Below are 60,948 nucleotides of genomic sequence, written 5' to 3'. Positions count from 1 at the left end.
TTGTGGTTAGGCAAACCACAATTGTTTAATTAACAGTCTATTAAGACCTACTGTACCACACAGATCTAATGTAATGTCACACATCAGATGTTTTTGACCAAATGTTCATTTAAGACATAATAGATAATGTTTGCGTTAGTCACATAAAATTTGAAAAACTTTAATTCTGTGTATATTAGGATCGCACGCTGTCTGTGAGGCATCTTTGTGCGCACACTTCTGAGTAAGATCGTTTTTTCATGGAAAAAGGAAAGGTACTCACATCAGAAAACTCACAAATAAAGATACTTTTAGATGTTTAATTGCTGTTTGCTAGACAAGGGCGTAATTAACTCATTTTTGTGAATACCTCGATATCGACCAACATTTTGTCACTTGTTTTGCCTGTAGCTCGAAATTATTCTGTGCGCATTCCGACTCCTTTTGCCAGCACGGGTCACATATTATGAATAATGCAATGAAATTTCAATCACCAGTGAACAGGCCAGAGAAAGGGAACACACAGGGAAGTTTTTTTTCTCTATACTGTAGGCTATATATTATTTTCCCCTAACCCTGAGCCCATCACAGAAGCCTTTCTGCATTTTCAAAAAATATCACTTATGATTTGTAAGCTGTTTTCCTCATGGGGACCAAAAATATCATCACAAGGACAAGTATATTTCCATCTTTGTGGAGACATTTTGTGGACACACACACACACACACACACACACACACACACACACACACACACACACACACACACACACACACACACACACACACACACACACACACACACACACACACACACACACACACACACACACACACACACACACACACACACACACACACACACACACACACACACACACACACACACACACAACAACAACTTATATTTACTATAGCCCTGTCTTCACAATATGTAAACTGTTATTTTGTTTGTTTTTTGCTCTTTTATTGAAAGGCGTTTAAAGTCCTTGACAGTATGTTTGCTGGTCTGCAGATATGGATTACCCTGTCTTGCTAGAGGGATTTCATTGACCTATCTCTCGTCATGCATCTGTGGAGAAGAGTCTATAGCCTATTCTTTTTCTTATTTGTTTATTTATTGCTTAAACAACAGTTACAGAACAGGAACAAATAAAACAAAACAAACAAGAAAAAAATGCCAGGTTTTTAGGATACAAAAATATAAAATACAAGAAAGTTAATAAACCAAAAAAAAAACTATAAAAGGCTTTGATATTTCACAAAATCTTAAAGGGGTCATAGAATGACAATTTTGTACAAGTTAATATGATTCTTTAGTGTCTAAATGAAAAGTTTGTAATATACTTTAATTAAAAATTCTCATTAGTATTGTAAGAAAACACTCATTTTACCTGGTCAAAACCAGCTCAGTTTTCAGCAAGTCATTTCAGTGTATGTGACTTTAAATGATAATGAGCTTTGCTCACCCCGCCCCCTCTGCTCTGTGGGGCGTTCGATTCGACCCGACACAACACCACAACACACGTGGAGTGTTGCCTTGACAACATTTGAGGGTATATTTTCGAGAAATAATGGCAACGGGAGTCTCTGAGGAAACATCTGAGCAACCTTATCATTTTGAACCGGAGTCGGACCAGGAACAGATGACGAACGTTTCTGAATGGTTGGTTAACGTCATGTCACTTTGATCTATCTTTGTACTGGCAGAGTTGTGTAGTTGCTATGTGTTTACTGATGTGTTAGTTCATTGACAGATTGACGTTATGTTATAAGATTTTTTTTTTTTACATTACTTCTTAATCAGTAACAGACACCGTTATAAACCATGTACAAAAGTAAGCTTAGTGTAGTGTTACCACGTTAACTTTATCACCCGAGTACACAGTTTGTAATAACAAACATAACGCGTTGTTCATTATAAACGTGGGATTATGAATTATATTGAGAACGTCATACACAGAAAGCATGCTGTAATGTAACTTACCCTGTAAACTTTAGCCTCATTCATCGTGAAGCGTGCAAGCGATTTGCAAAGATTAATATAAAGGTTAATAAAACGTTACACTCACATCTTCCTGAGGTGCAGCAGGAACACGATCCTTTTTTCAAGAGCAGCTTATTAGCAAAACCTGCTTTATACTGACGCTCGTTTATAAAGCAGTCTGCTGAGAAATGATTCGCGCAAACATTGACGTTGATCGGGGGGAATATTCCCTTCTAAAACAAAACTCAGCAGCCACTGGGTCTTCAGCGGTTCGGATTTAGGAACATCAAAATGACTGCTGTGTTCGTTATTACACCCAACAACACAACACCACAATCGCTTAGACGCCATTCTGCTCCAGAGTATCAACAATGGCGGACTGATGACAGCTCGCTCAGGGCGGGTCTGTGTTGAAGCGCTGCTGTCAATCAACAATCTTAGGAGGGGCGTACACCGTGTAACGTCACACGATCAGACAGCTCGATTTGAGACAGGGGAAAATATATAAGGAGATTAAAAAAAAACACTGGATGTATTTTTATCATTATAGGATGGTTGTGTACAGGCACTGCCAACACATATTTCCGTATAATCAACTTGTAAAAGTGCATGTACCATTCTATGACCCCTTTAAATGAATTCAATAAATGAATGGTCAATAAAAGAGGTTTCTGATCACTAAATTTACACAGATGAATGTGAAACTTAACACATATAATCACAAGATTAATAATATAAGGATAATTTTTCAGACTCTTTTCATATTTGAAAAAAACAAATAATACATATAACAAGAGAAAATTGCATTCCAATTTATCATTAATAAATTTAGAAACTTCCCACCCTAACCTCTTTGTTTAAAACACAGTTTCTGGTTGCAAAGAACAAAATTAACAATTTACATCTATGTCTTTGTTAAACTTGGATATAAAATGTTTAAATTTTCTGCAATATCTTAAATTAAATTTCCTTGACCTTATTTTGTATTGGGTATAACAGCCAGACTTACTCCAGTTAATAGTTCCAATAAACCTTGACCAATAGGAAATTATGTGGTCACTACTTCTTTTTGAAAAAGGGAACGTATAGCCTTATTAATATTTTTGCTACCAAAAAACAAACATTACCACAAATCAGCTAGATGCACGTTTAGAGTAGCCTATGTAATAACTCTACATAAAGAAACAACACTCGAAGAAATAGCACCACCCACATGAAAAAATACTATAGTATATTATAGTAAAATTCCTAAATACTATAGTGTTTTTGAACCGTATAATATACTAGGCTACAGTAAATTAACAAAGTGTAGTAAATACTATAATATACTACAATATCCTACAATTTACTGTAGTATATTTACTATAGTATATGGTTCAAAAACACTATAGTAATTTTACTGTAATTTTACTATAATATAGGCTACTATAGTGTTTTTTCATGTGGGCAATTACAGAGGCAAATGTCTATAGCCTATTCAAGTCAATGGACCCTGCACAACATTACGAGGGTGTTAGTTATGGAATTAATTCTGTGCCAATAATAATGAAAGTAAATTTTCAAGAAACTGAAGCGTAAACGAAAACTCTGGAAGCGCATTTGTAAGTTCAGATCAGCGAAAGAAATATGAGAAATAGTTAGCAAACAGTGCTAAAAACGAAGTCAAAAAATGTGCCCGCGATTTATTCTTTTTCATTTTCAAATATATTTTTTTCAGTTTCAATTTATATTTTCATCAGTTTCTTGAAAATGTACTTTCATTATTATTGGCACAGAAGTAATTCCATAGTTAGTGAGAGGAAAGTGGGAGAAAGTGTGACAGCATAAAATATTGACACAAGCGCTCCCTCTGCTGCATCACAGAGGCATAGGCTAATGTGACCACTATGAGAAGACTAGTAGCCTACAGACATCTAGGGTTTCTCATAAAATATATTTTTCAGTCCTCCAATGGTCACAAAATATGAAATACTGAGATTTTGTATGACACGTTTTTTCTATGTTTCCCATTCATTGCAACACATAGGCCTACATGATTGATAATCATGTAGATGAAAAATACATTTTACAGCTCACACACATTATAACAAGGGGATATAAACACTAAGAAATTCTGGAAATAATTAAATTTTCATTTTCATTGTTTGGCTGTGGCTAGAATGATCACTGATTTTTCGTTTCGCGAATAGCGCGAGTCCATCGCAATATGTTGCTGCCATGTGCCTCGACGGCTTCCGTCAGTTGAGTTCCGTTGTCAACAGGACCAAAACACCAGCAGCGACAGCACACGGGAGCTTTACTTCTGGTCAGTCCATTGGCCATCAGCTGACACCTAAACCTGTCCGGCTGCATTAACTTAACCACGTCTTTGCAAACAGCAGGTAAACGGAATGCACGCGATGTTTTTATTTGGAGATACGGCGTCTGTTTAAACGCGCGAGAGCAGTCGGTGCCCCACACCGGCACTTTAAAACTGAACGAAACTGACAGGGGGAATGCGGTGATGCGCCCAGCCATGCCCTGCGCTCGTCTTTCCCATGTATATCCCCCGATATGTGCAGTTAGTTGAGTGTTTCATATAGAATGGGATGAAGCACAATTCCGTATATATGCAGCTTTTAGTGTTGTTACAGGCGGTCAAGAGCCTATTTTTCTCAGCAAAAGGAAACTGGACAGCCCTTGTGCCTGGAGCCACTCCTGTCCCGTTAGATCACCATCATAAACATTCAGCACACTGTAGTGATGTGCTATCTGTCAGTGCTAATAAGGTCTTTATAATGTTCAGACTGGAATAATGGAGTCCGTGTGTATTTACGCTAGTTTATCGGGCTCCATAGTTGGCTGTTTTATAGACTGGTTTTCTGTTTTTATGCTTTAGTTTGGTCCATGTTAGCAGCTTATGCTAGTAGATAATCCTGACATATTCATCTAAATGAGATAACAAACCGTCCGACCATTAATTAACTATGAGCGATCACTATGAAAGAGTGAAGATTGAGCTTCAGCAGATGAAGGCAGTGGAGAGCGAGGCCGCGGCCGACGAGCAGCAGCAGCTGTCCCCGGCCTCGGTGTCTTCAGTCCCCGCTGACGTCTCCTTCGCGGCTCGGAGAGACCTCACCAGAAGTAGCATCAACGGGAGAAGTAGGAGTAAAAGTAGGAGCAAAGCTGACGGCCACGAGAGACAGGTGAACGGCAAACAATTGTCAGATCTGACGCCGCAGAAGTTAACGTTAGACTATTCACAGGAGAAAGGACAGAGTCGCGTGAGCAACGAGCAAAACATTAAAGGTACTTTAAGGCTTTTAAAGGGTAAAACGGCGGCAAACGGTCACGTTGAGTCATGCCACAGACAGACGGATGGGAAATGTGAGCACCATGGCAAAGAGGACGGGAGCAAAGTGGCCAAAAAGAAGAGAGCTGTGACAGTGGACACCTCCAAAGCGAAGACGTCGCTCGAAGCGCTGAAAACGAGCATCAGACAGCTAAAATGGAAAGAGGTGAGTGTAGGCTACCCCTATGTTTTGGCACCTGACACCTCTGCCTTTATTTACTTTTCATTCTGATTTGATAGGATTGTATAGCATTCCATCCGTTGTTAGGGAATTCTTGGATTTGGGCTTTTTTTTAAAAGTCATTATTTATTCCATTAATTTTAAAGTAGCTAGCCTGGCTTGACTTAGAGAATTTTGAACTATCAATCGATATAAAGCTGTTCACTTTGTAGTCCTAAAACCCAGAAACAATTTATTGGCTCCTTTGAAACAGTGGTTGGTTCGTTCAGGAATTTCCTTTCTATGGTTTTAATGCTATCTAATGCTATTTCAGGCATTCTGATTAATTTACACTGTCAAAGAGTTGGATTCTCATGCTAAACATGGCCAAAATAAAAAAAAACGAGTTGGACATATGGCAGAGTATTTCTGTGCCAAATACACTCCTTCAGGATTCGAACAAGTTTCAGAAAGTTGTTTGAGTACGGCCCTGTATGACGTCATAAAGTGTATGGGCACTTCTCCTGGATGAGTGCGTGCGCACGTCAGCCAGAGCGAGATGAAGAACGCGCCCATCAACTAGGGTTGGGTACTAGTTTGTTACCGGACCAAATCAGAACACAGATTTCGGTGCCTCATTTTGGTGCCACTTAAATTCAAACATGCATTCGTTCTTTGACTGGCGCCAAGCCAGAGACATGGTGGCGGCGCCCATCGTGCATTATAGATCAACTAACATGATTATTATAAAAAAATTTAAATGACAAAGCACATTCACTTACACATATTTGAAAATCAGAATATCAGATAGTTCATGACATAGTTAACAAGTTTGTGAATATTTTGTATAAAAAAGAAAAAAAAGAAATAAAACCGATACATCTGTCATACAGCACTATTGTGGCTGCTGTGTGTCACGTCACGTGAGAAGCATGTCGCGTCGCCATGGAAATAATAAGGCGATGCTAAAATATTTAGCCAGAGAATATGGTCATATTTCTACAAAAGTATTGCTGAAACTTGAAGCTGGTTTGTAGCACACCAAGAATACAGACTACTTTGCTGTTATTAGTACTGTAACCGTTATTTAGTGTTAAATTAGGCCTATTGTAGTTGGCTTGGGTGGCTTAGGTTTTATTGTGAATTTGTTATGTAAATTTGTTGTGTTTTGTATTTAGCCTATTTATATTTATATATTAAAGTATACTTTGAATAAATTGTTCAATTTAAACTTTTTTTTCCCATAAAAACCCATTCTTTAATGTCATTCACCATTGTTTTGTGGCTCTTTAAAAAAAAAAAAAAAAGTAAACTGCATCAAATGTAGGGTTGGGCATCGAGAACCGGTTCCAACTTGGAACCGTTTAAAAAATAACGATGCCATTGGAATCGTTTAGAAATTTTGTTTTCGATTCCGATCATCGGTTCCAAACGCGCAAGTTTTCGGAAGTGCTTGCCGCGCCCGTTTGTTCTGTTGCAGCCATGGAGCACGGTAAGTGGCGCTCAATTTTATTTCACTAAAAAAAAAAAAACCTGGGTCGGCACAGTGCAACACATGACAAACTTATTTCTTGCACGGGAGGATGCACTACAAATATGTGGTGTAGCTATAAATTAACGAGTGTAGCGTGTTTGAAATGCTGCGCAGGTCTGTCCCTCGGGCAACCCTGCGCTAACCAACGTTATTAACGGGATAGTTCACCCTGAAATGAAAATAAAGCCTTCTTTTACTTACCCTGATGTTGTCCCAGTGCCCTATGTCCTATGACATTTAAAATACTGTTCCTGCACGCGCTCCTTCCTATTATGGCAGTGAATGGCGATCAGCTAAAACATTACAAAAAGTAAACAAATGTATCACGCAACGATACAGGGAGACGCGCGCCATATGGAAAGTGTTCAGTGGGCACATTATAGGTTTTGCGAGAAAGAAACCGTATTATTCAGTCAAAACACTGAGCTCGGCCGTTATTCTGAGCGCGCTCCTCTGTGTAAGTTACACTATGAGCTGTCAGCAGCCGCCGGCGCTCATGCCTACTATAATAACTCGCACTGTTGTCATTGCACCCACGATAAGCACACACACACACACACACACACACACACGCGCGCGCACCATTTTGAGAAATCAAGCTCAATAGAAAAAAACGCGATTCTCGTCTTTTCTATAACGTATATGATAAGAAATAATACTAATAATATAACCTCCTTAAGTGAATATTGTGTACCGGTTGTCATGACAATATTGCACGAGGCTACTGCGGCTTGGAGTGCGCACACACTGGAACACGCGCATTTGAACAACAGCTGGGTGAGTAAAAGATGGCTTTATTTTCATTTCAGGGTGAACTAACATTATCCCACCTCATCATAATCAGGTAAGTGATTGTAGTGTAAACCCCTTGACCAAATTGCGAATTGTGGTGAACAACAACGTTACTGAAATTATTTTTCCCCCTCGTAGATAAATGTAGCTATACGCAAATTGCCCACGCTAGTAGCAGTCCTAATGACTGCTGTTAATGCTATTGTTAAACCGAGACTCGGTGTGGAACTCCATTCACCTTTGCAGCAAAGCAAGTGAAAAATGCCAGCGGAGAAAGTCCCAAAACTAAAACTCATTATTGAATCAAAATACAATTTTCCTCTGTGAAATGAGCCTGTGACATGTTGTGACTCCACCCCTCAAAGAATCGGAATCGAGAATCGAAAAGAACCGTAATCGAAACTAAGAATCGGAATCGGAATCAGAATCGTTCAAATCAAAACGATGCCCAACCCTAATCAAATGTCTGTTTTGTTGGCAATCGGAGCGTAAGTGCATATAATGTAACCAACTCGAATTTATAGTGAATCGAAAGTTATCCAGGGATAATGCCATGATTAATTTTCTCTGTGTGTGTGTGGCATAGGTGTGTGTTAGGGATGAAACGGTATGGAAATTTAACATCACGATTATAGTGACCCAAATTATCACGGTTATCAATATTATCACGGTTTAGTTCAAACGAGATGAAAGTGTTCAAAAAGAACTGATGCACACACTTAAAACATTTCAACAAGTTTTATATTTGAAAATCAACAAACAACAAATAAATCAAGCAGCTCTATGCACTTTTTTAAGCTAGATTCTGTGGGATTTCCTTCCTTAATGGCCGTCGTCAATAGCAACGCATAACGCATAAATAATAATAATTTGTCGTAAATATAATCTCTAATATTATCTCTGATGAGAATATTGCTTGAGAATATATTTACAGTGTTCAGCAATGATGCATTTAAATCTAGCATATTTTGTGTTAGAGCCCAAACAGTATCCAAGTGAAATAATGCATATCCATATTTCCATATGATTTGACAGTTTATTTTATTAAATATCAAAATGTGTGCATCATACCTGACACCTAGATGAACACTTTACAGTCAGTTTTATGACTGTCATTCTCTTCAAATGCTGAAGTTTGAAACGTGTAACGTTACCAATGTTGTATGTAACTTTAGAGACGGTCCCTAAATTCACCAGCGTTATGCCAGTCATATCAGACGCGCTGTGCTTCTGCTGTGTTTTTAAAACCATTTTCGCCGCTGAAATAGAACAAAAACAGTTCAACCACCATATGATGAATGAATCTCCTGCATACATCGCACGTTTATCTCTGCTTTTAGTGTAGATTTCAGCGAGTGAGAGCGGCGCGCGCTCTGAATGAAACTCCGGCTAATCTGAACGCCTCTGATTATGAGATATTGCATTCATAAACTCAATAGAAACACGTGTGAGTGGTTATAATGCGCAACGCGATTATAACAGATGGCTTTTGAGAAGACTATTATAAGTTCAACAGCCAGAGTGGCTAGTGTGCAGCCGAAATAACGTTACACCCGCAAATGGCGGTTGTTAATGTCAAGCCCTGATTATTATCCCTTAAATGTTAGTCTTGACTAAATTTGTTCGTTCGCTTCACGTTATTATTTCCCAGATGTAGTTTTGGTATTGAGGTCAAAGTCCACTTGCCGTTCGTAGTTTTGAAGTGTTTCCCCTATAGGGCTCGGGCGTATGACGTCATTACTTTGCGTGGCGGCCATGTTGATGGCCTCATTTGCTGCTACTCGGACTACTGCGCACTGTTTATAGACGTGCTCCCTCTCAGTCGTGTGTCTTAATTTGGCGTTATTATTGGAAACCATGGTAAACCGTTGCTGCATTGTGGGGTGTAACACTAGATCACATAATCGCCATGGGAAAAAGTTCGAAAATGGATTAACTTTCCACCGCTTTCCTGCTTGGAGACACAACCACGGAGACCAAGTATCCGAGGTAACAAAGAGTCGTCGGCTCGCTTGGATCGCGCTTGTAAGACAAACTGTTACCTGGGGATATGGTGTTGGCTGATCGCGGCTTTGACATAAAGGACAGTGTGTGGGACTTATGTGTGCCGAGGTAAAGATCCCTGCTTTCACAAAAGAACGCTGTCAGCTGGATGCAAGAGATGTGGGGAGCACAAGAAAAAATGCCCACCTCCGAATTCACGTGGAAAGGGTGATTGTAACCGTCCGCAAGAAGTACACTATTTTGTCAGATAAAGTAACGATTCACATGGTGTTGCCAAGCAAGGACGAAGACATGACATTCCTCTATAAGATTGTGTATGTATGTTGTGCTCTGACAAACATGAGCCCTAGCGTTGAAATAAAATAAATGTGCATTAAATACAGCCATAAGTGTCTGTTGCATCCATACCCACAATCTTCAAAATAAATATACTTAAATCAATATAATGTGCAAAAGCAAGAAGTGTCACACAATCGCAATAACCGTATAATGTGCAAAAGCAAGAAGTGTCACACAATCAGATATTTTTCAGTGTTTATTTGCAAGTAGTGCAACCCGAGAACACAGAACGGTGCAGAATGCTTCAAGGTCAAAGGTTAACGTTACATAGGCTTCATGGTCTGCAGCTCCTGAACCCATCCATTTGTGAACTGCAAATTTCATATAAATCCAAACCGTTAATAGTTCCAATTTTGTCCATATACCGGTCCCTGGCTTCCCTATTTAACGTATCCCGGTAAATTCCACATCCTTTTCGGGATTTTAACATAGTTTTTCTTTCTCCCAACTCTGCTTCTCCTCGTTCGATTTGCTGTATGTTTACATTCGCGAGGCCATCAACATGGCCGCCACGTCCCAGAATGCAACGCAGCGCCCGAGCCCTATTACAGTGACTTTCTTCTGGCATGTTCTGCAGACAGGGTGACCATCTTAGATTAAGTTTCCCTCAGGACTTTTGTAAAAGCCAAAATATGACCACACCTCAGATTTGGTCCTTTTAGAGGCTGAACAATCCCCAGAAGTGCTGTCACTGCCTTCTGCCATTTCTTATCATTCAAAAAACAGCGGTGCTGCGCCTGACTGACGCTGACTACACAGGATTTACCGCGAGTTTTCACAACCGTGATAATCACACGCGGTTTTAATGATAATAAAATTTTATACGATATTACTAACCGTCACTAAATTTTATCGTGGTTTATCGTGAAACCGGTAATCGTTTCATCCCTAGTGTGTGTGTGTGCTTGTGACACTTCAGCTCTGCCCACTGTATGAGTTCGGCTGTTTTCGGAAAGAATTGGTACAGCGTAAATGTCTTTTTATAAATATGATAAAAGTAAAGACTCTTCTGAGATATGAAGGATGCAATACTACCAGTGTTGGGTAAGTTACTCTAAAAAAGTAATCAATTACTATTTACTAATTTTATACATCTTTAATGGTGTAATTAGATTACTGTACAAATTACTCTCTCCAAAAAGTATTTAATTACTTATTACTAATTACTTTCTAAATCCTATATCAACCTCGACTAGTTAAGTGATTCAAGGATAGACATGAAACGGCTCTTTTTATTCATTAAAGTAAATAATATAAAACTACGTAAATTATTCTTATTAACTGACCAAAGTATTACAAATGCTACAGGATGCAAAGGATACATGAAAACATGCATTTTAAAGTTAAGGCCTGTTAACACCGGGACGATTTTTGCGTGCGTTTATCGTCGACGTTTAACGCCTCGTGACTAAACAAAGGGCGCCGATGTGAGTGTGCACACCGACGCGCAAAATGCCAGGCGTAAAAGCGTCATTTTAAAAAAAACGCCTCGGGTTCGTTTTTTTATTTTGACACAGCGCGTTAAAAACTGGCCGACCAATTAGATCGGCGCTTTTGTTCACGTGCCTGGAGCTGCTGAAGTGACAGTAAAACACGACTTGGTGGCGCTCAAGCACAAAACGGTCTTCCCGCGCACACATTGATACGACGAAGAAGTAGTAAGTAGACAAAGAAGAAGATGAGCTGCTAATGCTGCCTGCCAGTTAGCAAAAAGTGTGTGAATGGTTTTGGCCATAGACATAATATATCTGTGGTTTTGGCAAGCACGTAAATACTGTCTCTCCTCTTCTTCTGTGTGACAAGCGAGTGTCAGAGGCGTAAAGTGCCGCAGCACTACCTTGTGTACCGGGAGCGCATCTACTGAATGTGCACGTTCACTCGGTGTACAGGCCTTAAAGGGTTAGTTCACCCAAAAATGAAAATTCTGTCATTAATTACTTACCCTCATGTCGTTCGACACCCGTAAGACCTCCGTTCATCTTCGGAACAGAAATGAAGATATGTTAGTTGAAATCTGATGGCTCTGAAAGGCCTCCATTGGCACAATGGCACTTTACACTCTCAAGACCCTTAAAAGGTACTAAAGACGTCATTACAAAGTCCATCTCACTACAGTGGTTCTAAAATAACTTTATGAATCGGTGAGAATAGTTTTTGTGCGCAAAAAAAACCCTAAATAACGACTTGCATAGTGATGACGATTTCAAAACAAGGCATCATGAAGCTTTGAAGCGTTATGAATCAGCGAGTCGAATCAGCGGTTTGAATCGCCAAATTTCAGCAGTTTGGCGGTTTGACACGCGATCCGAATCATGAATCGACTCACTGATTCATAACGCTTCGAAGCTTCATGATGCCTTGTTTTGAAATCGTCATCACTATGTAAGTCGTTATTTAGGGTTTTTTTGCGCACAAAAACTATTCTCGCGGATTCATAAAGTTATTTTAGAACCACTGTAGTGAGATGGACTTTGTAACGACGTCTTTAGTACCTTTTAAGGGTCTTGAGAGTGTAAAGTGCCATTGTGTCAATGGAGGCCTTTCAGAGCCATCACATTTCAACTAAAATATCTTCATTTCTGTTCCGAAGATGAACGGAGGTCTTACGGGTGTCGAACGACATGAGGGTAAGTAATTAATGACAGAATTTTCATTTTTGGGTGAACTAACCCTTTAAAGGTCCCATGGCATGGCATTTTTCTATTATTTTATAATGTTTCCTGAGGTGTACTTATATTGTTAGTATGATTTTTACATCCAAAAATTTCATAATTTAGAAATAAAAGGCATTTTTTCTATACTGATGTTTGCCCTGTGGCTGAATGCCCTGTTTCAAGGGGCGTGTCTGCTGTCAGACTTCAGTGAAAACGCCCACTGTTGTGATTGGCTGACATCTTTGCATTTGAAATGTTGCGGAGGGGGCGTGGTTTAGCGAGGCACTGCACACACTGCAAGCATGAGAGAGAGAGACTGACTGACAGGGCACTCCTGAACCATGGAGAGCTGGAGGAAGTTTTATTGTAACATACTTCATTGTAATCAGGGCTTAAAAACTGAAAAAAATATCAATCGGTTCACTCCGAGCAGAATCGATATTATAGCGTTTCCGTTTTTGCGTTCCTCAATAAACCTTACTGTTCCGAGAACGGTTTGATTTGAAAAAATACCGGTTAATAACGTTATTTTAATTTAGCCTATACAAATATGTATAAATAGACTTATTTTTCGCTCAATAATAATAATACGCATGGTAATTAAACTTGAATATTTATTTCATAACATTTTTAAAACCACAACAGAAATACCTGCATTAATTACAAAGCATAAACAGCGGACCTGTTTTAATGGAGCGTTAGACAATCGAAAGTGGCCCTCTTATGCCTAATTCTTTTCAGAAGAGTGATAACATTCTTTGTACATAACTTTTTTTCAACACGACTTGTTTAAAAATCGCATGAATAAAGAATAAATAAACTGGATAACCATTGCTCTTTTAATGCACCGTCAACTGGTAATTTCAAAGCAAACACTGCGCAACACGTCCTTGCATCACATAATCAAATTCAGTCAGCTAATAAAGCTTGATCATTTAATGCAATATAACATACCATTTAATACGAAGCATCAACCGTCTAAATAGAAAACATTGACCTGTCCTCTATTGGCAATCTGAAAGACTATAGGAAAAATGTTTGATAGATGCTAGTAACCTACTTGGATAGGCTTAAACGGAATCCATAAACTAGCCTAAATCAGTCTATTTGAGCTTAAAGTCCGTACTGCTTATTTAAACATACGAAAAGAATGTCCTCCAATACCTGCGCTTTCATTGTAGACCTCAGCGGGGAAAGAAATGTACTTGAGGCATGAAAATGCGCGCTCTACACTGACTTGCGTACCGGTAGATTCATAGATGATGGTGCGCGGGCATTTCACTCACGCTTGGTCACTGCCCAATTAAAATATTAAAAGAACGATAAAATAACGTTATTAACCGGTTAATGGCCATTTCAAATTAACGTTTCTGTTCAGAACGATTCAAATTGATTTTGATTTCGTTGTTGTTCCTCTCAAAATGTCGTTCGTTTCCGGTTTTCGTTCCTTGAACCGGTTCAGAGCCTTGATTGTAATGTATCTTATAATTCGTTTTTGTGTATATTTTTGACATTTATGTGCATTTAAATAGGTTTTAGGTCTGTATTATCTGTGCAAATAAGTAGGGACTTTTATTTTGACGGGTGTTGCAGTCTACGGAGCGATAGGCAAAAGAGGGAGCGCTCGTGAGAGCTTGCGGTTCATCATTCAGTGGGTTTAAGCAGATTTAAAGTTTACAGTTTGTTTAGCACCCCCCGAAAAGACAATAGGTGTGTATGTGCTTGTTTACTGTCATTTGTAATTAGTATGTTTGTGTATTTCGCTGTATTGTTATTGATAATGCTATGGAGAGAGAGTTTGTGTAAGAGGTGTTTATGGGCACTTTGTTTTTTTATTCAGCTCTTACAGTGATTTTTGGAGATAAACGGTTTCAATAAACTCCTGAAACATCAGTAAAGTCTAGCCATCATTCGGACGGGGTCCGCTACATTTATTGTACCAAGTTGTTGCTGTTGTTAGCGCGAGCTTATTTGTATCTGAGAGTTCTGAATAAACAGTCCCAGTCACGTCGACTCTGTCATTGCAGCGCGTTTTCTCTCACAAAATGCTTTCACCACAACTAACAGCAAACACAACGTCGACATAAATACAGTAAGAGCTTCACTGTGCTGCATAACAGCGTCATTCATTATAACGGCAGTTTGGGCAAGTGTGCAGATACACTCGCGATATGTGATTGACAGCTCCGGACATTATAAAGAGTGTTATTTGATCGCTCTCTGTAGTTTAATCACTTAAGAAACGGATATGTTTCATGCTACTAACAGAAACGATCGTTTTAGTCACTGGCTTGATTCACTGATGCATTACGCTTAGGGCATCAAGACGGCGATCATTAAACGATCTAGAAAGAAAGTCTGAGTGAACTTGAATGATTAGCTACACATCAGAAATCACTGATCACAGATCAGGCATTAATGAACACTGTTACTCACTGTTTGTCGCGGTGCTGTCGAATCCATTTCGTGAAGTCTGTTTGTAATGCCTGTGCTGACATAAACTGAATCCATTTTCTCTGAGTGCTCTGGGCGGGCAAAGCAGAGGAAGGGGGAGGTAACCTTTCCTGTTATGACTTCATAACAGGAAAATTCCAGATCAGCTCGTCTGAGCTCTCATTTTCTCAAAGGCAGAGAAAGACAGCCAGAACTCGGTTTACACCTATCAAAATTTCTAGCTACTTGGGGACCATATACAGGCTAGGGGAACTCATATTAATGTTAAAAAAACCTCATAAAATGAAATTTTCATGCCATGGGACCTTTAAGACTTAAAATGTTGTTGTTGTTGATTCCACTATTGCATTATATGTAATAGTTCTACAGTCTAAAGTATTTAGTTCAGTTACATCAGAAGTAAGTGTAATTAAATTACAGAAAAAATAGGAGTAATCCCATACTTTACTTTTTCAAGGGAAAAGTAATTAAATTACAGTAACTAATTACTTAGTAACTAGTTACACCCAACACTGAATACTACTCTATAGGTACTCAAGATTAACTTGAGATTGGCATAAATGATGTGTGTTATGAACCCTTTAAGAAATGTGGGTCTTAAAATTGTATTTTGCAGGCTTGGTTAAAAGTTATGGAAATTCATTCATTCTTAAGTCCATTACTACCAAACTCAAAAAAACATACATGGATTATAAGTAATGTTTCTGAGTCTAAAATATTGAATTTGGTTAAAAATTCTAAGAACCAGTCGATGCAACACTACCTGTACAGAAGCTTAACTGCTGTAATATAAAACTAGTATCAGTTTTAATCCTACAGTTCCCTGATGTCACCCTTAACCGTAACCTCACCTCTCAAGACCATTAATAGACCTGCTGCAGGAAGTATAGTAGATCTTTCATTTGCCCTTATTTTATTCATGACCTATAATCCTGGAATACACTACACAACTTTTGCATACGTTGCGTAGTGTATGATAGGGGAGGAAAAAAAAAAACGATACAGCATAGTATCGTGATATTTTGTGTGGGGATATTGTATCGATACAAGGACGGCAAGTATCGATATTTTCAGGAACTGAATTTCAGCTCATATTGTGCAAAATAAGCTCTGTGCTTATAATAATAATACAATTATACATAGTTTTCAGACTAATATCACAAACAGCACATAACTCTCGCTCACACAAATGTGCGCAGTGAGCTGTGTGTAGGAAGCGCATTATCGCATATTTCTGTACGTGAACTTGTCCATGTTTATGTGTTAGTTACGCGTTGATTTGACATGCGTGCAAGCCAGCTGCGCACTGCAATGCAACAGTACTTTCGCTCGCAATTACAATCAAAGAAGCTGTGTATATTATTCCAATTCTAGGAATGTCAGCGCTCTCGTTCATTAGACAACACAATAGGCTTGCTGCGATAGTCCTCACTTGCCTACCGCGGCACCGCCCCACCGTCGTTTAGATTTTTGTTATAGTAGTAAAAATAATTTAGTTCAGTTAGAGAATAGACTACAATTAAAAACTGAACATGCAGCCTGATCCGAGCGAGAGTCGCAGCACAGACCATCGATTGATAGCAGATTTCATTCATCACAAGAGTGAGGAGCTAAATGACAAGACGACGGTGGAAGATTTGGTTTCAAAGCTAAAAGTGCCTATTTAAGTGAGTTTGTCATTGTACTGTTTTGCCTTTACATTGCATTGTACTTTATATTCGCCCCCGAATTGGCGCTAATTTTAGCGAAAGTAAAACGTGCATGGCCGTATTAATTTTGCAAGACTCAGCACATCGCAATAAAAAAAAAAAATCGCAATAATATCGTATCGTGGCTTAAGTATTGTGATACACCCCTTGTGTATGAGGGGCACAGGCTCTTTTTTAGGCTCATACTATATGATTCTATCTGGTTGGGGAAAAAAATCAAAACATTTAATATTTTGAGCCAATTTTAAAACACATATTGCTTAATTTGCTGTGTGTCTTCTAGCAACAAGGCACATGTTTCTGTGTGATTTTGATGTGTTTGAAACAACTTATAAGTCTGGTGTGTGATCTTTAGTCTTTTAGTGTATGATGTAGTTTTTTTCCCCTCTGTAACCGTTTTCAGTCTGCAATTGTATAATGCCTAGTGTTCTGAGCCTGTTTAGTCGTGTAGTGTTTTCCCGTCTTTATTTGTCACTGAAAGATCTCACTGTTCCAAATTGTAAAGGGAAACAATTCTGCTATATTGTTACATCTATTCTAGATGAATCCATTGGACTTGTCTACACTTTCTTTAGGCTTCCACTTACTGTACACATGGCCTGTAGGCTTAATATTTCAACAGACATTGAAAGGTCTTTAACCTTGTCCTTCCACACCATTTGACGAACACACGCATATGGTTACACTTGACAGTTTGTGTAAAGTCACTCTGCATTAAAAAAAGAAACGCTCATAAATACATTGATAAGCTGTCAATCTATACCATGTATGAAGTTCTGTGTGGTGCACAACACCTGGCAGGCTGGAGGTAGTGAACGGTCCCGCTGAATGAATGTCTACACCCCTGTCTACTCATCTCCAGTGAAATATTATGAGCCTTTGTAATTCAAAACTGCCTTGTTAAAGGTCGGTTTCAAGTTTAAGCGTATCCATTATACCTTTTATCCTGTCTGCTACACCAAAGGCTGATTGAAGGGCAGGAGGAGTTCCCACCTGCAGTTTTGAAGACTGTTATTTCTTGAAGTTATTTAGAAACGTAAAGATGCAAAGATCAATTTTGATAGTGAGAGACAAACTATAATATATTATCTGTAAGCAGTTGATAAGGATAAGGTTGATTGAATTTTAATGATACAGAGAAGCTTATTCATGTTTTTAATTTCTACTTTTTTATTATTATCGTAATGCTTTGTTTTTGTCTTTGAACAATCACACTTAACCGCGTTTACAATTAGTGCAAAATGCTGCAGCCAGATTACTGACACGAGCAAAGTTATTTAATCATATTACATTTAATCATATTACACACATTATTGTTGACATATAAAGTTTTAAATGGTTTGGCACCTGTATTTAACTGAGCTTCTGAGACCTTATGAAGAAGGGAGATGTCTGAGATCCTCTTTTAACAAGCTACTGGATGTTCCAAGAACTAGATATAAAACCAAAGGAGATTGAGCATTTGCAGTGAGGGCTCCGAAATTATGGAACAGTTTGCCAATTGATATTAGAACATCTGAATGTGTGTCTGTTTTTAAATGTCGTCTGAAAACGTACTTGTATAGACGTAATTTATAAAGGTTTTGATACTTTATATTATATTTTGTTTCTTCATGATTTATTGTATATAGCTCTTCATTATGTATTTCAATGATTGTGTTTTTATTGTGTTAAGCACTTTGTGCATTGTAGCGTTAAAAGTGCTTTAAAAATAAAATTTTACTTACTTACGATAGGTTTAAGACCTGCCACATGAGCTTAAGAGCCAGAATTTGCTGCCAACAAGCTGGCAAACTGATGGCAGTGGTTGTCATGACCCATTCAATGTTTTTACTGGGTTCAGCTCAAGTTTTCTACTAGGTGCTGTGATTGGTAAGGCACACTCTCAGAAATAAAGGTACAAAAGCTGTCACTGGGGCTGTACCTTTTCAAAAGTTACACTTTTGTTCCTTTTAGGTACTAATATGTACACTTTAGGTACCAATATGTACATTTATGGTACCAATATGCACCATTTAGGTACAAAAGTGTACCTTTGACAGTCCAGTGACAGTAGATCATCTGTGATCTGAGGTTGTTAAAATCTGAAGGGGTAATTAAATGTAACAAATCATGTATAATCTTTTATTGTGAAATTAAAAATTTGATCAAATGTTGATAATTGCCTAAATCTTTTAAACAACTGAAAGGATCAAAATACATTTTATAAAAACTACATGTCTAATTTATAATATACAGGGATATTACATCAGCACATGAGAGTCAAAAAAGACTAATTTGGAGCAGACGTCACAGTTACGTCACTTGCAGGCGCGCGCATAGTGGTGGCAGAAAAATAGCGATAACAAGTGGAAAATTGACAAAATCCACAGAATAAGAGAAAAATGTTTTTTTTGTGCCTTTGTATGTCAGAATCAGAATGCAAAAATTAGGGTCTTTGTTTTTATAGAATTCCGTCGTTCAAGACTCCCTTTGTTAAACGCAGATGTTTATGTTGCAAGTCACAGATTGGACTGATCAAACCTGCAATGATTAGTCTACTATTAAAGCATGAATTTGATTTAAACAGTAAGTCTACATAATATTCACATATGCAGTTCATAGGGGACATACATGTATAGCAGTTGCAGCATGAAACGTATAACATTTTTATCTCACAATTCTTGACTCTTTTTCTTGCATTTGTGTGTTTATATCTCCCAGTTCGGACTTTATAACTCACAGTTGTGAGTTTATATCACAATTCTGCGGGGAAAAAAGAGTATATCTCACAATTCTGTTTATCCTTCTAAGAATTGTGAGATATAAACTCGGATTTGCAAGAAAAAGTCAGAATTGTGAGATATAAACTCGAAATTAACTTTTTTAAATTCTTTTATTCCGTGGCTTCCACAGATTGCTACTGCAGAACTGTCATTTTCTGCCACCAGGTAGGCTCCGCCCACCAAAAAACGTCAACGCTGTTTGCAAACACAAAATAGGTCTATTGGATGACTTCAGGGAATATTCTCGAGATCACTCATTAAAAGTGATCGCAAATTGCCAAAATTATGAAAAAAGATCAGTCAAGAATTGAACATTATTGAAAATATTAAAACCAGGAATGTTCAAACCAGAATCAGAATGCGTCGTTCGTGCATTAAAATGACAGTTAAAACCAACATGTTGAATGATGCTCACACTTTGGTTGCATCTGTGCATGAAGAAAATTGGCCATTTACATATTTGGATCTGTTGGGATCTAATCGTTTTTTACAGCATTATCCAATGTGCCATCATCTAAAGTTCAATGCATTTACATTTTTAAAGGGGTGGTAAACAACGATTTCACTATTCTAACTTTAGCTAGCGTGTAATGTTGCTGCTTGAGCATAAACAACATCTGCAAAGTTACAACGTTCAAAGTTTAAAGCAAAGGGAGATATTTGCTTTTAAAGAAATCAGTTTCTAAGAACTACAGCAAACGGCCAGTAGGCGACTACACACATTCCTCCAGGGTTGGTGACATCAACAGGCTCAATATTTACATAAACCCCTCCTCCGAGAATATTAAATAAGGGGGGGGTGAGGCCATTTTGTATCGCGGCGCTGATGGGGGTGCGTTGCAGAGCGTTTAACACACAGCATGTTATATGCACGTGTGTTTGAGTCAGCGGGGAATCAGGCGCGCGCAGGGCTCCCTGCAGCACATCTAACAGAGGAAAACATCCACCGTCTTCGCGATTTCAATGCCAGATTTGCACAACGTCAGCTGCGTGAAAAAAACACTGCCGGTGCGTGGATGCACGACGCGCGCGCTGCACATTTCACGGAGGACAACACAAACTTCCACAAACTTCGCGAGTTCAATGCATGATTTGCACAACGGCTTGTCCTGAAAGCTGGATTTACAAACAGAAGCTGTTCACGGGCCACAACCTGTAAGTCTGATTTATTTTTCATCGATGTGTTTTCCTGTAATAGGTTAATTGTACGTTGTAGCAAGGAAGTAAACAGATGACAACGCTGTTCTGCAAACCAGTCTGTTAAATGCTCATTCATACTTAACGTTATCCGACGAACACCTAACGTTACAAACACTAACGTTAAAATCTCAACAGCGAACCTGACATTAGTGTAAATGATTCTTTGATTAGAGCTTTTATGTATTGTTTATCTACAGGCTTGCTAAACATGGTTCTGTGTGTGATTTGGCTAACTTACTAGTTAAAGCCAGTGCTTAGTGTTCGTTTTGGGTTAACGTTAGTTCTTGCGACAGATATTTGGCTATAATCGTTCTAAAAATACAAAAGTAACAGTGCCATTCAGTAGCGATCATTATAGATCCGCAGTCTTTACTCTCGAGGACTGAACAGGTTCTGCTCGATCATCTTCACTCAAATGTTCTGGGTCTGATTCGAGCTCATATGGTTTTATTGACGCCGTTGTTTCTAATACTGAACAGCCTCCGGTAAGGGGCGTGACGTTTCCGACGTGCACTGCGGTTAGCGAATCACAACACACTGGGCCAGCTAACCAATCAGAGCCCACTGCGTATTTTTGAGGGACTGGCTTCATACAACCCGGAAAGCATCAGACCGTTTTACAAGGAGGGACAGAGCAGTGTAGAATGAAGGTCAAATATATGAAAAATAAGGCAATTTTTTTTTAAACGAAGCATGAACACATGTTACAGTGCACCCCACAAACACAGCCAAGCCTTCAAAAGAATGTGTTTTACCACCCCTTTAACATGTCATGGTTGCAAAGATAGACAAAGATCCAGTAATGCAATGAATGCTGACTTGCACCATATGGTCGTGCCTTCACTGTGGTAAATGAATAAGCAGATTCTGGGATAATCTCAGTATCCCACATGTCTGTATTCCCACTACGCTCCTTGCCTGTACAGAACAATTGGACACCAGTGCTTAGAGTACAGAGCTACATGTGTGGTTGTAATTTGTATATTTGGGTTAGCCCAATAAGAATTTACTATGTATTCCCTACACAGTGCATAGTTTACACATGCTCAACACACAAGCACATACATGCACCACTTTAGCGTTCATCAAGACTAGATTATTTTACCCATTTGTCTGTAACACATGAGAGATATCTGGAGGAGGCCCAGGCTAATGTTGCATTGGGTAATGATCTTCTAGCAGAGGAAAGTAAATAGAACTGTCTGTAACCGTTAGGCTTTTAAATACCTTTTATAGCCCTTTATAAGAAGGGAACACTTTTAACGAAAGTATATTAAACAAATATATAAAAAGACTTTAAAACTCCCTTAGTGTGTAACGAGGAAAGTGCTTTCGAAAGGACAGTTCTGACTCATGAGATGCATTGATATAGTGTAGGTCGAATTTAAAAAAAAAATTGTTTCCATGTTTTCAAAGAACAAATGTTCTTCATTGTTTTGGGACAGTTTCTTGTGTCTTTTACCTGCTAAACAATTCCAAGTAACTTAATTTAGTTAAGGCTAAAGGTGATTGGATTGAAAAGGCATGTCCTCATTTCCTGACCTAATGCACGTGAACTCTGACAGAGCGAAAACTTATTCTTAGTCAAGAGGTTTTTGCTAACCCCATACTGGGTTAAGGTTAGAGCTATATATTATGATGCATCAAATAAAGCTAACATGGTAATATTTTGACTCAAATTGTATAAACAATGACAGATTTTTTTATTTTTGGATGCAAGATAATTAAGAATTAACCATTAGTGAAGTCAGTACGCTAACAGTAAGTGCTGGTCACTAAATCTGACAGATGTGTATATCAATAAAGAAGGCAGATATATTTGAATTGTACCCTGCTCAATATTTATTAAAACATAATGCAAAAAGAAAAGGACCATTGTGTTTCACAAGAGGGAAAAGAAATGGAGTTTTGTGTATGGCAGTTTCATGCAGTGATCTATCAAAGTCACGTACTTCAGATTAAAGCAACTGGAGCGAGTAAAGGTCACTTGTTAATTGTTCTTGTCTGGCCTGTAATATCTATGTTTTTGAACATACACACATAGACATGTTGGGTTTTCATGTTTTATTCCATAGACATAATGACTTTTTATGCTGTGCACTGCAATCTGTATTTTCTATCCCTTGACCCCAAACCTATCCCTAAACCTACCCATCACAGAAAACGTTCTGCATTTTTACATTTTCAAAAGACATCACTTAGTATGATGTATTACCTGTTTTCCTCATGGGAACTAAAAATATCCCCACAAGATGAAAAATTCTGGAATTACTATCCCCACATCCGTGCATCGTAGGGTATACCTGAACCACGCACGCACGCACGCACGCACGCACACACACACACACACACACACACACACTGTTGATCATTAAATTGATCAAAAGTGAAAGACGTTTGTAATGTTACAGGTTTTCTATTTTGAAATAAATGCTGTTCTTTTGAACTTTCTATTCATGTTTTCAACATTTATAATAATGAGAAATGTTTCTTGAGAACCAGATCAGCATATTTTAAAACGTTTTTTTTTTAAGGATCATGTTACGCTATAGACTACTGAAAATTCAGCTTTGTGATCATAGAATTAGTTTTCATTTTAAAATATTAAAATACAAAACATTTTAAATTGTAATAATAGGTCACAGTATTAAGGTTTTCACTGTATTTTTGATTAAATAAATATAGCCTTAGTGAGCATAAAAGACTTCTTTTAAAAAGTTGTACTGACACCAAATTTTGAATGGTATAGTCTTGCCTATAGTTGCCACTGATAACAGTAAAGTTAAAGCAAAATATGTTTGACCTATTCCTGGGCCTTTAAAATAGTGAGTGGCACTCTTTATAATGTTTCACTATATTTTTGAGAACTAGGGGTGACAAAAATAACAAAAAATTCTGCGATTTAATATCTTATGTTTAAAAATATTTAACGCAATTAATGCAGCATCCGTTTTTTTCCTTTCCTGAAGTAGATATGCTAATGTATCCCCACGTCACTTGCCTAGAGTTACAGTTTATAATCATGCTATCTGTGTTCAGCTCACCAGCTCCGCGAAGCAAGAGACAGCGACCGAGCATGGTCCGCATGGGATGTTGTTTTGAGAGGATCAATCCTCACATAAAAACATTGATACCAAATGTTGTAACTTGTGATTTTCTTACTTATTGGGAAAATTAACATGCAAAATTTGGTGGGGAAAAAATTAACTGACAACTCTCATTTAAACGGATAGAGCTGATGTTGATAGAGATCACTATATACACTTTTTTACAACGCACTATATTATAAGCACAGCTAAATGTGATGTTTATGTGAAGATTGTTTTAAGTTTATTTAAAATAGAGTTATGATATCAAAGCCTGTCAAATGCTAAAATGACGGCTTTCAATTACACTGTTAAATGGCTATAATTACTCATTTCATCCCCAGAAATTGAGAAAAATACCTTTTAATAGAGACATCAGTAGCAGCATTGTTCAGTGATACATTCATAGTACTTTGTAAAAAGATGCCATTAAACAAATGAACATATTTATGTTGGTTTTATATTATTTTATATTAAGAGATTCTTTGTGAAAATATGTGTTGCATTAAATATATTACACATTTTAATGCTGGGTGCTATAAATCATGATTAATTACTGAAAAATATGCAATTTTATTCGGGGGTTTTTTGACAGCATTAGTGGGGGCATTTTCACAGCTGTAGCATACCTGTAAACCTTGGTGAACTCCTAATCTGATCACAGATTTCGGGTTTCCTCTGTGCACCAGGTGACCAATATAGGAACACCTCCTCACACTCCATTATCCTGTTAAACAGTGATATAATCCTCCCAAAATCCAGCTCAAGACACGCAACCTAGCCTATACTAAGCACACTACCTGCATCCTGATTAGTGCCCTTGATAAGCTACATCACGCTCAACCCACACTGTAGCATAGTCACCATATGCAGGGCCTCAGAAATGTATATCAAACTCACGTGATCAGTATAATGGACTAAAATCTGAACCATGGTCTGTATGACCACATGAGCTCTAATGCATTTTCACCTTAGCTGTTAATTAATAATGCCACATGCACTATATTGCCAAAAGTTTTGGGACGCCTGCTTTTACATGCACATGAACTTGAATGACATCCCATTCTTAATTAGTAGGGTTTAATATGGAGTTGGCCCATCCTTAACAGCTATAACAACTTCAACTCTTATGGGAAGGCTTTCCACAAGGTTTAGGAGTGTGTTTATGGGAATGTTCTTCTAGAAGCGCATTTGTGAGGTCAGGCACTGATGTTGGACGAGAAGGACTGACTCAGTCTCTGCTTCTAATTCCCCCCCACCACCAAACTTTACACTTGGCACAATGCAGTCAGGCAAGTACCATTCTCATGGCAACCACCTAACCCAGACTCATCCAATGGATTGCCAGACAGAGAAGCGTGATTCCTCACTCCAGAGAACACGTCTCCACTTCTCTAGAGTCTAGTGGTTGCATGCTTTACACCACTGCATCCAATGCTTTGCATTGCACTTGGTGATGTAAGGCTTGGATGCAGCTGCTCGGCCATGGAAACTCATTCCATGAAGCTCTCTACGTACTGTTCTTGAGCTAATCTGAAGGCCACACGAAGTTTGGAGGTCTGTAGCTATTGACTCTGCAGAAAGTTGGCGAACACCTGTGGCCATGGAAGTGATTGGAACACCTGAATTCAATGATTTGGAAGGGTGTCCCAATTTTTTTGGAATATAGTGCATCTCAAAAATGCCTCTGTAACTGACACTATTGCTGTTGCAGAAGTATAACTGTTCCTTCAAGTCATGTAGAGTGTAGCAGAAATAGAAATGGTTTATTATTGAAAGGAGCTGTTGTTATTCTGGTACAGTTAGTCTCAAACATGTTGGTTTTGTATCCTTGTCAAAAGTAGGGCATGACATGTTTATTGTGTTGTGATTGATAGTTCTCCTCCTGCCTCAATTCTCTTCTTTCTTGTGATTCTGCAGTTTCCGATGGGTAGGCGGACAGCCTGTGATATCTACTGGCATGGCGTCTCGTTTCATGACAATGAGAACATCGTCTCTGGGCAAGTCAACAAATTCCCAGGTAAACTTCACTAAAAGTAGGTCTTTAGAGATCTTGTCATAGTAGAAACACAATGGGCCCTATTTTAACGATCTGAAACGCAAGTGTCAAAGCGCGAACCGCAAGTAACTTTGTGGGCGGGTCTCGGCGCTGTTGCTATTTTCCCGGCGGGATAAATGGCTCTTGCGCCCGGCGCAAATCTAAAATGGGTTGGTCTGAAGTAGCTTCATTATTCATAGGTGTGGTTTGGGCGTAACGTGAATAAACCAATCCGAGCGTCATCCAACATTCCCTTTAAAAGCAGGTGCGCAAGTTCCATTATGGATTGCTATTATTATGGCGTATTTACCAGGCGCACGCCAGGAGCGGTTCACAGCCGAGGAGATGTTCTTGTAAGAGCAGTGAAAGACAGAGAAGTGAAGTTGTAATGTTGTACATTATGGTAAAGGTGATTTCACAGTCTTTTTTTTTTCAGTCTTTCAGTTTTTTCAGTTTTTCAGTCGATTTTTTTTCCTGGTTCTTGACGGACAAACCAATTTGTCAGATGTCCTTATATACATATATGTCTTGCCACTATTGGGCAAACAGGTCTTATCCTTAATTATTACAATTAGCCTGAATCATTTGTAAGCTAGATTTATGCCTATTTTTTCACATCTTCGTGGCACACCACAATGATTTCCGTCATCTCATGTGTTAATATTTTTTTAGTGTAACAATTTATGATTTGCAAAAATAACTATTGCATCTGTGTAGATTACATGAGCAAAGTGTATGCGCGTTGTGCACGCTATACATTATGGTCAAGCATGCGCCCTTAAAATAGCATAATGAACAACGCGCAACGCGCCACTGACTTTAGACTAGGTTTTATCTGGTCAGTGGCGCAATTGTTTAATGGAACAGCAAAATAGCACCAGGGATTGTTTGCGCCGGAACACGCCTCCTTTTTTGCGCTGAACCGCCCAGGGAGCGCAAGTTCATTCACTAGTTTAGCGACGTGCTTCTGTGGAGGGAAAAGCGTGCTTTGCGCGGGTGCAAAATAGGAATGACACATGCGTCGGTGTACAAAGTCAATTGCGCTGGGTGCAAGATAGGGCCCTATGTCTCGTAAGCTGAGTCTTTCCCCTTCAGCGTTTAAAAAAAAAATTGCCAGCCAGCGCCAACATTTTTGATCGTTTTCACAAAACTTTCATAGCCCCCCCGAATATTTTGTTGTATGAATATTAAAAAAAAAAAACGTTTTGAAGAAAAAGCGGATACATTTTTTTTTTTCAAAGACTACAATTTTTTAAAGGTTCAGTGTGTAAATTTTAGTGGCATCTAGCACCCACCACCTACTAGGGATGGGCATTTCAAGCAAAAATAATATTCGATGATCGCTGGGAATTATTTGATTATTATTAAAAAAACGCAGCTCTTCCCCCGCATGTACGCGTGTATAGGCTACACACTCATAAACAGAGAGAGAGGGAGAGAGACTATTCACGCTCTCAATCTGTATGATGATAAACTGTTTAATTAATTAGGGAATAGGCTATATTAACTCAAGCCATATAATTATTGTAAAGTGCTGAAACATATGACTGTTATTTGACATCGCCCCAAGTTACCGTAACTGTTATATGCCACGCATGTCTACAGTGTGCGTGTGAGACAACGTGTTGTTCTTCTGTTGTCTCAGGGTGTTTTTACACTGGCAGTTTAGTTCGAAATAGGGCAATATGAAAGCTTTAATACAGAGCTTGATGCGCACTGACGTACCGAAACCCAAGAACCTACAACCTGAGTTTGGTTGCACTCGAATTGTGCCGCGATTCGTGTGAATGTGAAAGCAACACTCGGGTGCACACTTGTTCAGGAAGAAAAGTAACCAGCGCATGCGTTTTAGCCGATTACAATGTCAAACGTTCAATAACATGCATGCAAGGGATGATAGTGTTGATGATTTACCTTAGATACGAGTGAGAGCGAGCCTGCAGTGTATTCGCGCATAGCGAGTGCAATCAGGGCAGCAAACTCAGCAAAAGCCGCCTTCAAGTAGGGCTGGGACGGTATGGATTTTTTCTTACCGCGGTTGAAAAGCAAGAAATTCCCGCGGTTCAGCGCTAAACCGCTTTAAACGGCTCCCGCTTGACTTTCGCGCACAGCCGCACACGCACACACCAGCGCAGGCAATTGAACATAATAAGGAACATGTTTATTTTGCATTTATTTTTTCACGTTTAGAACAGGAACAATTAGAACAGAAATGGAATTATATCTGAAAAAAAGTGCTGGCAAAACGAAATATAAACTAGGCTATGGTTTACATCCCAGCCTTCATATTTTTTGCTGAGAGAGTAGATCAGATCACGACTGAGAGATCTGAAGATGGAACAGCATAAACAAAGACAAACAAACACATTTTTATTTATCGGTATTGATCAGTAATATATATTTATTTGTTCATGTTTATTTATTTCCCATATTTTTACTTTCAGATTTCAGTCGTCGTCATCAAACAATCACTTAAATTAACGACTTTCGCGCACACCAGCGCATATATTATTTGTATTTATGTTACATATTTAATAGGCTCACGGCTATTTAATTTAACAAAGTGTCATCACTCGCTGCTCACACTAACGTGATTGTATATTATGCTACTTTTATATATAATATAATATATAGCCTAATATGAATATTATTTATATTTATATTTTATAACATTTACATATTTATATTAATTTACATATCTCGTGTGGTGTGCGCTTTTGTCTCAGTGGTTCAAGGCTATTTAACGAAGACTATTTAGGCTAATTTAACTAATAGTCGCACACTACGTGATAGTATATTACTTATATATATATATATAATTATTATTTATATTTATGTTATTTATATTACATATTTATATTAGGCATATATCTAAATATAAATTATGTTGTGTGCCCTTATTTTACGAAGGCTATTTAATTTAACAAAGTGTCGCTGCTAACACTACCATGATTGTATATTACTTATCATTTATATTACATATTTTTACATATTTATTTTAATTTATATATCTCGTGTGCGCTTTTGTCTCAGTGGTTCAAATATTTAACGAAGGCTATTTAATTTAACAAAGTGTCGCACACCACTGTGATTGTAAGCCTGCCAGACGGATATATTTTTCGATAGCCTTTTAATGAAATTGGAATTTCAGAATCTTATAGCCTACTTATATTTAATTGCCTATAATAGATTATTTATTGATTTTATTGAATTAAATTTTGCATGCCCAGCTTATGTGTAGTCAATCTTTCCCAAACAGAGTTGGAAGAGAGTTAAAACTTACCAGTAGCCTTCTAAGGAGTGCTGAGGCAGGTCCAGCTCAGTTTGTTCTTTCTGAAGCCGTTGGTTTTTTTTGCCAGCTATGGGAGAAAGCGGTCACCAGCGTTCGACACAAACCCATGGCCCGGGCGGTGCGTTCTTTTTCTGCTTTCATGACTTCTATCTACCTACCCGCTTTTGTCGGCTGCACAACCACGTGAGAGAATTATGTTCAGCACGTGCAATTAAAAACTGAGGTCCTGCTTATGCGCCTGTATTTTATGCTTTAGTAAAATGAAATTCAAATTATAGGCTACAAGACATTACACAGGTAGGCTACTCTCGCATATAGGCCTAATAGTCAATTCAAATTGAATGTTATAATGGAACATTGCGCTCCCCAACTCGCGAAAGGTCGGATTTGCTCCATCTTTTCATGAATGTTTTGTTTAGAAAACCTTGAATCCATATAAGACACACGTCATTAGTCACAATCCATGTCATTAGAATAAATTAATCCATGGAATTAGACACAACGTTCACACATGTGCAGGCCAATGTTTTTTTGTTTTTTTTTGCGGTGATGTCGGTGACGATCTCAGACCCGCGGTAGGTGTCACGTGACCGCGGTATTGCGGTAATGCAGTAACCGTCCCAGCCCTTCCTTCAAGTGACACACATACGGTAAAGCCAAGTGTCGTTTACTTAGCTGCAAAAAAAGAAGAAACTGAACTGACTGAAAAAAAGCACACTTTTGCTGATTTCCCTCATTTTATTTTCAGTTTGTAGGCACCTTACCATGGCAACTGCTCACATGTTTGCTTTACACACGCTTCTCATGTATGAAAAGTATTACCATATTATACTGTATTATAGTATACCATATTATATACAATTGAACAATGAATATCTATGATTATCTATGAATAATGATTTTTACATTAAACAATCTCTTAAATGAGGCTGTTAAAACAGGGTTATTATTCTGTTGTAAATAAAGATGAAAACAAATGATTGAAAAACATGAACTGAAATAACCATGGATATTTCAATGCCATGAACTGAAATTACAAAGTATAACAAAAACTAAAAACACTGGATCACAAAGTTGAATGATCTGACTGGTTTGTGTGGTTGAAGAGTCCCACTGATTTTGGCATGAAGTCATGTGATTCTGATTCCTGTGTAAATACATATGTCATTTCTTGTTTCAAAGATCAGTGTTCATCTGCTTCCTTAACTATAATTTCTAGAACTGAAACAAAGTATATGAAATGTATATAAAATACAAAATATAGAAAAAATATCCTATGATAAAAAAAACAGAAATGTGTCCATAAATAAAAACATTGCTAACTTTTATCAGATGTGCAGACACATTTACTTTGAAATAAACTTAGTTAGTTAGTAATTTTGTGCTTACTTTTTGAGGAAGGTTCTCAATCATATGAGTATTGATCACTGGACTGCTTTCAGCAGTACAGTCATAAAGGAGTCTCAAATGCTGCTGACTCATGGGTTGGATGTAATATGGCTGTTTTCATAGCTGTATTGACAGTTGCTTTCACACAGACAAGCCGTGTGCCTGTGTGTGTGCTATGGAGCTGTTGAAATGAAATGATCAAGTGATTTAATGAAACTGCTGGGAAATAGGGCTCTAAAATGTGTCACAATTTTTGAGAGAAGAATGTCCCCGTTGGGCCATATAATGATGGGGAACTGCAGCCGTTCTCTGGCCTTTGTGCCGTTTCTTTTAGACTTCACTCTGTTTTCTCATCAACTGTCCTGTCGGTCAGCAGGAATGATAGAGATGCTGCGGAAGATAAACCTGAGTCGTGCCGTGCGCACAATGCAAGAGCTGTTCCCAGAGGAGTACAACTTCTACCCACGCTCCTGGATACTGCCTGAGGAATACCAGCTCTTCTCCACACAGGTACAAGCTCATTGAAGGAAACAGCTCAATGAAACAAACTAATGCAACTTGATTAGGACATGGTATTAGAGTCTATTTGTGAAGTCAATAAAGAGGACATTTAAAGAAGCCAGATTTTCTTCTTGCTAGATACCCAGTCAAAGTGTTTTCTATTTGCTGTCTTCCCTCAGTGGTGTAACTATAGGTAGATTGCTGTGGTAGTAATTGGTCAGGACAGAATCACAGTAAAACCAGGTTAAGCAGTTTAGTGGCCAGCAACAGCTAATTGTGAACGACAAGTTTGATACAGGTTGTGTAGTTACAAGATTTGCATCTTCAATCCCCTTTCACGTTACAGTTAGCTGTGTGCTTTATTTGTTCAGATGGGCTGCTTAAAGGGTATTTTTTTCCTTTCTTCCAGACCAGTAGGTTAAATTAATTTGTGCTTCAGTTGGTTAATTTCTTTTTTCTTTTGGAAGGTAAATTGAACGTTTTTATTTCTCTTTTTGAGATAAATATTTACTTGTTTATATTTATTATTACATGTACAAGCATATTTTCTTTTGAGCATGAGTGAGGCAAGACTTTTTTCAGGCTTGTGTTTGAATAGCTTTTTTTATTAGAAAAGCTGCAGAGGGCAGCAAAGATCTGCAGAATCGTAGATTTGCGGATGCATGCGGTCTGAAGAAAACCATTGCATTAGTCGGAAATATGAGGTTTAGTTTCCTAACCATAATGATATTAGTGGATAGTCATGAGAGCTCACTGCCTTTTAAAGAAATGGATCATTATTGTTTTACTTTGCTTATAATCTTGAAACGCTGTGTTATCATCCAGAGCGTTTTAACTGGAGACTCTGCTTAGTACTGCTCATGTGTCATGTACTGCTTAGTACTGCCCTTTCAGACCCTTGTGTCCATGCAAATGGTCATCACATTAGTAAAGCCCTATTCGCAAGGGATTAGTATTATCTGGGGCTCTTCTCTTTCGGCAAATTGTATAGTTGTATGGTGTATAGCAATATGACCCAGCACCCGAAATACTGAACTTTAAAAAAGTTTCCAACACAGCCTCTATTCTTCGTGAAAGATGAATAAAAAGGCGCAAAGGAAACCTAAACCTTGAAAAATTATATACAACCCGCTAAATCCTGGCCAAATCACAGAGATGCCGAGTCGCATTATCACTTGACCTCTGTGTTGGGAGAAATACAGTAGGTCATTTGCGGGGGAATTTTTAATTTACAAATTACAGACATGGCCGATTCGCACAGGATTAAGATCACAGACAACCTCCGCAATTATTGCAAATGACTAGAGGTCACCAGGTAATACTAATCCTGTGCGAATAGGGCTTAAGACAATGATTTTGTGTTAACTTTTATTTATAGTTTTCTCTAAATAACTTGTATGGAATCTATATGTATATATAGCTATTCGAAATAGATCAAATAAAACAATTAATAATGTTAAATTAAATGATCACTTTTAGATTATCCAAATGTAATTAAAACTACAAATGAATATAAAAGGCAGATTTTAGAGTATAAATAAAGTATTGTCATATTATGTGTCTCTGAAACACAATTTGGATTTGAGAAGGGTTCATCCTTTGCATGGCAAGGGATGGCAAAAGGCCTCTTTGTTTTTTTTTGCAAGCATATTTGAAAATATTCACTGTGCACCTTTTACTTTTGTCCTCTTTTTTTTCAAGATTCGTCACCTGAAGGATAACGATTCAACCCTCAAACCCACTTTCATTGTCAAACCGGACAGCGGATCCCAGGGCGACGGCATCTACCTCATCCGTGACCCTGCTGACCTTCGGGTTATCTCAGGTTCTCAGATCAAACAAGCAGTTGTTCAAGAATATATCCAGAAACCCCTGCTCATCGATAAATTGAAGTTTGATATCCGCCTCTATGTTCTGGTCCGCTCGTTGGAGCCTTTAGAGATCTACATTGCTAAAGAGGGTCTGTCCAGGTTCTGCACAGAACCCTACCAAGAACCCAGCCAGAAGAACCTCAGTCATGTTTTTATGCACCTTACCAACTATTCCCTTAATGTGCACAGCGGGAACTTTGTCCACTCCGACAGCTGCAGCACGGGCAGTAAACGCACCTTCTCTAGCGTTCTCTATCGCATAGCATCTAAAGGAGTGGACATCAAGAAGGTCTGGTCAGACATTATTGCTTTGGTTATCAAGACAGTAATTGCACTTGTGCCTGAACTGAAGGTGTATTACCATGCAGATATACCGCCTGGAAAACCAGGACCGACATGTTTTCAGGTATATTTACAGTGAATTTTCTCACGTGTTTGTGATGAGGTTTGCAATGAGCACACACCCATATGCTGTTAACTATGGTTTTCCTTCAGCAAGCGACCCCTAATCCTCTGCAAATCACTGGTTTTCCAAGTCAATAAAATCTAAATAACAGGAGATGATGTGTCCCAATTTTAGATCCTGGGCTTTGATATCCTGCTGATGAAGAACTTGAAGCCTGTTTTACTAGAGGTCAATGCCAATCCCAGCATGAGGATTGAACATGAGCAGGAGGTGAGGGTGACAATGTTCTTTTATTATGATGTGATTAAAATAAACTGGTACTTTAAAAAAAAGTACTGTGGCAGTACTGTTGTAAAGTATTATATATAGTGTGTGTTAGGGGTGTCCCCGACTAATGATTTACATATTCGAATCAGAATTGTCGAATCTTTCTATAGTCGACCGATAGTCGAATCATCGAGCCCGATCTCACGAAAATGCGTATAAATAATACGAGTGTGCAATCTCGTGGAATGTATACGGCAAAATGAGTTTTGGCGTGCATGGTACGGCGTTTTTCATGTTCATATGATACGCACTTTATGGCATATTATAAGTGCGAACCCCCCACCCCCTACCCTCACCCTACCCAAAAAAGCGTGTCATATACAAGCCATAAAATGCGTATCATATGCACGCGAAAAACTGCGTAGCATATGCACGCCAAAACTCATTCAGGCGTATATTCCACGAGATTGCACACTTGTACTATTGATACGCATTGTCATGAGATCGTGTTGGATCATCTATGTGTGTGTGAATGGGTTGGGAGGGGCATGACAGTCAGCAGGCGGGTAAAGCTATTTTTATTTTATTTTACACACTCCACACAGCAACACCTTTTAATAAAGCGACCAAAACTGCCTGCCAACTGACAGACGAACTGACAATGGCTTACTTATTTAGGTTTAAATAAAAGGTAATGTGGTGGATAAACATTCGTAAAATGTTTTCTCATAATATTTTAAAGCCGCGATCGAAATACAGAACATCACACAAATATATCAAAGCACATTTTGATAAATAAACCAAAAAAAAAAAAAAAACCTGCCTAGAGAGGAAAAGAACACACCGACTGCAGACAGGATTTGCATTTCACATTTTGCGAAATTAAATTAAATCGGCAAAATTGCTGTGCCAGCATGCTTTCAGTGCAGCGGAACATCGAGACAACGAAAAACAATAAAAATCATTAATTTACAGAATTAAATTAGAACAGAATATATAGAAATACAAAATAAAGTCAGAATCAAGTCACAGGGAGCATAATACATGTGTGCAAAATGCCAAAGTGCAGGGGAACATAATATATATATAAAAAACATAATATATAAAAAAACACAAGCCACAGTTAAATTAAGTAACCCTGAGTGATCAATAAATAAAATAAAAATAAATAAATTATTAAAACAACGAAAGTTTTGCCAGAATTGTGAAATTTCTCTTTTTAACTGCCGAAACAACAATAAACGCTAAACTGGCAGTTTTTTTAGCTAAACATGTTCACAGCAAATTAAAATTAGAAACGGCTTAAATGTTTGAAAACACTTGTACCCTACCCGATCGAAAAAAATAAATTCTTTCACTCTGCTTGTGTGCGTTTGAGTCTTTTCGAATTGTGTGCGGGGAAAACCAATTTGTTAACGTTGGCCGGCAGCAGTGCGCTCTTAAACTTGCCCGTTTTAAGTGGAAAGCCATGTTTGTTGTTGATGAGTGCTAGGACATGAGCTGTTGGCACAACTTGCATTTAACTTTTTTTGGATCATCTTTTACCATTTCAAAGTGCATCCACACTTTAGAGTTTCTTATTCCAGACATTGTTAAGTATTCCCTGCCGCCAAGATGCGCCTCATCTGTCACGGATTAGGGAAAGTGAAACTTAAAATCTGTCTCAGGGGTGGTTGGATTTACACACACACGCGCGCGCTTTAAAAATATTTATTGAACGCTTCTTTCTTGTCACGTTTGTTTTTCATTTACAGCATCATCATAATTAAAGGCTGTATATAACTTAATATAATCGTACAAAACCAGTAGTTATGTGTGATATTAGACATTGAGCACCCCCCATATTGCCAAAATGGTATGATCCTCGTTTCATAACACCCGCAAAGATTCGACTGTGAGATCGTTGGTCGAATCAGGCTCCGGATATCGATGCATCGAATCTTCGACTATTCGGGGTCACCCCTAGTGTGTATATATATATATAGTGTATCATGGTTTCCACAAAAATAGTAAGCAGCACAACTGTTTTCAACATTGATAATGATGATTTCTGAAGGATCATGTGACTGAAGACTACAGTAATTATGCTGAAAATTCTGCTTTGCCATCAAATGAATAAATAACATTTTAAAATATATAAAAACAAAAACATTAAAAAAACTGTTTTTACTGTATGTTTTATCAGATAAATGCAGCCTTGATTAGTACAAGATTAACCAACCAACCAATTATTTTTTTTGACTAAAAAGACAAAAAAATCGTACCAACCCTCAACAAACATTAACTATACTTTTGTTAGTATGTTGATTTATTGACACCATATTGTATTTTACAGGTGTCACCTGGTGTGTATGAATATGTACCGAGCCCTGTAGATGAGGAGGTGAAAGTGGGTGTGATCAGAGACACACTGCGGCTCATGGACCCTGCTCAGAGGAAACAACACGTAACGTGAGTCATAGGCTTTCAGACTTTTGGGACAGTTGATGGTGCAGTGTGTATTTGTGTGTGCATGCCTACCAGTGCGTGTTGTCATCTTCGTTTCAGCTTTGTGGAGCTGAAATAAAGGTTTGTTGAGCTGCAGTCATAAGCCTTTCAGATGGAAAAATTAAATTCAGGAAATCCTCTGATGGAATTTCACACTTGTGTGGCCACTCTTCCTCTCTCTCTCGGTCATGGAATTGCGGACGGCCTCGTGCCCTATGAGTGGGATTGTGTCTCATGCATTCACCTTTTTATTGCAGCTCATTGTACACAGCCACACTTATACACTTTAGTGTCTGGGCCTGGGGGGAAATAAAAGTCAGGCTGCTTCCTTTCCGAGGAAAGTGTGGAGTCAGCTCAGAGTTTAATTGAGACGTGCATGTGTGCTCAGAGTGGAAAACACTCTGTGTGCACATTTCTGTTTAATATCTGCTAATTTACCCATTAGATGTGCATTTTTTTTATGATCCAGCACAGTTGTCTGGTTTGTGGTGCTTTTCTTTCTCTCTGTGTTTTCAGTTCATTATTATGAATAAGGTATTGAATAATTCTTACTCAACTGCAAAGTATGTATTTGTGTGAAACAATTTTTTAATTTTTATTATAAAAAATAAATAAATAAATATACTGTGACAAACAATCCTGCATTAGAAGATTGTAAGGAGCGAACAGGAGCATAAGGCTGAAGTAATTCAGATAAATATATAGGACCAAGGTTTGTAAGTGAGGATTAGTACCTTGAAGTTTATACTCAAAGAAACTGGAAGCCAATGAAGGGGATAGAGGATTGGAATTGTTTGATATTTTTGGCTGAAAGATAACTTGATTTACACACATTATACTGTACTATTGGTTCTTAATTGTTTCCTCCTCAATCACAGTCTTCATTCTTCAGTATCACATGATTCTACAGAAATAATTTTAATATGCTGATTTGGTGCTAACCATGAAGATATTTGTGTTGAAGTCCGATGGCTCAGTGAGGCCTGCATAGCCAGCAATGATATTTCCTCTCTCAAGATCCATTAATCATGTACTAAATGATGGTTCAATATTAATATTATAAAGTGAGAATATTTTTGGTGCATCAAAAAAATAAAAAATAAATAACGACTTGTATAGTGATGACCGATTTCAAAACACTGCTTCATGAAGATTAGAAACCATTATGAATCAATGTATCAAATCAGCGGTTCAGAGTGCCAAAGTCACGTGATTTTGGCGGTTTGACACACGATCCGAATCATTATTCGACACGCTGGTTCATAACGGTTCGAATCTTCATGAAACAGTGTTTTGAAACACTGATTTGTATCTCGGCCAAATATTGTCCTATCCTACCTAATAAACCCTACATCAATGGAAAGCTTATTTATTCAGATGATGTATAAATCTTATTTTCAAAAAAAATTACCCTGATGACTGGTTTTGTGGTCACAAATGGTAAACACTAGTATAGAAACTATCCCATTGACAGCTGTTGTACACTTTTTGTTTGAGAGTGTACAATGGCTATGAAGTTAATTTCTAGCTTTGGACGATTGAGGAATTCAAGGGTGTGTAAACTTTTGATTTTGTTTGTGTGAATTTGTGTAATTTCATTTATTTTGTCTTGTGAAACATTTACATATGTAATGCAGATTCTTCTGGGCAGCATTAAATGAAGAAAAATAACTGTTGATCTTTTATTTTTTATGTTAAAAATCTTCCAAACTCTGCACGAGGTATGAAACCATAAAATAAAAAAAAACATACAGGTACTTACTAAAACTTTTTCCTCCAGACTTCTAGTTTATACAAGGAGTGTCATAGTGTGTCATAAATACATCGTCACGGCAAATACTGACAAGCAGAAAGTCACTAAGGCTTTACGAAGCCAGAACATCTTCACTAGTGTTGTCTATTCCTCCCAGGGCTCTCCGGTTATATTTGTGCTGTTCCTTTAGTGCTGTCGATCACGTGTCTTATTGGACCGGTTTATCTTGTGCATTTCCAGAGGCGTCTGTTGGAAATTAGCCCAGATGACCCTGAGGCGATTTGATGTTTATATTATTCTATGTCGTGTATGAACGTTAGGCGTACAGTATCTTATGAGATTATATTAAAAGTGGGCCGCTCCCTCAACATTTGGCTGTTTATAGAGCCTCCGGCAAATCAGAGACAGGTGTGATATTTTAAAGGAAATATTCCAGGTTCAGTACAAGCTAAGCTCAGTCGACAGCATTTGTTTATTACCAACAAATAAAGTAAGTGCTTCTATAAAATTATAAGCTTCAAAGAATCAAAAAAGAATACCATGGTACATGTACAAATACATGGTAAAACCTTAGTATTTTTTTGTTTTTGTCTGCATTTTACTAATAAAAATCTCTTCACCTTTTAAACATTCTGAAAAAAATGTTGAAATGATTTATATTGATTGTATTAAGTTTGTGAAGCAGACAAAAAAAACCTCAGATGGTGAAGATGGTCATCACATTTGTGTATGAGATAGAAGACTCTTGCTGTCTTCAAGTAAACCTAATAAAGGGATAGTTCACGCAAAAATAAAAATTAGCCCATGATTTACTCACTTTCAAGCCATCCTAGGTGTATATGACATTCTTCTTTCAGACGAATACAGTCAGAGTTATATTAAAAACATGTCCTGGCTCTTCCAAGCTTTGTAATGGCAGTCCAAATTTTGAAGACCAAAAAAGTGCATCCATCCATTATAAAAGTAATCAACACGGCTCTGGGGGTTTAATAAAGGCCCTCTGAAGCAAATCGATGGGTTTGTGTAAGAAAAATATCCATGTTTAAAAACGTTATCAAGTAAAATATCTAGCTCCCGCCAGACAGCCTTCTGTATTCAACTTACAAAGAAAGTGTTACGCCTCTTGCAGTGCAAAATGCTTGCACTACGTCCAACGCCATCGCCACGCCAGTTATGCTTTTTCCGTAAGTTGAATACAGAAGATGGTCTGGCAGAGCTAGATATTTTACTTTATAATGTGTTAAATATGGATATTTTTCTTACACAAACGTATCGCTTCATTTCAGAAGGCCTTTATTAACCCCCCAGAGCCGTGTGGATTACTTTTATAATGGATGGATGCACTTTTATGGACTTCAAAGCAGGAATAGCCATTCACTGCTATTACAATGCTTGGAAGAGCCAGGACATTTTTTTAACCCTCTGGTGCTCTTCGTTTAGGGGTTGCATTGGTTGTCTTCCCGATCATAAGTGACCAGACACCTAAAAGTTAAACTTCCTCCACCCCAGTAAAATCAATGCAATTTATTTTTCTTCAATAATATTTTTTCTTTTTAATTTTGTATTTTGAGATGATTTGATGGTATTTTTTAATATTTATGCAATAATTAGGGTCTATTTTTGCCATTGTAAATTATAAAAAAAATTTTTGTATATATATATATGTATATATATATTTTTTTATTATTGCAGTATTTCAGGTTAAAATAGAGACTAGGCCTTTAAAATAATTTTTTTGAAGGCAGATTAGCGCCCTCTTTTGGAATTCTTTAAGAAATCATGCAACCATGGGTGTAATCACTAGAGATCTCTATGGAGAGGCTTGAGAATTCCTTAGTTCTCTTTTGAACACATTTAATGATTTATTTTTTTTGATGGATTTGAATATATATTTAAAAAATCTCGAAGACTATTTATTATAAAGTTTTAGATTTTTTTTTTTGTGTTAGAAATATCGCTTTTTTTGTGAATTTGTGTTTTTGCAGATTTCCCATTCATTTCCTATGGTGGTCATTTTTGACCGAAGAGCACAAGTGGGAGTATTTTTTTTACGACCACTTAGAATGCTCGAATCATGCCCTCAATGCCTTTTTGTGTGTGTTTACATACCTAATGCTAGAAAAGTCACCAAGTTTCATATCATTCCGATGAAGCAGTGATTTTTAAAATTTCAAAACAGAAAATCTTCCGGTCAGAGCACCAGAGGGTTAATATAACTCTGATTGTATTTGTCTCAAAGAAGAATGTCATATACACCTAGGATGGCTTGAGGGTGATTAAATCATTGGGTCATTTTAATTTTTTGAAGTGCATCTACTTAGATGCAAAAATTGCAGAGTTACTTACACCAGTGCGAAATGCAGTCATCCACAGACAACAAACTGCTTTTGGTTCCTCGGCCATCTGGGCTCAGTGCACGTATCAGAGGACTGCAGGTTGCTTGGTTGGTTTTGTGATTGTTAAATAATTGTTTTTCATTATGTTGTCCTTGGGTACGTGAGAGAGAAAGAGGGATTTAATGAGAGAAAATTGTAAGGCTTGTGGTTTGGTGATGCTATTCACTGAGGATATCTGGGTTTTCTTAGTCCTTTGGTCAAAAAACTTCCATTCTCCTACTTGACAGATTTTCTGTTTATGCGTTATGCTGTTATCACAAAATCATTCAGCAAACTTTCCAGAAGTGTTTTGAGTGTGTTTATTGGTCTTTTTGAGGAGTTTCTTAAGTGACCTTGACTTTTTTCTTTATCTACCATCTTATAGCTGAAGAGAGAGTAACTTAGGCTGGCCAAACACTTGAAGATTTTAAGCCCAATTCTGAGCCCGATTTGCATCCTATTGGGGGGTGTGGCCCGATTCGATGCTTGTCTCAAACAACTTTTTGTTCAAAAAATTTCAATTGTGTGGTGTCATTGCGATTATTTTACTGCTTCCGGTCGCGTCGGAGCCTGCACAATCCTAAATCGTAAATATCAAACGTTTGATATTTCCGACTCTTGATCGGACTGCCTCTGACGTGATACGTGATATATACGTGAATAGCTAATGAGAGTGAGCAAGCTTCACCAACTGGATGTTGCGTGCTTCTCTAGCTGAAACTTGGCAGCCACAAGCATGCCATGAAAGTGGAGTATTGAGAAAGATGATCACCCAAATGCTTTTTTCACCTTTGTTTTTCTTCCCGTAAAACAAAACGTACACAAATTTACAAATATTACACAAAGGATTCTCTCTCTCTCTGTGTGTGTACATATTTTTCTATCCTGTGGGGACTTCAACCTGAATGCGCACAGACTCATGGGGACTCGTGTCACCGTGGGGACCTAAATTGAGGTCCCCATGAGGAAACAAGCTTATGAGAAAATGAAAAATGCAGAAAGTTTTGTGTGACGGGTAGGGTTAGTGTAAGGGGATATACAGTTTATACAGCATAAAAATTATCACGCCTATGGAGAGTCCCCACAAAGATAGTAAACCAGACATGTTTGTGTGTGTTAAGTTTAACCTTTGTTTCTGTGCCAACAGGTCAAACACGGGGGGCGGTTCACCAGAAGAGGCTATTGTTGTGGAGACAGGAAGTGATGAGAAAGAAAGCTTGACGGATTCCCTTCCAACTTTGTGTTTAAAACAAGTCTTCCCCAAATACACCAAGCAGTTTAATTACTTGCGGGCCGTGGAACGCATTGCTGGCATTTTCCTGCGCTTCCTTGGTGTCAAAGGAACCATGAGATTGGGCCCGACCGGGTTCCGCACCTTCATCAGGCAAGTCATTAGTTCCTGTAGCTCGACTGGTAGAGCATGGCAGTAGCAAAGCCAAGGTCTTGCTGGTAAAATGTAAACCTTCAAAGCAACATCTGTCAAATGAATACATGCAAATCTGACAACAGCCATTACATTGGCTTAAATTTAATTGGCATGTAACATTATGGCTAAATTGAATGGAATTAATCCAATTCTGCCTCCCTCCATACAGCCTCTTAGTGCCAGAATAAGGCAACATTCAGGTGTCACGTACCACATTAATCGAGCGTCTCCTTTAGGAACTGCAAGCTGAGTAACAGCAGTTTCTCGATGGCTTCAGTGGACATCCTGTACATCGACATCACGCGCCGCTGGGCTGGAATGCTCCCCGACTCCAGAGAGGCAGGCAAGCAGCCCACCAATCATGATGCAATTTACAGCACATCTTCACTCCCGAGGCCGACACACAATCAAAAAGCTGTTAAACAGCCTCCAATAAAAGACACATTTGCAACTATTCATCATAGCGCATTTCCCCTCACATGCAGTCATAAATGAGATCATAAATGAGATCTTTAGGGGAGATAATTGACAAATAAATTCACTTCTTCGTTCATTTGCCCAGTACTTGTAAATTGGAAAAATACATGGCCAATCAACTAATGCCACATAACCCAATTTTCAAGTTCTGACTCAATCTTTCATATTTTAATTTCTTTCATATTTAATTTTTTGCTTTCACTTTGAAAAGACACTCCGGTAAATGGGAACATTTTGTGTGCGCGCCAAAGCTAATGTGCCCACAAGTCATTTCTGCTTTTAAATGAGCACTGGTAATATTCCTTGTGATGGTGCATTAGGTTGGGTCATGCTAGCATCGTTTTCTTGGAGGAACGTATGAAATGAATAATGCATGCCAGGCTTTGCTTCTCCTAATCAAAAGAGAGAATGAATATATACTCGAGTCTCTGTGCTCTTAAATAGCCAGAGTGGAATGATGTGAGCTGAATTCCAGAACATTTCAGAAGGTTGAATTTGGTCATTAGTGCCTTACAGTTGGGAATCAACACAAAGACACACACACACTCACAGAAGACAAACTGCGTGGCGAGAGGAAAGTAATAACTGGTGGATAAGGTTGATATTTATATTAATAGAAGTAGCTGTTTAAAAGTTGGGGGTGGGGATCAGACTGTTTATCCCCAAGGAGAAAAGGGAGAGATAGTGCTAATGTGATCTTCATTAATAGTAATACATTTACTTTTGAAGAATGCTGACTGGACACTTGGACAGAATACTTAAAGAAGGAAGGATTTATCTGTCTTTGAGTTCCCCTCTTCACTGCTGTCCATCCCAGAGCTCAGGCTGCTTCATCTGACAGGATAATGCAGAATTCTTTAAGCGCTCTTAATTCATTACTCTGCTTAATGAAACCCATTTTCTCCTTCTGGAGAACAGCATTGCTTTATTAATTGTCGCCATCCATTCTCAATGTACACAGATGCTGCATGCTGTGCTGGTCAGAAATATGTTTTCTTTTTAGATGTATTTCACGGCTCCATTATGTCCGCAGCGAGAGCTCATTAATGCTCAGTATATGTAGTCGGACAAGGGATCGAAACCCCCAATGGTTCCTGAGAATCGTAATATTTGTAATAACAGCAAGTGGCTTTCTGTTGAAATGTGCAGAGAATTTCTTCATGCTTAAAAAGGTTCTCTGTATAGACCAAAGCTGTCTGTATTTTTCTCCCTCGACTCTCAGGCTCAGATGTGACCTTGAGAATTTCACTGCTGATGATTTGCGCTTGCAGATTAAGTTTTTAGCAGGAACATAGATTTAAGTTTTCATCAGCGTGGAGATATGACTGAAACCACATACACTAAATAATACACAGACGAAGCCCCATTAATTCATAAACAAGCAGAAGGGAAAATCTGCCATATGTACACTTCTGATTAAAGCTTCTTACAGCTCGGAAATAATGTCACTAATGGCTTTTCTCAAATCTTCCGTTCTCTTGTCAGTATACAATTTATATGACCCACAATAGCATCGATTATTTTTATTGCTCATAGGATATAGCTCAAATATGAAGTTATGTGCCAAAGTCTATTACTTAGTCTTTCAAAACCTCAAACCTTAAGTACTACACGTAACTTTTCACCTGTGGTTGGCAGATGATAAAATGGGCGACCCATAGACTTACATTGAAGGAGGGACCTGAGCCATTTAAAAAAAAATCAGTCTTATTTTCTTAATTCATGTTATTGATCAATTATTCTTATTATTGCAAATGATTCATCCATGCATGTTTGTTTTTTAAATTTTTAAATCAAAAAGTCATAACTGTCATAGGATGGTTCATTATGGCGATGCGAATGACTGCCTCTGTGTGGAGCTCTCCAATTCTTTTGCCGTTTTTGTTTGTTTGTTCTGTGTTTAGTCATTCTGTTTTCATTCAAAAAGATTCAGTTTCACCAGAAACAAACTACTGGACATATGGAAACACACACCAGCCAACATTTTACTTTTTTTTTTGTGATTATTCAGACGTTTTGTTGAACGTCCTAGTCAAAGGGGCAGGGGTTCTGTTCAGACACGTGGTCAGATGAAATGGGGAAAGCATGTCTTCTCGCTGGTTAAAGGGTTAGTTCACCCAAAAATGAAAATTCTGTCATTAATTACTTACCCTCATGTCGTTCGACACCCGTAAGACCTCCGTTCATCTTCGGAACACAAATGAAGATATTTTAGTTGAAATCTGATGGCTCTGAAAGGCCTCCATTGGCACAATGCACGGTACACTCTCAAGACCCTTAAAAGGTACTAAAGACGTCGTTACAAAGTCCATCTCACTACAGTGGTTCTACAATAACTTTATGGAGTGACGAGAATAGTTTTTGTGCACAAAAAAACCCTAAATAACGACTTATATAGTGATGACGATTTCAAAACACGGCATCATGAAGCTTCGAAGCGTTATGAATCAGTGAGGCTGGCGTATTCAATTGTTTTCAATGGGAATGCCGCGTTTTTAGAACGCCATGAGCGTAACGAGGCGCTGAGCGAGTATTTCTGAGTGCTCAGTGTTTCTTACTGGTCGCCGAGAGTTAAAGAATGTTCAACTTTGAGCAAAACGCAGTGCCCATCACTGTCACTTTTCACCCAGCCGTCCAATCAGAGTGGAGGAGGGGCGGGACAAATACAACACCGACCAACCGCCACATTCTGCGTGTACAATGTAAACGGATGAAAACAAGCAGTATAATAACGGAACAAAATAATTTAAAACAAGAGCCAGAGCAAATATTTTACATTGTATCAGCATTTTTCTACAGAAACAAACTACCTGTGAAATGAGATGGTAACACTTCCGCGGATATTCCGTATCCTAATAAGCAAAGAGTCTCAACCAAAACGCTCTCAAGCGCTCACAGCTAGGCGTTTTCAGCTGGATAAAAATGCGTTGGTGGACACACGGCCTAAGTATACATGCATTTCTACCAGGACAATTCTAATCATTTACAGAAGTGGGGATGAAATCTTATAAAACCAGGCCAGAAACGGACTAACAAAGGAGATCAGAGTGGCTAAAAGAAGCTGATAAAACAGTTCTCAACCAATGACCCAGCATCAGTGTGGACGGGTCTAAGGAACATCACCCAGTACAAGACACCACCCCCACCATCTGTGAAGAATCAACAAAAAACAGAAAGCTTCAGGCCCAGACGGTGTTTCACCTGCCTGTTTAAAAGTCTGCGCTGACCAACTGGCCCAGATCTTCACGCAGATCACTGGAGTATTTTTTTTTTTTACATTTTTAATTCTTAAATGTTATTATGTGTCTTTTTATATGTATGTGTACTGGAAGCTTCAATACTAAGGTAAATTCCTAAGACAAGTGTGTGCCAGCGCACTTGGCAATAAAGCTCTCTGATTCTGATAACTCAATCTTCCATGACAGACTTCTCTCTGGTGACATATCCCAGCCCTTTAAGCTTGTATTCATCGCCTCTGTTTTTGACTGCAATACTATCTCAAAAATCCAATAAAAAACAAAAAACATGAATAGACTGAAGTACCTACTCTAAATTTTTTCTGTTTCAATAATCCATTACACTCAGATGTACATCACAATACAGAAAAAAAAGAAGATCTGTTGATGCTTTCATTTTATTGTTGAGTGAGTAGTTTATTTTTATCTGCTTGACTTGGAAAAGGCAGAAATGTCCAATGCTCCAATAACTTAAAACGGGAATAAAATCTTGACAACAAAGGTATCATAAACTGTGCTGCTTCTATGAGAAAATGGAAATCAAACCATATTTTGTCCAGCTAATGCACAATTGACTTCGACAGTAAACCAACACATGATTGTCTAAGGAAGCAATTTGTTATTTTTAAGCATCAAGTAAAAGTAAGCTCTCTCTCTCTCTCTCTCTTTCAGGAATGTGTCTTCAGGCATTTATTGAGGCCTTCTTCTACCTGGCAGGACGCAGGTTCAAAGCTGTGCCCCTGCGGGAGCAGGTGCTCCTGCTGCTGGAGGTGTGTGAGGGGGCCCTCGAGGGGCTGAGCAACAGCGAGAAGCCACGTCCACACCGGTCACACCCAACTCAATCATCAGCGCCAAACGCGTTCAGCTCCCCAGCACTGACACGCCGCCACCACCACCATCTACAACACCAGCCGCTGCAACTCTCCGCTAAAGCAAACACAGAGAACTGACAATCTCACACATACTGTACAAACAGTTCCATGTCTTCTGAGGTATGTCCAGAGGACAATGCGTTTGAATAAAAAAACTAAGAAAGAGGGCAGAATAATATAGAAGCCAGGATAGATTCACTCTGTGCAATAGCTCAAGTTGAACTCTTTATACACAGCTCAGATAAATATATTTCTTGCACGACACTACACAGAAAAATGTAACGGAAGACATTCACGTGTGTGTTCTGATGCCAGTACACAAACACTCAGGCACTTGTTTCAGTGCTAAATGTGCGGACAGCGTGTGTATGAGCACATGACTTGTCACGTTGCTCATATATGCTTACCTTCTGGTAATGTGGGTAGTATTTGTGTGAATCAATCACTGCAGGGATATCCCAGGGATTCAGCGTTTCTTAAATGGAAGGGATGCTGTCGTAACACCACTTCACTTCAGAAAAGCAGCTAATTATCTCAAATGGCCACCTTTACCTGACTAGGCAGAACAACACGGTGGCCTTTTGTTAGGGAATGGTGTTAACACCAGGGGCCCGTTCTTCGTACGTCTCTAACTCATTGAGCTGGATTTGATTGTTGGCGATTTGGAATAATCTCAGATTGTTTGTTTCTTCGACACTCATCCTGGAGTTGCTGTCATAGCAACAGGTCCGTAAGCTTCAACCTGCTCGGGAGCGGCTTATTTCATGTAAACAGAATTAGATTGCATCCTTTTTAAGCGGCGTTTGATAGTTTAAATTTGTCCCAACCACTGCTACTTTATTACAAGTGTTCCTTACTGAAGCTGGGGCAATAATAATGTTAAATAATAATGTAAAAATGTATTTGAAAATAATATTATAATTTTGTGTAGTCTATAACACTAGATACACAGCCCCTACATTGAGAGATTTATTTGTGATGGAATCATTTTATTGGAGTCTTACACACATGATGTGCGTTAATTTGAGTGGTGACAGATCTTATTGGAGTGGCTTGATGCAGATAACTTGATCTTGACCCTTAAAGGGTTATTTCACCCAAAAATTAAAATTAGCCCATGCTTTACTCACCCTCAAGACATCCTAGGTGTATATGACATTTTATTCTTTCAGACTAATAAAATATGAGTTATATTACAAAAGTCCAGGCTAATCCAAGCATTATAATAGCAGTAATAGTTGCTCTGTTTTTGAAATCCAAAAAAAAATGCATCTGTCCGTCAAATAACGTGCTCCACGCGGCTCTGGGGTGTTAAAAAAGGCCTTCTGAAGCGTATCGATGCGTTTGTGTAGGAAAAATATCCATATTTAAAACTTTATCTAGTAAAGTTTCAGCCGACCGCCTTCCCTGTTCAATTTATGGAAAAAGTGTTGAAAGGTCCTCTGCCGATCAAAAGACTAACGCGACCAGGTAGGCTCGTCATGACGTCACGTACACATCTTGAGTTTCACTTTCAACATTCAACACTTTTCCACGGAAGGCGATAGGCTGGAACTTTACTTGATTAAGTTTTAAATATGGATATTTTCCTTACACAAACGCATCGATTCGCTTCAGAAGGACTTTTTTAACACCCCGGAGCCACGTGGAGCACGTTATTTGACGGACAGATGCATTTTTTTGGATTTCAAAAACAGAGCAACTATTACTGCTATTATAATGCTTGAATTAGCCTGGACTTTTGTAATATAACTTTTTTGGGTGAACTATTCCTTTAAGAAACATTAATGAATGCTGTCACGTAACAAATCTGCTTCAAATATAAAATTAAATGAATTGCTAATTACAACATTGAAATAAAAATGTAAAGGCTTTACAAATACTATAAAATCGTGAATATAAATAATTGGGAATCATGTAAAAAAAAAAAAGATTCCCAATTATTTAAATTCACGGTTTTAGAGTGAAGATTTTATAGTGCACATTTCATTTATCCATTATAACTTTGATGTTGTTTTGGTCGTTTTGCTGTTTCTTTAGTTTTTTCTTAAAAAAAAAAAAAAATGATTTTATAAAAATGTTAAACATTTATATAGATTTTATTTATTTATTATATTGTATCATTTAATAAGATCTTAATTTTATTTTTTTCTCAAGTTTTTCGCCAGGTGTCTTTTTTAATTATATGATGTCATACGTTGCTGTCGCCAGCCAATCGCTGCAGTGTTGATTGCTGTTTCGAGTATCGATGCATCTGCCCTCTTCAGGGAACACCGGAACGTGCAGTAATCTCCGATAACTTAATCCAGATATTTTAATCAAATCCGCAAATTCGTTTGAAGAACCAAATTAGCCCGAGATCAGTTATCAGCATTAGAAGATCTGGGATCTGTCAAATCATCTCCGATGTATTAAGTGAGGTACGAAGAACGGACCCCAGGCGTGGCACCAAGTGCACTCAAAGTTTACGAAGTTGTGTTTTATTTATACCCATAGAGATTTATTATTTATTGTTTTTCACTTAAACAAGTAATATACTGTAGCTTTACTGAACTGCTCCTGCATGTAGAAATGATGACAGAAGGGAAAAAAGGGGTTTGCTGTGGTTTAATGCAAGTGGACGTCTCACAGGATTAGCACATATTTACACAGATCATTTAACCCTCATTTAATATCACAGCTGCAGGCATCTATATATACACACATTGGGCTTGACTGAGATGTACTTTTTATAGTAATGAATAAACATTGCATTTAAAACAATATACTGTATTGTTTTATTATACTGTTTTCAGGATTGGTAAGAATTTTTGATGTTTTTGAAATGCTTTTTATGCTTGACAAGTGAATGATTCAGTAATGAAGACCACAAAGCAGGCATATGAAATAACTAAATAAAACTTTAATTATTCTAGTTGCAAATGTACATAAATTGCACAGCCACAATTGTATGGTTCTTAACATGGACAAATTTCTCTGTACATTATTGTTCTTGTCATTGTCCTAAAACAAGGCAAGAGTCCAGCCAATACTTTACTTTAAACATACTTACAAAAATCTTTTCTACAAGGATTATAAAACATACAACATATTTTAGGTATTCATTTATAGATTTTATATATTTTCTCTTTATATCATTTATTTCACATAGCTACTATTTCACATTGACTGCTTGAAAAAAAAAAAACGATGCGCAGATAGTTTCACTTGCAAAAGTTTCCTAGACTTCGAGAACTGAAATGAAGCCAGATAAAGACACATCTGATGAAAAGAACCAAGACGACAGCAAAATCTTTTTCATTCAATATTATTCTAAACGACTATTTTTTTGACTCTAGTAGCTTCCCATGTGGATGAAAATAGACATAATGAACCTCATTAAAAACAGAATATGAATAAACGGAGAAGCCGCCGCGTCTGTGAGAAAAAAACTTGTGAAAAATAAATATTGGTTCCCTTTTGTGCGACAACACAAGCCCCATACCGAGTTTAAAAGTTGATCAAATGAATTTGAAATGACCCTAGATACTGATCTGCCTTATTTAGACAGCGCTGAAGCACTTAGTACATGCAAAAACTACTTTACCAGGGCATCAAAAGAGCACGTGATTGGTTGAGGTATCTAACACAGTCCAATTGTTAGTCTCATGACATTTACACTGCATGTGCACGTTTGTTAGCGTGAAAGGATTTAGCATTTGGCTACAAATGAAACTGAATGACCAATCAGAGCTTCCCTGGCTTAATAATAATGAGCACCTTGAGTTAGAGTTATGAAGTAAAGGAAACCCAGGTGGACACGACAAAGGGGAAAAGTGCATAGTCTTCAAAGCCTTTGAGAAGCTGGGGCGACAGATGCGGTTTGTGCTTGTTAGATTGCTCGATCTGATCTCACATTTCAGACACAAATCAGCCAATGTAACGACGGCATTCACCCTCGAGTAACCGTGAACGTTGCTTTATATATAATATTAACTTATTCACATCCTACTCCATCATAGAGCCCATATACATAGACATTTCCCCTTAAAAATAGCATCTCTCTTACATGCCCCGCGACAGGTTGTCTTATGTTTCTGTGTATCCTTGCAACAAAATCGAGACGTTTCGTGTGTCTCACTTTCTCAAAGACCAACAAGTTAAAAGAAAAGAGCAGCCCCATGCTGCACCTCAGTGCCGAACATGATAAATGCAGAAGAGTCCTCACATACATTATTAAATACAAAAATATACAAACTCTAAATGCTGAAATGTAAAGTGTGCAGCAATTTGGACTGATGAGGCAAACCCATACAAATAAACACGCATGTACAAAAGAATTAAAAAGACTAAACAAGAAAAACCCATGAATAGAAAATGCAAAAACTCTCCCAAACAATGTAGGAAGAAAACACGAGATTAAACAAGGCAGCTTTCAAAACTCAAATCGGTCTGCTGTAGTGTCTAAAACATTCGCTCTGCTCCATCTGAGCAGTTTGTGCTCATTCAACATCTTGGCATATCTAAAAATGGACCCAAAATGACACTTAGGATGTGTTTGTTACAGACTGAAACATTTTTGTCTGATAAAAAAAAAAAAGAAACCTTGTGGATGGAGAATGTAAAAAAATAAGACTTTTTAAAAAAATCTATGCACATTATCTATCATAGATGTTCAACTGAACTGTAAAAGCAAAAAAATAATAACTGAGGGATATTTCAGATGCAACATATTAAGGCTTCTCATGATGGAGAGACAAAGTGCACTATGTAGGGAGAAACAGAAAAAGGAGGTGATCTAATAAAACAGGATATGGTGGAGAGCGCTAAATTCTCCACAAAGAGTTGCTCCTTCTGTAGTTTCAGTCGTGTCTGATTAGAGTAAAGACCATTATAAATAAATGTGACAAAATCGAGTGTCTTTTTTTTAAAGGCTGTATGGAAACACCTATTTGAAAAGCATGTAAAATGACTTTTTTTGTTGTTGTTTTTTGCAGACTATAAGGTTCTAATATCTGTATAATGTCACCAAGTCAGCCGTATCATTGTTTTTCTCTTTTATATTTTACAGTTAGCTATTGTGAAACACGAATGAAAGTCTAGTGGTGTGTCCTAACATGAAGTACTCGAACTGTAGTCTCACCAGCGGATGTTTACAGTGGATCTTTCTCCACATTTCAAAACAATCGCTTTGCCAACCGTCAAAGGTCGGTGTTCAGTATCCTCACTTGCAGTATTTCTCTCAGTGTTCACTTACAGAATATCTGCACACTTGCTCGTGTCCTCTCTCTTCGTTCGGTTTTCGTTCAGCAGTTGGAGCTGTTGCGAAACTCCCCGTTTTCTGTGATCTGCAGCTTGGTGGGGTTGGTGGGAGAGATGCCGTTCCGCGTCTGCATGCTGTAGCGCTCTTTCAGCTGTGACAGGGCGCTCATTAGCCTCGCGTTAGCCGCGTCCAGAGATGCTATCCGTTTCTCCTGCAGAGAGAGACAATTTCAGCACGTATAAAATTCGAAATCCTAGAAAATACCAACTCCAGCTATTTCAGCAGTTACAAAGAATGTTTTGGATGTTAACAAGTGGAGAATGGAAGAAAGTAAACCCTGAATCCAGCCCCGAGAGAGACGGATCAAGTGATTTTTCTGGGACATTTTGGTCGTCATCAGCTTTAATGTTTTCCTATTAAAGGATTAGTTCACTTTTAAATAAACTTTTGCTGATAATTTACTCACCCCCTTGTCATCCAAGATGTCCATGTCTTTCTTTCTGCAGTCGAAAAGAAATTAAGGTTTTGGATGAAAACAGTCCAGGGTTTTTCTCCATATAATGGACTTCCGGAGAGTGAGGTCAAATTTGATCGTGGTTATAGATATTTCGATAGTAGATGCCTCATTCTACTGATCCGTGCAGTCGCTAATGAGGCATCTACGTATACATCTATGACCACGATCAAATTTGACCTCACTCTCCAGAAGTAATGGCGGAGCTCAGAGACGATCGCGTTCCTCTGTTAAGAGGTAAAATAATAGCATAAATACTGCTCGGTTTCTCGCAGAAACTGATCGTTTCGCTGGATAAGACCCTTATTCATCGTCTGGTATCGCTTAAAGCCCTTTGAAGCTGCACTGAAACTGTCATTTGGACCTTGAACCGTTTGGGTCCCACTGAAGTCCATTATATGGAGAAAAACCCTGGACTGTTTTCATCCAAAAACTTAATTTCTTTTCGACTGCAGAAAGAAAGACATGGACATCTTGGATGACATGGGGCTGAGTAAATTATCAGCAAAAGTTTATTTAAAAGTGAACTAATCCTTTAAGTTCAGCTCTGCTGCCAATGTATTAACTGACACATTCATGTTTCTGAATTACGAAAAATCTTCAAAGTGAGAGTATGCATATATTTACTGAACACGAGTATGCATAGGACACTCAGTTTAGCCGATCTCCAGCCAAGCAATGCCAACAGTTCTGAACACTAACTGTGAATCACTGATAAAACTGATAACAGCTGTATGTTGATCATTTTGTACAATGAAAACATGTATTGAGACTCTACTTTTTGGGGAAAGGAATTGGCGATACTAAAATGTATATTTGAAAACGGGGTTTATCTAATTTATCATCCATTTTACAAAGTAAAACTGATTGTACATCAGCGATAAAGCTGTGTTGGAGGATAATCACAAATAACATCATGACGGATGATCTGGCTCATCAAGTGACCAAATCACAGCTGTGATGTTATTTGTGGTGACACTCAACCTCAAGTGTTTAATTGCTTGTTTCTTTCCTAACACATGTACATGAAAGGAGAAGAAACAAACCAGTTGGTTTCCTTGGAAAACATACAGTACATAAAATGCATTTCCTTGAATTCCACACTTTGTTGAAGTCTGTTTTGTTCAGATTTTACACATCATAAATCAAGCCGGTAACCATGTCTTGAACATTGGGGGGCAATTTTTATTTTATTTTTATAAAGCATAAAAAAACAGAACAGTGAACGAAATTCTAGGTCTAATTCTAGTAGGGATATTATCGTTTTGGGACTATTTTCAAATAATATTTGCATTAATTTGCGTCAATTATATTGTTAGTCTTGAGAATCTTCCCATTAGTGAATAAATACATAGATCCGCTGTCAATATTCAAATTGCTTGGTGGTAGAAATTTTGTAAACCGTGTCAACGGTTACAGGTTCTAATCCGCCCTCATATAGTTTTTTTTCTTCATTAAAATCAAAGATGTTCCATGATTGTATATTAAGTGCATGGACACGTGTGTGTGCATTTTGTTTTGTGATTTCACCGGAAAGAATAGAGTCCCCGCAATGGCATTAAGCGATAGATTCAGATTGACACGCTTGTCTGTGTGAAGACTGTGAACGGGCCAAAAGAGAACGTAAACCCCGCCTACTTTGATTTGATTGGCCGTCTCAATCATTTTGACATTGACGAGCGCCGTTAGACCTGAGGCAGACCAGACTAAATATGTAATGCAATTTGGCTTTTTCTAATTATTGGGGGTGGGGAGAGATTTTCACACCACCCATTGTGGGACAGTGAATATTAACATGAATGATGATTAATGATGTCAGCAACACTTACATTACAGCATAGTTTCCCTAGGGGTTTTTATTGAACGACAGGGGGTTTGTGAGATTGTGAAATTGAAATGCCAAATATGCACTACCGTTCAAATGTTTGGGGTCAGTAATAAATGAATACTTTTCTTCAGCAGAGATGTATTAAATTGATCAGAAGTGGCAGGAAAGACTTGCAAAAGATTTATATACTGGTCTATTTATCAAAGAACCCTGACAAAAATATATCACAGTTTCCATTAATATTCAACTGTTTCCAACACTGATAAAAATAAAAAATATTTCTTGAGCATCACATTAGCATATTAGAAGGATCATGTGACACTGAAGAAATGAAACTTCAGCTTTGCCAGCACAGGAATAACTGACATTTTAAAATAGAAAACGGTTATTTTAAATTGTAATAATAGTTACTGTATATTTAATCAAATAAATGCAGCCTTGATGAGCATTAGAAACTTAATTCAAAAACATGAAAAAGTCTTACAGTCAGACACCACTTTAACGGTGGTGTAATTGAATAATTTGGTCTTTTTATATCTTACATATAGGAATAGTGAAAAAGGATGAGATACTGCCAAGAAAACTAGTCACTGGTCCATTAATATAATTTATTTAACTAATTATTTTACTGGTATTGGTATCAAGTTCTACTGACACTTTGGTGTGACGACAACCCTCAGGCAAAGATTTGTGAAATGTATTTGATTTATCGAAAGGTTAACATCATGAAGGGTCATAATATAATGAAAGGTCAACATCAAAGGTTAAATCGTTTTTCAAAAATAGTTTGAGAACCAGCGTTTAGGTCAGTCACATACCTGCGCATCAATGATCTTCTGTTTGGAGTCAACCACCGCCTGCATATCAGCATGATCCTTTTTCAGCTCTTCCTCTACAGACATCAACCTGCATCAACACAAAACAAACACACACTCAGTCCAGCCGTCATACATCCTCCCATTCTGTCTTTGATCCAGAGCTCAAGGCCATAAATAGCTGCCCCATAACATCAGTCTTGGTGGAAAGCAGTTCTCAGTAAATTCTGCCTTGAGGAAAGCTAAAAGTCTCTAAAAGCTCTCTGTATTCTCAGATTGCCACTAATACACGATGAGCTGAAAGCCAAATGACAGCGTGCGAGGCGTGTGGTGGACTTCTGAAAGGCAAAGTGCTTGTTCAAAGTAAATTCATGTTCTAGCTCAGTCAGTAAAGTTCAAGTCTTTTATCTGACTCAAGGAAAAAGGGAACTTGTGTTCATCCATTTCCACCAGTTTCACCCATTCAGGCCAATTTGTGAACTTAATATTGACAGAACAATCAACCACTCAGAAGTTTTTGTCAGTCTTTGTTCTGGTTTAAACTCCTACCTGCTTATGATGCCCTTCATCTGCAGATCTTTGTCTTCCTGTTGCCGTCTCAATCTCTCCTCCGACTCGTCCAGCCGGGCCTGATACTCTAGCAGCATCTTCTGCGCCTGTTCATCCTGTCCCTTCAGCCGGGCCTCATATTCCTCCAGCCTCTGCACCGACACGCGCAGCCGCTCCTGCAGCATGCTGATCTCCGCCTGATACTGCAAGAGATGCATCTTTTTGTCTTTCATGTTGAACCTCTTTATAAGCTGCAGTCAGCACTAAACGTTGAGCTACAGTATGAGTCATAAAAATAAAAATGAATTCCGGCGAAATGTAATTGTACCCTATATGTGGCATCAGTTGTGGTATGCCTTAGTGGACTATTGGTAACTTTTTACGATAAGGTTCAATTTCTTAACATTAGTTATTGCATTAAGTGTCATAAATGAACAACAAAATAAATTTTTTACAGCACGTTCATTTGTAAATATCCGAAATTCAATCTGTTCATCATATCAGGCGATCGAGACCCTTCAGAAAATTTGGATTCGTTTTGCAATCTCTTTATGAACTTTTTGAAGCATCAAAGTTTCAGCTGTCAATGGAGGGACAGAAAGCTCTCAGATTTCATCAAAAAGACCTTAGTTTGTGTTCCGAAGATGAACGAAAGTCTTACGGGTTTGGAACGACATGAGGGTGAGTAATTAACGACAGAATTTTCATTTCTGGGAGAACAAATCCTTTAACTAGTTACATGCAGATTAATAAATGCTGTAAAAGTGTAGGTGTTAGCATAGAAACATGCTAATGACAAACTCTGTTGGAATCAAATATTAATTTAGTCTCTGAGATGACTACAAACAATTTGTGAGATACAGTGTTGAGTGTACCACATATGATACGTGACAGTAAGTTGTAATGTATCCTCAACATACCTTCAGATGTTCATTCATGTTTATTCTTTAGGAAGAGATGATCGATCACGTTCACAGATGAGTGTTCACGTGCGCGTCGCGCGGCCGCTTGAACTGTGATCAGTCACGCCACATTAAAGAGCGTCAAAACGTCATTTATCGTTTGAATTTCGTGATAAAATGGACTGAATACCTAATATGTTCGCGTGGGAATTCGGATTGAAGTGTTTTCCGCGCTTAAAACAAGCCGACTGTGAACTGTTAAAGATTGCATTCGGATTGCACACGCGTGCACCGAACCGAAAGCCCTGTACCGAAACGGCACGGTACGAATATGTGTACCGTTACACCCCTACTTGGCAATTAACTAAAACAAAAAAAACATTTAAGTACTAAAATTATTAAAACTACAACTGAAATAAAGACGAATTAAAGCTGAATAGGAATATTTAAAAACAACAAACTAATCAAAATGACAAACTTAAACTAAAATGAAAACTCATTAAAAATACACCAGTTACAGGATGTAGGAAACGGGAAGACTGACAGATGGACAAGAAATTAGGACAGCAAAAAAGGAAGCAGGCTATTATGTCACTTTCTCTCTCACACACATACAAAAGTCTGGAGAGCACTCGGAAATTGATTCTAAGAACTATGTAATTTCTGCACCACTGGTGGCACCAAACGGAATTGCAATTACTACCTTTTCCCTATCTGCCATTGTTGACAAAGAGCAATGTTGAAAGTATCAGAGCTCTTGAAGATGGTGTACTTAGAGTTTCTGCTCATTAAACTTGGAATTTACCATAAAAAAACTACACATTTCACCCTTAAGTCTGCATTCAGAAACACCCAAATCGGAGCTGAATGTTGGATCACTGACACAGAGAATCCTCTTGTCTGAGTGAAAGTAGTGCAGGATGATGATTCATTTCCTATCCAGAGTGCGTTTGCATGAGTCAAAATCTCTGCTGCTATGGTGTGTGGGTGGTCAGTTACCTTTTCAGCTTGTGTGTGCTCATCTCTGCCAAGCTCCGTCTCAGACTCCTGCTCTATATATGGCACATTCATCAACCAGGCAGCAGTACGGTCCAATGCACTAGGGTTCACTGGGGACGGGGCCTATGGGACACACAGACAAACACACATACGCATGAATAAACTGAAGATGAACCATACACACTCACACAAAGAAGTCATGCCACGGGCATCTCATTCCCAATAGGCAACATGGACAAGCAGACATGATGACACTTAGCATGATGTAAGGCCGAATGCAAAGAACATGTATATGAGCATGATTAGCTATAATAATGTGCCGAGTTAGAATACATTACAAAGAAGAGGTCATATTAGTGCCTATTTTTCTTAGTTCATGCTAACTGTTCATGATGACATCACACAATTTCTATGAAGGCCCTCAGCTATACTGCAAAAATATTTTCTTTATCAGCATTTTAGTTTTTTGCATCAATTTTCAAGCAAAATTGCATACGACAATAAGATGTGTTTTCAGGGAATATATCTTCAATTTAAAATCATAGCTTTAAATTACTCATGTTTTCTAGCACAAATATTGAAACATCCTTTGAACAAAATACATTTTCTCAAGAAGCAAGATATTAAGATTTGCTTTCAGATAAAAGTCATCACGGCATCAAAAAAACGCAGTCAAGTTGAATGGACAAGTTTCAATAAACCGGTATTGATTTAAAAGGACTGATAATATAATAATAAATATGTTCAGCAAAATGGACATCATGCTTAATAACTGTGCACACTTTAAAATGTGAAAGTGTAAATTAATAATGTACGGTAAAATGGAAAATTCAAGAAGTACAATGCAATAAATGGAGGTATTGAAGTTATTGATGCACTTAAAAAAAAACCTTAGCATCCCCAAGAAAAAAATCCACTGAACTTATGGATAATACCAAGTCCCCTACATACATTTTTTACTTTTCCATACTCCATTTCACTAGAATGTACATCCCGATAAGGAAGAAAAGAACTGTCGATTCTTCTGTTTCATTGTGGGCTTTCAAACCAGCTTTGTACCTCATTTTGTCAATAAGGTAAGAAAAATAATAGTTCAGACTTATGGAAGATGTTAATCTTTCTGCCAAGGTATAATGTAACTGATTCTATAATCAACCACAGTATTCACAGGAAGTCCACAGATGTGATTTTCACAGTCAGAGAAAGAGCCTGGAGGTGATCTGCGATGTAATAAAAGTGAGCGCACATGTGGTTTCCATAGACACGCTTCCATCAATCACTTCAAGCAATCAATCAAATCCCAAGAGAGAGAGAGAGAAAAATGCATTGTGGCTATGGGAAATGCCCTTCCTGTCCACTTCATTGTCAAATTGTTGAGAAAAATGAGTGCCAGTGGCAACAGTGAATTTCGAAGGGTTTATGATTGGTAGCAAGCTATGCCCTCTGATTATTATTAGAATCAATAACTCAGACCTGCTGCAAGATATATTACTAGGATAAGTTTAGATAAAGATACATAATAAATAATCCAGATCACAGACAGAAATAGCCACTATATTGTGACGCCAGAGGGTCCAAGCCTCTACTCATTTTAACTGAGAACACCATGTCAAGAGCTGTTTATGAGCACAGTTTATTCATACCGCACAATTAAGCTAGGCATTTAAAAACTCACTGTGTACACTTCAGTCTATTTTGACGATTCATAAAGGATGAATCGCGGTCTCTGGCTATCTGAGATTTCGCTATGGAAACTAAAGGATAGGATCATGATTTTTTGGTAGTTTACACAGCGAGTGTATATTGGCACCATTTGTTGTTTGCTTTTGCCATCTGATATGGCATTTGGACGTGGAAACGCTGAGGTCAGCCTTAATCAGTGGATTGTGATTTCTGACTTGATTTTGTACATCAGTTATTGACTGGATTGTTGTTGTTTGATAATTTCTATTGTCAGGTTGCTGGAGGGGAGGAATTATTGCCCAGAGAAAAGATGTCGTTGCGAGGGTGAAGGGATCTTATTGTTTTTGATTAAAGATTACACATGAATTAAAATAATAATCATGCGCTGCACGGATAAATCATTTATAATAAGCAATTCAATATTCTGTAAAAAATAATTTAAATGTTTCTAAACAAACACATGCAGAAATGTGTAATCATTAGCATGGTGTCTATTTTTCACTTTTCTGTATATGCTAGCAAACATGTACGCACTTGTTTATGTGGTCCACGATGCTTCGTTTCCGGACTGTCCCCTTTGGAGGAGGAGCTCTGCTGTCGAAGTCGTGCGCCACTTCCAGGCCAATCTGGTGATGATGACATCACAGTGTTATTAGGAGGCCGTGGGTAGGGGGTGGAGTTCAATAGGGTAGGTGGAGTTCGCCCTCTGGGTGCAGTCTGTGTGGGTGGTGGCGGCTGGTCAATACGCCGCTGGGGACCGGCGTTGCTTTGACGTGGACCCATAGGCTGGTTTCCGTGCTGCGCGTCAGTTAGCGATAGTTGGCGTCTTGAGAAATCTCCCGAACGTCTCGCAAACTCCTCCCCCATTGAAGCCCCCTGGGTAAGAAAGGTGTGTTTGGTTACTCCAAGACCTTCTTCGTTGTTGCTATGGGAACTGACGGAGCTATGACACTCTGACCCAGAATCCCCACTCGCATTCCCTCTAGCTGATACGGGCAACCCTGCTGCCATCTGGTAAACTGGATTCTGAAAGGATAGTGGGGCCAAGAGCTGTGTAGGCCTGCCCGGAGCCCCTTCTGCTCCTGGTGTAGTGGGAGTCTGTCCCAGCCTGTGAAGAGTAGGGCCTCCGGCAATGTTGCCTTGGGGAGTCCGTGCATTCCAGGGAACCATGGCACCCTCACCTAAACCTTCTGAAGTTATCCCTGCCGGGATGGCGATGGGTTCTAACGCCCTGGCCGCTTCCTGGAGGTCTACCATGGACAGGCTCTTGCCACCATTGGCCAGGCTCAGCTCGGGTTCATTGGCCTCAGAGTAGCTAGAACTGCGGGCAGGGGAACCCTGGAGGCCGGAAGAGCGTGTGACGAAGAAGAGGTCTTTGTTTTCAGGGGTGGGGGAAGGAAGGCGAGTGAAGTCCACCGGGCTAGTAAAGCAAAGAGATGGAGACATGGACGAGAAAGAGATCAATTAATAATCAAACAACAACAGTATAGCAATCAATTAAAGACCCTCATAATATAGTAGCCAGTGTTTAAAAAACAGAAGCCGTAAATCTTTCTCAAACACGCATAAATGCCATACTAGACAGTTCCAGGTACAAAATATCAGAGAGAATGCAAGGTTATTGTGCATCCCTTTCTGTCTTTACTTCCATCCTTTATCTGCAAAAAAAAAAAGCTCATTTATTTCTTTATAATCTCCGTCCAGACACCAAACCAAAAAGCACCACTCGATGCTTTCTCCTCACAGCCTCCATCTCTTTTGATCCCTCAGTATATTTATCTTCCCCTTCCCTGAATGTGTGTGTGAACTACAATTACAGGCCTCTCATTCTCTCTGGCTCTCATAAATGTCGGCGGGGAATTAGCAGCGCGCTAGACAGATAAAGATGAGCCGCTCTCTTAAGAAGAGCAGTCTGCTGTATAAAGTGAGGGCACACTCTTAAGAACAGGAACGAGGACGGTCTTAATGGCTGAAAGTGACAGATAACGCTGAGTACGTAAGCAATATGGCAACTGCTCTTCAAATTTACTGTC

The 60,948-nt window shown here is 38.3% G+C and overlaps 2 protein-coding genes across 6 annotated transcripts in view; one reads left to right on the top strand and one right to left on the bottom strand.

The window, feature by feature from the left end:
* The first annotated feature begins 4,204 nt into the window (after positions 1-4,204).
* ttll11 (tubulin tyrosine ligase-like family, member 11) lies at positions 4,205-47,566 on the top strand. The gene is made up of 9 exons (XM_079815761.1): positions 4,205-5,462; positions 25,914-26,013; positions 31,089-31,222; positions 32,915-33,490; positions 33,665-33,760; positions 36,093-36,208; positions 41,520-41,756; positions 42,035-42,141; positions 46,184-47,566. The coding sequence occupies exons 1-9, from the start codon at positions 4,932-4,934 to the stop codon at positions 46,459-46,461; spliced, it is 2,175 nt and encodes a 724-aa protein (XP_079671887.1). The 5' UTR covers positions 4,205-4,931; the 3' UTR covers positions 46,462-47,566.
* Positions 47,567-48,975: 1,409 nt separating this feature from the next.
* dab2ipb (DAB2 interacting protein b) overlaps positions 48,976-60,948 on the bottom strand; it is a 118,504-nt gene continuing 106,531 nt past the window's right edge. For all 5 annotated transcript variants that reach the window (XM_079815757.1, XM_079815756.1, XM_079815759.1 and 2 more), the window contains 5 exons: positions 59,450-60,335; positions 57,233-57,355; positions 55,332-55,534; positions 54,786-54,873; positions 48,976-51,836 (listed from right to left, as the gene is read on the bottom strand). In XM_079815757.1, coding sequence (XP_079671883.1) covers positions 51,669-51,836; positions 54,786-54,873; positions 55,332-55,534; positions 57,233-57,355; positions 59,450-60,335 — 1,468 coding nt within the window. In that variant the 3' untranslated portion in view covers positions 48,976-51,668. The remainder of the gene's footprint in view (positions 51,837-54,785; positions 54,874-55,331; positions 55,535-57,232; positions 57,356-59,449; positions 60,336-60,948) is intronic.

Source organism: Gobio gobio (assembly GCF_949357685.1).
Source record: "Gobio gobio genome assembly, chromosome: 4".
Lineage (NCBI taxonomy): Eukaryota > Metazoa > Chordata > Actinopteri > Cypriniformes > Gobionidae > Gobio > Gobio gobio.
Note: the sequence above shows the minus strand (reverse complement) of the source record. Positions and strands in the feature narration are given on the sequence as shown.

Excerpts from the sequence above, each read along its gene's own strand:
- ttll11 (XM_079815761.1), top strand. The coding sequence starts at position 4,932 with ATGAGCGATCACTATGAAAGAGTGAAGATTGAGCTTCAGCAGATGAAG. Across the intron at positions 5,463-25,913 it reads GACAGCTAAAATGGAAAGAG|TTTCCGATGGGTAGGCGGAC; the intron begins GTGAGTGTAGGC and ends GTGATTCTGCAG. Across the intron at positions 36,209-41,519 it reads CAGAGGAAACAACACGTAAC|GTCAAACACGGGGGGCGGTT; the intron begins GTGAGTCATAGG and ends CTGTGCCAACAG.